Genomic DNA, 72,089 nt, shown 5'->3' with positions numbered 1-72,089 from the left:
GGGAATTCGGATTCCGCTGGAGAGAACAAGCAGCAAGAGTTGATCCTCCAATGAGAGAGGGAGAAATGGTAGATTACTTTCTACAAACTCTAGAGCCGACTTACTTCGGTCACTTGGTGACGTCAGTTGGCAAATCCTTCAATGAAGTGGTGAAAATGGGAGGAATGATAGAAGAGGAACTTAAGTCCAATAAGATCCTGAGTTACTCGGCAATTAAGGCAACAACTCAAGCCATTCAGAGCAGCACGGGAGGTGCGCTCGGAAAGAAAAGGAGAGAGGAGGTCACGACAATAGAGGCAAGCAATTGATCCAGATCTAGAGGTCCTTCCCCTCATTACCAACCCAGACCCCATCATCTAAACTACCCACACAATCCATACAACCCTCCACAACCCTATTATCTACCATAAGAGCCCCACTTCTCCGTCCATCATGCCCAAACTTACACTCAGCCTCCGGCTTGTCCGCAATGGTGTGCACCGGCTCCCCAACATACATATCTACCTCCACAAAACACATATCCACCTCCACAAAACACATATCCACCACCGAGGGCCTACAGGAATCCTTCAGAGCCAAGCTTCCGCAGAAATCAGGCTTTCAGGAACGAAAGGATGCAGAAGCCAAGAACATTCACTCCGTTGGGAGAAACCTATACTACTCTGTTTCACAAGTTGAAGCAGATAGGCCTACTAAGTCCTGTTGAAACCAAATTGCCAAATCCCCTTCCCAGAAATCTGGACCATTCAGTAAGCTGCGAATATTGTTCGGGTGCTCCCGGGCATGATACTGAGAAATGTTGGAAGTTGAAGACTGCCATACAAGATCTTATTGACACAAATAGGATCGAGGTTCAGGCACCAGAGGCACCCAACATCAATGAAAATCCGTTACCGGTGCACCATGAAGCCCACATGATCGAACTAGTGCACGAAGGAGGGAAACCAAAAACACCCTCACAAATGGTAATGATGATTCGAGTCAGTTCTAATGAAGAGTCGACCAGTGGAAAGGCAGTGGTACAGTCGGGAAAGGTATATGACAAGCCATTTGTGGTAGTAGGGAAAGGATCGTCTCTTGCTGCAAAGAAGCCAGAGTCAGTCAGAGCAGTGTTGCAGGGAGTAGCAAGCAAACCAATGTTGGTAGTAAAAGGGATCCACGTGGAACCAGTTGTTATCAAGCCAGTCATACAGTTGCCGATAACAAGTGAGAAAGCTGTGCCGTGGAGCTACAGTCAAGTGACAGTGACGCATAAGGGGAAGGAGGTTGTGGAAGACGTATGCGAGGCACAGGGGTTAACTCGATCGGGAAGGTGTTTTGCTCCCGCAGAATTAAGAAGGGTCAATCCTGAAACAATAAAGAAACCAGTGACAGAGGAAGAAGTAGAGGAATTTTTGAAGAAGATGAAGGCGCAGGATTACTCAATTATAGAGCAATTGAGAAGGACCCCAGCCCAGATTTCATTGCTATCTTTGTTAGTCCATTCGAACGATCATTGTCAGGCCTTAATGAAGATTCTGAACGAAGCCTATGTCCCGGACAAGCTCTCAGTGAACCATTTGGAAAAAGTAGCGCACAAGATCTTCGAAGTAAATCGAGTAACATTCTCTGACGATGAGTTACCGGTAGAGGGTACTGAACACAACAGAGCACTCTATCTGACGGTAAAATGCGAAGAATCGGTGGTCACTAAAGCACTAATTGATAATGGGTCAAGTGCCAATATCTGTCCTTTGGCCACTCTGAACAAGCTAAAGGTTGTTGATGATAGGATCCACAAGAATAGTGTCTGCGTCCGAGGTTTTGATGGGGGCGGCACTGACACAGTGGGTGATATCATACTGGAATTAACCATTGGTCCAGTCGAGTTCACCATGGAATTTCAAGTAATAGATGTGGCAGTGTCGTACAATCTTTTGTTGGGACGACCCTGGATCCATGCAGCTAAAGCAGTGCCTTCTACACTACATCAAATGGTCAAGTTTGAATGGGATAGACAAAAGATTGTGGTACACGGGGATGACGACACACATGTCGTCAGTGATGCTATTGTGCCCTTCATAGAGACCGACGATGATAAGGGCCCATGGGTTTATCAGGTTTTTGACGCAGTCTCAGTAGACAAAATTCCTGAGGGCGGGGGCCTTCCACTTCCCAGAATCACAGCTGCAACCTTTATGATAGCCTCAGAAATGTTGAATAATGGGTTTGTACCAGGGAAAGGTCTGGGGGTTGATCTGCAGGGAATGATCCAGCCAGTTTCTTTGCCCAAGAACCTAGAATTGGGATTCAAGCCTACCGCAGCGGATGTGAAACGGGCCTGCAAATTGAAGAAAAGAGTCTGGGTCCTTCCTAAGCCAGTCCCATGCCTGTCCAGATCATTTGTCAAAGCAGGGTTCAGAAAGTTGTCGGTCCCGAAAGTTCTTGGACCTCTGATGGGGCCAGATGGAGATTTGAATGAAAGCTTTGAAAGAGTGTTTGCCGATATCAACATGATAGAAGCTGGAGAGGGTTCCAGTAAGGCAGACATACAGTTTGTGGGTCCTAAGGTCAAGGTCAACAATTGGATAACTACTCCTCTTCCTACTTGGAGGGAGTCCCGGTAGTTGGCTCTGATTTTCCTTTTCTGTTTTCTGGATTATTCCAGGGTTGTAATCTAGATTTCTTTTTATTGTGTTCGATAAAGTGTGAAACCTTGTTATCCCATAATTCAATAAAATGAAAAGTTTCTTCTTTATTTTTTATTATTTTTAATTTTGTTTCTTTCGTTTCTTTTTCTGAACAGTTCTTTTCATACTGGTTCTAATGACATGGCATGCATAACGGATCTTCAACCTAGTCTAAAAGATCAATCTGATTTCGAGCTAACCATACAAGAGGTTGATTATGATAATGAATCGGAATATGATGAGGATGAAGCATTCGAGGAGATAAACAGGGAGTTAAGCCAGTTTGAAGAAAAATGCAAACCCAACTTAAATGACACAGAAGCCATCAATTTAGGGGATGCCGGCGATATCAGAGAAACTAAAATAAGCATCCACATTGCACCAAATATCAGGGAGGAATTGATCAAAACACTTATTGAGTTCAAAGATGTTTTTGCATGGTCGTATGATGACATGCCGAGGTTAAGCACAGATTTAGTGGTTAATAAATTGCCCACTGACCCGGCATGCCCTCTCGTCAAGAAAAAATTGAGAAAGTTCAAAACGGATATGAGTGTGAAGATTAAAGAAGAAGTAACCAAGAAGCTGCAAGCAAAGGTTATTCGTGTCACTCGATATCCTAATTGGTTGGCTAATGTGGTGCCGGTACCAAAGAAAGATGGAAAGATCAGGGTATGTGTCGATTACCGCAATTTGAACAGGGCAAGCCCTAAAGATAACTTTCCTTTACCCAATATCCATATCTTGATCGACAATTGCGCCAGACGTGAGATCGGATCTTTTGTGGATTGCTATGCTGGGTATCATCAGATTCTGATGGATGAGGAAGATGCGGAAAAGACAGCCTTCATTATGCCGTGGGGAACTTATTGCTACCAGGTAATGCCATTTGGTTTGAAGAATGCTGGGGCGACGTACATGAGAGCAATGATCACTGTGTTTCATGACATGATCCACAAAGAAATTGAAGTGTACGTAGACGATGTGATCATAAAGTCCAAGCATCAGGAAGACCACGTAGTAGACCTAAGGAAGTTCTTTCAAAGAATTCGAAGGTATGATATTAAGCTCAACCCGGCCAAATGTGCATTTGGTGTTCCATCTGGGAAGCTTTTGGGATTCATTGTTAGTCGGCGAGGTATTGAACTGGATCCGTCAAAGATCAAATCTATCTAAGAGTTGCCACCGCCGAAGAACAAGACAGAAGTAACGAGTCTATTGGGAAGGTTGAATTACATCAGCAGATTTATTGCTCAACTCACAGCAACCTGTGAACCCATTTTTCGGCTGTTGAAGAAGGATGTTGTAGTAGGATGGATGGCGGAATGCCAGGAGGCATTCGACCAAATCAAAGAATATTTATCAAATCCACCTGTATTGGTTCCCCCTGAGCCGGGAAGACCATTAATTCTTTATCTAATGGTCTTGGAGAATTCGTTTGGTTGCGTGTTGGGGCAACACGACATTACAGGAAGAAAAGAGCAAGCCATCTATTATCTCAGCAAGAAGTTTACAGTATATGACGTTAAGTACACTCAACTCGAGAAGACATGTTGTGCCCTAACTTGGGTGGCCCAAAAATTGAAGCATTATTTATCCTCATATACTACTTATCTCATTTCCCGTTTGGATCCGTTAAAGTATATTTTCCAGAAGCCTATGCCCACAGGAAGGTTAGCAAAATGGCAAATATTGCTCACGGAGTTTGACATCGTCTATGTAATGAGGACAGCCATGAAGGCCCAAGCGTTGGCAGATCACTTGGCTGAGAATCCTGTTGATGAAGAATACGAGCCGTTGAGGACGTATTTTCCTGACGAGGAAGTAATGAATATAGATGAGTTGGACTTACCTGAGGAACCAGGTTGGAAGCTTTTCTTTGATGGAGCCGCAAATGCGAAGGGAGTTGGAATAGGAGCAGTGCTTATTTTTGAAACAGGACATCATTATCCTGTTACAGCTCAACTGCGTTTCTATTGTACCAACAACATGGCTGAGTATGAGGCATGCATTTTGGGTTTGCGATTAGCTGTAGACTTGGATGTCCAGGACGTCTTGGTCTTGGGAGACTCGGACCTCCTGGTGCATCAAATTCAGTGTGAATGGGAAACACGAGATTTAAAGCTCATACCATATCAACAATGTTTGCACGATCTGAGCAAGCGATTTCGATCAGTGGAGTTCAGACACATCCCAAAAGTTCACAATGAGGTTGTCGATGCATTGGCCACTTTAGCATAAATGTTGCACCATCCAGACAAAATTCATGTTGACCCGTTGCATATCCAGGTTTGTGATCAGCATGCCTATTGCAACATGATAGAGGAAGAAGTGGATGGCGAGCCATGGTTTTATGACGTCAAAGAGTACCTCAGGATGGGGATATACCCGGAGCAGGCCACCGGAGATCAAAAAAGAACCATTCGGCGATTGTCAAGTGGTTTCTTCCTCAGTGGAGGAGTGTTGTACAAAAGAACCCCAGATTTGGGATTGCTGAGATGTATAGACGCCAGTCAAGCCACAACAGTTATGACAGAGGTACATGCTGGAGTTTGTGGGTTACATATGAGCGGATATGTATTGGCAAAGAAGATTCTTCGAGCAGGGTATTATTGGCTCACTATGGAGCATGATTGTATCAATTTTGTGCGGAAATGCCATCAGTGTCAGATACACGGCGATCTGATTCATTCTCCACCAACGGAATTGCACATAATGTCAGCACCATGGCCATTTGTGGCATGGGGCATGGATGTCATTGGGCCTATTGAGCCGGCAGCTTCGAACGGTCACAGGTTCATTCTGGTAACCATTGATTATTTCACCAAGTGGGTTGAAGCCAAAACTTTCAAGTCAATAACCAAGAAGGCAGTGGTAGATTTTGTCCATTCCCATATCATCTGTAGATTTGGGATCCAGAAAGTGATAATCACGAACAATGGTGCTAATCTTAACAGCAATTTGATGAGAGAAGTATGTGAACAGTTTAAGATTACACACCGTAATTCCACACCATATCGTCCCAAGGCGAATGGAGCTGTTGAAGCAGCCAACAAGAACATCAAGAAGATACTGAGGAAGATGGTAGAAGGATCCAGGCAATGGCATGAAAAATTACCATTTGCATTGTTGGGTTATCGCACTACCGTCCGGACTTCAGTAGGTGCAACCCCTTATTTGTTGGTATATGGAACTGAAGCAGTAATACCGGCGGAAATTGAAATTCCATCCCTTCGGATTGTCGCTGAGGCTGAGATTGATGATGACGAATGGGTCAAAACCCGTTTGGAGCAGTTGAACTTGATTGATGAAAAGAGATTGGCAGCTGTGTGTCATGGCCAGTTATATCAAAGGAGAATGGCAAGAGCCTACAACAAGAGGGTGCGCCCCAGAAAATTTGAAGTGGGGCAACAAGTGTTGAAACGAATCCTGCCACACCAAGCAGAAGCAAAGGGCAAGTTCGCCCCGAATTGGCAAGGACCATTCATTGTAACCAGAGTATTGTCCAATGGCACTTTATGTTTAACAGATATCGAAGGGAAATGCGTCGACATGGCTATCAATTCCGACGCAGTTAAGAGATATTATGTATGATCTCTTTTGATTGTAATTGTCATTTGTTTGTGGTTGGCATTTATCGGAGAATGAAATGACGGAGGTAATTCTTTCTTCTATCAAAACACTTTAACATTTGCTTACCCTTTTGAGCCTTATTTATTCTTTCATATCCCTCTTTTGGAGTCAGTAATTAAAAATAAAGATAAAAAGAGAGAAAAACAATAATAAATATAAAAGAAAATCACAAGAAAAACAAAGGAATTGGGAACTACGTTTGACCGGATTCCTCAAAGAAAGATACGTAGGCGCCTCACGGCTCGGTCATAGTGTAACCAAAAAATAAAAATTCCCAAGCAAGAAGAACTGGGGCAGAAGTTGTGAAAAGAAAAGTTGGATTCCAAGAGTTGTACTGTTTCACCCCTCCAAATTATTTTAAATTTTTGATACCCCTTTTCTTTTTAGCCATACACAGAAAATCATATTAATATCCAAAAAAGACCTCCCGATCAGTATCCGAGAAATGCCAAGTTCATGCACGTGGAAGTCGGGAACAACACTCTGATCCCCAGCAGAGAAGAGGATCATAAACTGGAAATGAATTGATAGCCGAAAGAATCCCCAACAAAGAGCGTCATATCGACAACGCTCTAATCCCCAGCTGAAAAAATAAAATAAAATGAGAGAGTCTTATCGGTGAAAACCTTCACAGGCACCATAAGGCGACGGGAGTTGAGAGAAATGAGAGAGTCTTATTAGTGAAAACCCCTCGAAGGGCACTATGAGGTGACAAGGCAAGATTGGCGGAAGGGGTCCACATTTGGCAAAAGTTGAGTATTTATTTATCCCCAGCAAGATGAGGCCATCTGAAAGATTGATTGATACGAGTAGACTGGATTGATCAATCCGGAATGCACGACATGATCGTTGGGATTGATTATATCAGTCAGATAAGTTCTTTTCTTTTCTTTTTCCCAACATTTGTTCAGAAAGACTTCTTCTTTTTCAATCTTTAAAATTATCACTCCTTCATTTTTTGGTTTAAAAGACTTTACTTCCCTGACAGTTTATTTTTGAAAAGAATTTTCAGAGCTTACTACCAGTTGCCAAAATGGTTCAAGGCAAAATGCGAAAAGGACAAGCCAAAGATAAGGCGACAAAGCGAAAAGAAGTTTGTCGCAAGACCAAATGATGAATGGGTCTAGATCCTAAGAGGCCCAAATTTCCAAGGGAAGTTATGGATCAAACTCCAAGAGGATCCCCAGTAGATTTGCGAGATACAGGAACAACTCCGACAGATTCTCGACCAGGTTCCACAATAGTCGGACAACACAGAGCGGGGAAGGAAGAGAAAAGAAAAAACCATCCCCAACAGGAATATCATCCCCAACAAGTTTTGTAGCAAAGCAGGGAAAAGAAAAAAGGAAAAACCATCTCCAGCAAAAGTGGCACGATCACTCACCACGTTTTAAACTAACAAATTTTTCTTTGATTTAAAGCAGGGAAAGGAAATATTATTGACCACAGGAAGACAGGGTCACAAAGGGGATTATTAAACTGGGGCAGAAAATTTTCTCTCATTATGAAAAATTTCTTAAAATCAGATAGCCATTTGGGAAAGAGAGTAGATAACACAAGTTTTGAAGAAAATAAAATCCCCAGCAGTATACAAGAAGGGAGATATAAGTTTTAAAAGAAAAGCAATCTTGGAAGAAGCAAGATAACTCAAAGTTGTAAAAGAAATGGCCTTTGAATCAATATCATCCCCACCATAGTTAAAAGGAGGAAGATAATTCCCCGACAGTGTTATTCCCGGCAGGTTTCAGGGAAGTGAAAGCACCAGCTTTAAAGGAAATAGTCTTTGAAGAAGGAAAATGACACATTGATGAAATAAAATATCGGTGTTATCCCCAGCAATTTTCAGAGGAATAAAACACCAATTTTGAAGGAAGCAGTTGTTGAAGTCAGGAGCCCGCCTGTAGAACGGAGGTTGTTATATTTTAAGTTGGAGTCAGGAGCCCGCCTGGAGAATGGAGGTGTTATTTTTCGGAGTTGTTGTTGAAGTCAGGAGCCCGCCAGGAGAATGGCGACTGAATTATTTTGAGAAAGTTGTTGAAGTCAGGGGCCCGCCTGGAGAATGGAGACTGGATTATTTTGAGAAAGTTGTTGAAGTCAGGAGCCCGCCTGGAGAATGGAGGCTGAATTATTTTGAAAAGTTGTCGAAGTCAGGAGCCCGCCTGTAGAACGGAGGTTGTTATATTTTAAGTTGGAGTCAGGAGCCCGCTTGGAGAATGGAGGTGTTATTTTTCAGAGTTGTTGTTGAAGTCAGAAGCCCGCCTGGAGAATGGAGGCTGGATTATTTTGGGAAGTTGTTGAAGTCAGGAGCCCGCCTGGAGAATGGAGGTGTTAAAATTTAAGAAGTTGTTGAAGTCAGGAGCCCGCCTGGATAATGGAGGTGTTAAAATTTAAGAAGTTGTTGAAGTCAGGAGCCCGCTTGGAGAATGAAGGTGTTAAAATTTAAGAAGTTGAAGAAGTCAGGAGCCCGCCTAGAGAATAGAGGTGTTAAAATTTAAGAAGTTGTTGAAGTCAGGAGCCCGCCTGGAGAATGGAAGTGTTAAAATTTAAGAAGTTGTTGAAGTCAGGAGCCCGCCTGGAGAATGGAGGTGTTAAAATTTAAGAAGTTGAAGAAGTCAGGAGCCCGCCAGGAGAATGAAGGTGTTAAAATTTAAAAAAGTCGTAGAAGTCAGGAGCCTGCTTGGAGAATGGATGTGTTAAAATTTAAGATGTTGAAGAAGTCAGGAGCCCGCCTGGAGAATGGAGGTGTTAAAATTTAAGAAGTTGAAGAAGTCAGGAGCTCGCCTGGAGAATGAAGGTGTTAAAACTTAAAAAAGTTGATGAAGTCAGGAGCCCGCCTGGAGAATGGAGGTGTTAAAATTTGAGAAGTTGAAGAAGTCAGGAGCCCGCCTGGAGAATGGAGGTGTTAAAATTTAAGAAGTTGAAGAAGTCAGGAGCCCGCCTGGAGAATGGAGGTGTTAAAATTTAAGAAGTTGTTGAAGTCAGGAGCCCGCCTGCAAAACAGAGGTGTTAAAATTTAAGAAGTTGAAGAAGTCAGGAGCCCGCCTGGAGAATGGAGGTGTTAAAATTTAAGAAGTTGAAGAAGTTAGGAGCCCGCCTGGAGAATGGAGGTGTTAAAATTTAAGAAGTTATTGAAGTCAGGAGCCCGCCTGGAGAATGGAGGTGTTAAAATTTAAGAAGTTGTTGAAGGCAGGAGCCCACCTGCAAAACAGAGGAGTACATTTCAATATCAAACAGAAGTCAGTAATGAGGAGGAGTCCAACATAAATCCCCAGCATAACAAGCTTTAATTTAAGAAGTAGTGTCCCCAGCAGACAGAGCGGAATAATAAAACTTGTGTTCAGAAAAGCAAGAGGCCAGTGTCATCCCCAGCAGTTTTTTAAAGAAAAGCACTAGAGGAAACACAAGCCGACAAGAAAGCAAGGCAACTAGAGCAAGTGGAAGATAGATAAAGATTTTGTAATTCCTGGTTTAGTCTAACTTCTTATTTTCTTTTGGCATGGTGCAATAAGGAGATCAAAAAGCAGTAGCAACAGCATGCAGCAACAGTAACGGCAAAATTGCAGTTCCATGGTAGTCTCAGCTACCAAAACTTCCCGAACTACATTAACCTGATTCCCTTTTAGCCAGGGATATGTAGGAAACCTTTGAAGCAAAGGTTCGGTTAAATCTTTCCAAAAATGCTTCGCACGGAATAGTCAAACGGGCAAAAATCGCTCGTATCCTCTCACTTTATCTTTGTACGAAAACTCTTCATGTTTTCGGACAAAGAGGGGCAGCTGTGAGCACGTGATTTTTGCCTCACAAGAACTACTCCAAAAGAAATCACAAATAATTTTTCTTTGTATATGATTTTGAATTTTTCGTGGCATTTTATCTGTGCATGTTTATTTTATTCTAATTAAAGAAAAATACAGAAAAATAGTAATATAGGTACATGTGCATTTAGGAATTAATGTTGCATTTGCGTGCATTTGCGTAATTAATTAATCATTGGTTTACATAAAAGGATAAAATACAATATATATATATATTTACAATTAATTAACCACAATTTGGATTAAAAGAAAATCACAAAAAAATATGCATATGTGTTTCTTGCCATTGTGTTGATTTTATTTAAATGTTTAATTTGTGTGTTAATTATTATAGGTGTTAAATAATATGTGTGTAGTTTTATTTTTTGATTTTACAATTTGTTTAGGATTTTATTTAATTTTTAAGAAAAGGGAAAGAGTTCAAAAATATGAAGGAATTCGGATTGGGCCAGTTTTTTAAAAGGAAAATCAGGCCCAAAATCACACCCCATGCCCAAGTCCAATCCAACCCGTCTCCAGCCTCTATCAAGCGACGTCGTTTCAAGCATCTCAATCGAGACCATTGATCTCAGATGATCAAACGGTCCCAAAGATGTGACCAAACCCGACCCCTGACCCATTACCTGGTTAAGCCCGACCCCCCTGTTTAAACCAAACGACACTGTGTGGTTTAACCCCTTTCATCCTGGCCATTGATCTTAATAGATCTAACGGTTAAGATCAAAACAACCCCTCACTATATAAGCCTAAATCTTTACCCCACCCCCTAAAGCCATACCCCCCTTTCCCACTTTCGTCTCTGATATTCAGAGACCAGATGAACCCCGCCTGCAACCACCGCCAACCACCCACCGGAAATCGCCTCACGGCAGTTCCGGTGGTCCAAACGACCCCAGCTTAACACCCCCGACTCCTCTTGACCTCTCCGTTCCAAATCTGTAACTTATATCCCTCGAATCAGACCCTAACGTCTTGAATCTTCGATCAAAGTTTGGCTTGAAAACCCAACCTTTTCCGATGGCTTCCAAATCAACACCATAGCTTCTCCTGACCACCCTCACCATGGATCTGACAATCGTTTGTTTCGAATCTTCCTAAAACTCCTCGAATCTTATTTTGAAGGTTCGAGCCGAACATGAATTTGCCAGATTTGTGTCAGATTCATACTAGGTGACCCCCAAGCTTCCTCACCCCTAAATCACCCCTGATTCCCTTCAAATCTGCCCAGAAATGATCAAACCCTAAATCCGAGAAAAAATGGAACCCTAAAATTCCAAATCATGGAATTTGTCCGATTAAATGAAGGTTTGGGGTCTAATGGACCTTAATCGAAGTATTCTCAAATTAGAATACTTCGATTCAGGTCCGTTCGACCTTAATAAGGTTCAATCCGATTCAAGATTAGGACATATTTTGGGTTGAAGATTCAGAGGTATTTTCCCTGTTTTTCTTTTGTACTCTATGTATGATTGCCTGTTGTAGTAGTCTTATAATTTTCCTATTTTTTTTTCTTTTACTTAATTCTGTCTCATATCCACTAGACCCGTTTATTCGATCAAATTCTAGCATTGTTTTTGTTTGTTATAATTGTTATGAGTTACAATGTGTGCAATCGATTCAATTAAGTTCGTCGATTAGTTATTTTATTATAAATCCATGTTCCTGTTATTGTTGATTGAAACAGCCTGTTTGTTTATTTTTTATTGACTGTTATCGTTTGTTTTAGGTAGTTAGTTAAATTAGTTCTCGTCAATTAATGCACTCTTGTTTGTTAAAACAGAAAGTTTGTCAAACGTTGTTGTGTATATTTGATCAGTGGCCATTTGGTTTCAGGGCATTGTTATCCTAATGACAATGAACTTGCATTCCTGATGTTTGCATTCATGTGCATATTGATTAAATATTTCAGTTTCAGTTTTAAGGATTGTGTTAAGTTCTATGTTGTGTTAAGTCTAGATTGATTTAATTACAAGTTCATTTGTTCCAATTGATTTCTAACCTTAGTCCTTCAGTAATCAGAAATAAGTTTGGGTACATTTGAAAGTCAGGTTTAATTTTTAAATCTTTGTTAAAGTTGAAAACAGATTTCAGATTTTAAAAGTTGTAATGCATTAGTGTTTGTGTTAGGAGGGCAGTAATATTAAGGGTTTTCAGGGGCAATTTGGGATTAAAACAGTTAAGTTTATATTTTAGTATTAGTGCCTTGTTAATGGGGGTATTAACTAATACATTAATGGGGAACAAAGGTAATGGGGGCTGTTTAAGTGAAAAAAGGCAGTCTTAGTGGCAGATAGTGGAAAAATTCTGATTTTTCAAAGAAGAGAGGGGTCGGGCAGCACCTAGGGAAAAAGAGGATACTTGTATAAAGAGAGGGGAAGGTCTGGACAGAAAGGGGGCAGACTGAAAGAGAGAAAAATCTGGAAAAATACTGGAAAAGAGAGGAAAAAATTCAGAAAGTAAAAATCAGAACTTTTACACTAAGAGTTAGAGTGTTAAGGCTGAACTTTTACATTAAGAGTTTCAGGCTGCTTTTCTTGAGTGTTTAACAAATCAGAAGACTGTGTCCTTGCATCTGTCTGGGTTTCATTTTGGTACTGCTGGTTTTCAGTTTTAGTATTTCCTGGATTTACTAGTTGTTGTTGTACTGTTGTGTTGCTGTGTATGCTACTGTTGCTTTCTGCACTGATCCTCCTCTTCTTCTCTTTGCTTTTCAAATATCAGGTACACAAATTGATACACTGGTTCTTGTAGGTTAAAACTTGAAGCATGAATACAAAGAAGTGAAGAGTTGAAGTATCAAATTCATCATAGTTGTTTATTTATTTGCATACGTATTAGAATACCTTTTTCATTAGAATCATGTAAGTGTTTATTTATGTTTAACTGGACATGCCTTTTTGCAATAGTTTAGTAAGAAAACTGCCCATGTATGTTTAGTTAAAAGGATTGATGATATAGTAACTCTTGTTCTGTTACTTCAGTATTATTTGTTAAATAGCATATATCAAAAGCATGTTAGGCCATTTAGATTATTATCAAACATTCAATAGTTATCTCATTGAACAAATGGCCTATTTCGGAAACTGATAGGAACATTGTTTAATTAGATACAAGTAGTTAATTTAATGCATGTAAATGGTTAGAAAAAAAATTAATTAGATTTCCAAGTTCTTACATTCCAGTAGAACCCCACTTTAAATTTGAAGAAACTTGTTAATAAGATGATACCATTTTTTACAAGCTATGAATGTGTAGAAACCATTAACTAGCCCTATTGGATTAAGGATGGCCCGGGTCCAGTTTTACCTCACATACGTTGGACTTGGGCCCAATAAATGGCAAACGAATCGCCCTTATTGCATCATTTTCAGAATTAACAAATCATATACGGATCTTAACTAATAACCCGCAAGCATGTAAATAAATTAGGTACTTTTTCTTATTTTATTTTAGAAACAGAGGAAATAGAAAAAACATAGTTACTATAGGACTATCCTTTTAAAATAAAATGGAGGTGTGCCTCGCCATAGTAAATCACAAATTGCGGGGCCCTCAGTAAATATTTACTATAAAAATTGCTTAGACTTCGGAATAGACCATTTAGCAAACTGTCACGGCCCTACCCAAAATAAGTGATACGCTAGTCGCTTTAGGCGCGCCTTTAATAATTTAATTTTCTTAAAACTCGGGTGCACATTTATGTGACCCAAATCAAAATCTCAAAAGAGTCGAAATATGTCGATAACCACGGGTACATTGATGTGACGTGGTTCAAGATATATTTTCACGATGTTGCAATTCTCTATAAAATAACAATAACAATAAAGCGGTTAAAAGTTGAAATTGTACTATAATTTTTTAACATGTATTAAAATCAGATATTTTAGCCATTACAACAGTTTAAGCGACCGTGCTAGAACCACGGGATTCGGGGGTGCCTAACACCTTCCCTCGGGTCAACAGAATGCCTTACTTAGAAGTTCGCAGACTTCATTTGGAAAGTCGAGTATTTTCCTCGATTCGGGATTAAATTGGTGACTTGGGACACCTTAAATCTTCCAAGTGGCGACTCTGAATAAATAAATAAATCCCGTTTCGATTGTCCTTTAAGTGGAAAAAACTCCTTTCCGCGCCCTTTTAAGGCGACGCTGGCGAAAAAGGAGGTGTGACAACTTTCGAGCAGGGGAAGGAAAATAGAGCAAATCTACACATATACAAGCAGCGAAACAGTTGAGTTTCAACACCAATTTAAACCAAGATCTGATGAGAATGAATCATCAAGCGGCATACCAGATTCACAAATTCTTGCAGTCAACAAAGAATCCTACTACCCGTGTCATTTAACATGAAGAAACCAAGACAAACTAACATGGGACTAACTCAGTAAAACATAACCAATGCAGCTTTGCGCCGAGTTTTAAGACTCAATGAATCAAGACTAAAGTAGAAACGAGAAACTATTTTCCAATTCCCAGAACTTCAAGGTTGAGCTCAACTCACACAATTGGACCTCAGCCTCTAGTTTTAAGTCCAAACAATGTCAAACACACAGACGCGAACCAAGTTCTCAGCCACAGCACATCGAAGAAAATTGACATAGCTCAACAAACTTTACACAAAAAAAAATTCTCAGCTAGTCACAAATCAATAAGAAACTAAACTCGAATTCACTGATTCGATCCCACAAAAACTTAAATGACAACAACAAAGAGATGCAAACTCAGAAATTCCATAGCTCAAGAACAGCTAAAACCAGAGTTATATGTGAGAAAGAAGGCCGAACCTGAAGTTACGAACTTCTTTTAACAATTACAGCCTTAATAATACACCTCTTGCCTTCGAATACTAGCGAAGTTCAGCAGCAAATCAACAGAACAACCATAGAAATCCAAGCTTGAACTTCAACTTTTATCTCCTTGAAACTCAAATTCGGATTTAGAAAAATAGAAAAATTTGTACCTATACTTCTCTTAAACCTTGAAAGGACTTCTCAAAGAAGAATATCAACCCTGAAAACCATCAGTTCAATAAGCTTTTTAACCCTTTTTTCGGAAAATTCTTTTTTTTCCCCTTTCACAAAATCGGATCAGACTTCTTTTGAAGACCAAAACTTGATGAATGTGGTGCTCGAATTGAGTGAAATCAATCCAATGCCTCACACTCATCCAGCATCTCGTCTCCAGAGCCTTTCAATCGTGCGATAAAACTCGAATTCGAGCGAGTGAGAGGAGTGGGGAATCTTTGGTGTCAGAAACCGTTAGAAATGGTGATGAGGAGAGGGGGGGAACGCATGAGGCGAGATTTGGTTCGAGTGATTTTGGAGAAGAAGAACAGTAGGCAACGGTTTGGGACTTAGGGCTCGTACGCTTGTTTCATTTGGGTTTAACCCATTATTTGGGGAGCGGGTCGGGTTAAAGGGGATTGGGCGCGGGTCTGGGCGGGTATGGGTTGCGTTTTGGACGGGTTTCAGGGGTGTGGGGTTTGGGCTTGGAGATGAATTAATTTAATCCTGGCCCAAATTCCCTTTTCCTTTATTTTACCTCTTTTTTCTTTTTTTTTTTAATTTTTCTAATTTCTTCTAAATTAATATTAAAATAAAAATAGATCTAAATTGATTTCTAATCAAATCATCCTACCAAATTAAATTAACTACTCTAAATGATAATTACCACAACTAATTAAATACCAAAATAATAGAAAAACCACCAAAATTCGAAATTAAAATTAAAAGTGCAAAATAAACTATTTTGTGCTTTGTTCCATTTTTATAAAACACTAAAATACTAATTAATTCAAGAATGCAAAATTAGATCCTAAATGCAAATGCAGCATATTTTGTATTTTTCATTAATTAAACAAAATAAAGTGCACAGACAAATACAAATAATTATCAGAAAATGCCATAAAATCCACAAAAATTGCAAATAATGAAAAGAAGTTTTTGTTTTGAATTTATGGGAGTAATTCATATAGGGCAAAAATCACGTGCTCACACACCCTTCTAAGTCAACTTGGTCAAGGGCGATGCAATGGAAGAAAATCCCTGAACAAACCGGCGATAATAGCCTGCTAACCCAAGAAAGCTACGAATCTCTGTGGCTGAGGATGGTCTAGGCCAACTCTGAACCGCCTCTATCTTCTTTGGGTCAACCTGAATACCCTCGCTGGACACCACATGTCCCAAGAAAGCCACTGTACTAAGCTAAAACTCACACTTGGAGAACTTTGCATAAAGCTTCTCCTCCCTCAATCTCTGCAACACAACTCTCAAATGCTCCACGTGCTCCTCCTGAATACGCGAGTACACCAGGATATCATCAATGAATACTATAACGAACGAAGATAAGGCCGGAACACGCTGTTTATCAAATGCATGAATGTTGTTGGGGCATTGGTTAGCCCGAAAGACATAACAAGAAACTCATAATGACCATATCTGGTCCTGAAAGCAGTCTTAAGGGTATCTGAATCCCTGATCTTCAACTGGTGATAGCCCGAACGGAGATCAATCTTGGAGAACACTCTCGCTCCCTGAAGCTGATCAAATAAATCATCAATGTGAGGCAAATGATGCTTGTTCTTAATTGTTACTTTGTTCAATTGCCTATAATCGATGCACATTCTCATTGTGCCATCCTTCTTCTTCATAAACAGAACGGGCGCACCCCAAGGTGACACACTAGGCCGAATGAACCCCTTATCTAGGAGTTTTTGAAGTTGTTCTTTCAATTCCTTCAACTCTGCTGGTGCCATATGATACGGCGGAATAGAAATGGGCTGAGTGCCCGGCACCAGGTCAATACCAAAATCAATATCCCTGTCCGGTGGCATGCCCGACAGGTCTGCAGGAAAAACATCGGGAAATTCCCTCACAACTGGAACAGAATCAATACTAGGAGTCTCGGCTCTAACATCCCTCACAAACGCTAGATATGAAAGGCAACCCTTCCCAACCATACGTTGGGCCTTCAATAAGGATATCACTCTACTAGGAACATAATCAGTCATACCACGCCACTCGATCCGCGGTACACCCGGCATAGCCAAAGTGACTATCTTAGCATGACAGTCTAGAATAGCACGACACGGGGATAGCAAATCCACGCCCAAAATGATATCAAAATCCACCATGCTCAATAGAAATAGATCTACTCGGGTCTCCAGACCCCCAATAGTCACCACACATGACCGGTACACACGGTCTACAACAACAGTATCGCCCACCGGGGTAGATACATGAACAGGTAAAGCAAGAAACTCACGGGGCGTACCCAAATAATGAGAAAAGTATGATTACACATAAGAAAAGGTAGAACCGGGATCAAATAATGCAAAGGCATCTATGTGCTAGACTGAAACAATACCTGTAATGACAGCATCCGAAGCAATGGCGTCGGGTCTGCCTGGGAGTGTATAGAAATGGGCTTAACTGCCCCCTGATCGACCTCTCCCTCTAGGGCGACCCCTGGCTGCCTGACCTCCACCCCTAGCTGGCTGGGCTGGTGAAGTAACTGGAGCAGAAGTTGAGGGCTGACCCCTTTGCTGATACTGACCATCGCGAAGTCGAGGACATTGCCTCCTCATATGCCCAAACTCTCCGCACTTATAACAACTACCCGGTGCTAGAGATGGGGACTGAAGGGAACCCCTGGCACCAGAATGGCCAGAAGGACCTGCCACGGAAGAACTCTGGACTGATGGGGCACGAGATGAACTCTGATCTAGAAGGGCGCTGAGTGATGACTGGCCCTGCTGCAACCCATGATAACCACGAACTGAGGATGCCCCACAATACTCTGGATGGGCCGACTGAGTGGGCCTAAAAGAATGACCTCTACCCTGCTGGAACTGGCCCCTTGAAGGAGCACCACTAAAACTTCCAGAGCCTCTTGGCCTCTTGGCCTCCCTCTCCTCTCTATCCTGACGGCGAACCATCTCAATCTCCCGAGCGATATCAACCACCTCCTCGAATTTAGCACCCAATACCCTCTCTCTAGTCATCAAGATACGGAGATGGTAGTTAAGGCCATCCACGAATCTACTGATCCTCTCCCGATCGGTTGGAACCATCCAAACGGCATGACGAGCCAACTCGGAATACCTCGCCTCATACTGTGACACAGTCATATCTCCCTACTTTAGCCAGTCAAACTGCCTACACAGCTCCTCCCTGCGAGATTGCGGTACATACTTCTCCAAGAAGAGAGTGAAGAACTCATGTTAAGTCAGGGGCGCTGCACCAACCAGACTATGCCTCTCATACGCCTTCCACCAAGTGAAGGCAGCCCCAGTAAACTGAAAGGTGGTAAATGCCACACCACTAGTCTCAAGAATCCCTGTTGTACGGAGCATCCGCTGACACTTATCAAGAAAACCCTGGGCATCCTCGCCCTCGGCACCACTGAATGACGGAGGCCGGAGTCTACCAAACCTCTCAAGACGATGCTGCTCATCGTCCGGCATGACTGGCACAACAAACTCCTGATCTGGTGCAACCGGCTAAGCTGGAGGTGCTACCGGTGTTTATAGTACCTTCACTACCTGCTCAAGTGTGCGAGCAGCGGGGGTCTGATTGCCTCCCCCGGCCTGTGAAGTAGCTGCTGCTGTGGTGGCTGAAATTGCCTGAGCCAGGCCTGTGCAAACTGTCAAGATCTGTGCCAAGGCCTCCTGTAGACCAGGAATCACGATGGGCACTACTGGTTCCTGAACCGGTGCTGCTGCTGGAGCCTGATCCGGAGTTGGGGCAGTTGGTGGGTCAATAGGTGTTGCCCTCGCTACTCTGCCTCTACCACGGCCACGACCGCACCCACGACCTCTAGTGACCTCAGTGGGTGGCACTGGTGGTCGTCCACCTCGTCCGGTAGCATGAGTCCTCGCCATCTGCGAGAGAATAGAATAACGAAAGTTTAGCACTCGGATCAACAAGTTCGCACGACAAGAGCTTCAAGGATATGAAGTTTTCCTAAAGGTTCTGCAGCCTCTCGAGGATAAATACAGACGTCTCCGTACCGATCTGCGAGACTCTACTAAACTGGCTCATGACTCACGAGACCAAGTAACCTAGGCTCTAATACCAACTTGTCACGACCCCAACCCCGGCCGTGATGGCGCCCAACACAATGTTAGGCAAGCCCGACCAACTAACATCTCACAATCTCTTTCTTTATAATTCAATACCAATTTTCGGGATTTAATACCAATTTAATATAAATAAAAGTATGAATTTAACAAATGAAATGTGCGGAAACCATAATCACAAAAAATCTCTGTAAAACAGCCCACTGATCCGGTGTCACAAGTCTGAGCCTCTAATACAAGGTTTCAACAATCTAATATAAAAATATGTCTAAAATGTGGAATAATAAGTGGAGATAGAAGGAGAAATCGGGTCTGCGAATGCCATGCAGCTACCTCGATAACTCTGATGAAAACAAAACAGCAGGAAAGCTCGCTCTATGCCTTAGGAATACCTGTACCTGCACACATGGTGCAAGGAGTAATGTGAGTACTCCGACCCAGTGAGTAATAACAATAAATAATGGCTGACGGTATGAAATCACGTAAAGGCACTAAGCAATTCTATATCAAAACAGTAAAATCATTTAAGTAGCAGTAAATGAGGAAATCATGTGAAATTCTTTAAACCAGGTAAAACAGATATAATTAGTATAAATCAACTCCTCAAGCATTTCAGTTCTTTATTCGTTCTTATCCTCAGTTCTCAATTCATATACTTCTCACGATAACCGAATCAATAAATATATATAATGCTGCAGCGTGCAGCCCGATTCGTATATCGCTATAGCGTATAGCTCGATCCATAATAATAATAGTCGACTGCGCTCACTGGGGGTGTGCAGACTCCGGAGGGGCTCCTTCAGCCCAAGCGCTATGTAATTGTTGCGGCGTGCAATCCGATCCATAATATGTATAATATATATATATCTGTTGCGGCGCGCAGCCCGATCCATATCATATAAAATATCCTCACTATTGGGTCCTCGACCCCTCTCAGTCATTTAAAATATCCTCAGTCGGGATCTCAACCCTCATATCTCTTCCTATTTATGATTAACATTTCAAAAATCTGGTTCATATCATTCTTAAACAATTGGAAACATGACTGAGGATATAAATTCTTTAACAAAAAAAAGTGAGGAAAACCAGTCAAAAATCCCCTAAGGGTTCTACAGGTCGGCACAAGGCCCCAAGCATGGAAACAAACCCAATTCACAACAATAAAGTATATGCCTCAATCAAAAATATAGTAAAATATCATTCGGGATGGACCAAGTCCCAATCCCCATAGCATTGAACCCCACGCTCGTCACACAACGTGTATCTCAACTTAGTATAGCACTACGTTGTGCAAATCCGGAGTTTCAAACCCTCAGGACATCATTTAAAATCATTACTCACCTCAAACTAGCCAAAACTCTAGCTCACTATGCCCTTACCCTCTCAAATTGGCCTCCTCGCACGTCAAATCTATCCAAAATCAGAACGAATACGTCACAATATACTAAGGGAACAAAGCCCAAGCGAAAAAATTCAAAAATATCAAAAATCCCGAAATTAGCAAAACCCGAGCCCCGGGCCCACGTCTCGGAATCGGGTAAAATTTATATTTTCAGAATCCTCATACCCTCATGAGTCTAACCATACTGAAATTATCCAATTCCAATACTATTTGGTCCTTCAAATCATCATTTTATATTTTTGAAAGATTTGACAATTTTCTTCCCAAATTCTATCCCAAATCACGAATTAAATGATGAATTCAGTGATAAATTCATGTATTCTAGCCAAATCTGAGTTAAAATCACTTACCCCGATGAATTTCTTGAAAAACCTTCAAAAAATCGCCAAAATCCGAGCTCCCTAAGTCAAAATATTAAATAAAACCCAAAACCTCGTATTTATAGGTACCCCCTCAGATTTCAGCTACTGCAGGCCGCACCAAAACGACCGTGGTCAGCGCAAGCCAGTGCGGTCCGCGCAAACACAACTGCGGCCATACATGCCTTCCTCTACAGTGACAAGCTTTAGTATTTTGGCCATAACTTTTGCTACAGATGTCCAAATTGCGATATATTTACCTTTTTGGAAACTAGACACGAAGGGATACAACTTTAGTTTTTGAATCACCTCAAATTTCCTTGTATATCAACAGATATGAGCTTCCGAAATTGGACCCACGGGAAGGTTCTTCACTGCGGCCGCGCCCACTTTTGTGTTGTCCGCGCGACGCCTACCGCGGCCGCGCCCGCTTTTGTGTGGTCCACATAGCACTCACCGTGGGCGCACTCATCTTTGTGTGGACCGTGTGGGTGAGTTCTGGGACCTGCAAACCTCCTGGACCTGCTGCTACTATGATTTTCGGCCTAAAACATCCTGGAACCTACCCGGGACCCCTGAAACTTCAAACTAATTGTACCAACACATCCCATGACATCGTTCAAACTTGTTCAACATTTCGTAACGCTTCCAACAACATCGAATCACCAATTTAACATAGGATTCAAGCCTAAGAACTCCAAGAACTTTAAATTATGCTTTCGATCAAAAGGTCTATCAAATCTTGTCCGAATAACCTGAAATTTTACACACACATCCCAAATGACACAACGAAGTTATTGCAACTCTCAGAATTCCATTCCGACCCCTATATCAAAATCTCGCATATCAACCGGAATTTGCCAAAATATCAATTTCGCCAGTTCAAGCCTAAATCTTCTCTACAACTCCAAAACCCATTCCGATCGCGCTCCTAAGTCACAAATCACCTCTCGAAGCTAACCAAACCATCGGAACTCACTTTCGAGCCTTCTAACATATAAGTCAACATCCGATTGACTTTTCCAACTTAAGCCTTCTTAAGAGAGACTAAGTGTCTCATTTCTTACCAAATCCTCTCCGAACTCGAACTAATCAACTCGATCACATAAAACACAGATAACGAAGCATAAAGAAGCTGAAATGGGAGAAACGGAGCGGTACTCATGAGACGACTGGTCGGGTCGCCACAAAAGGTGTTAGGCATTCCCGGATTATGTGGTTTTAGCACGGTCGCTTTAATCATACCTGGCTTAAATAAATTGATAATTATTCATTTTAGAACCTATGTACATTTTTACCTTTTACCGCTTTTTTTTAAACGAATCACGCGTACGTGTATTCTTTTCGTTTGGCGCGTCAAGAATCATGTCACGCGTACGTGTTCACAATTAATCACGCTTTATTAATATTAAGAAATTTTGGCCGAAGTTGCGCGAACGCATACCTCAATTTGAAGTTTAGAAAAATCATAATTATGTTACGCGAACGTATACATAATCACGATAATTTGATTAATTCGTGCCTAAAGCAACTACCAATATTCGAGAATTGATTATTTACCTAGAGTTCAAGAGCGCATGTGAAAGATTCAAGTATTAAGGAGTTTCTCTGTAGAAGTACATATAAGACCATGTAAAAATTAATTACAAAATACAAATATACATTATTCAAATTTAGAACTACACAATCAACTCGTCCAGAACGAAAACAATCTAGATTGACAATAACCCCTGTTTACTTACACATTTTTATTTTTATATTTTTACTCAATTTAATTAGAGATAGCATTCATATGACGTCAAAAATATTCAGTTATTTTAAATGAAAAAAGCATTTCTAATTAGCATGCACGCTAAGGACAAAATCATTGAAACTTATTCATAAAAATCCAAGGATACAAAACACTGCCAAAGAAAAGGATTTTTCACATTCACCTAGCGAAGAAAGGATAATCATATTCCAATGCCACTTTATACCCAAACCCAAGCTATATATGAACTTTATTGAGCCATGATTATCTAATATTCAAGTTCTTTTAAATTTATCAAATTCCAACCCCATCAGTACTTGTTTTATTACTCAAACTACCACTAAATCCATTTTATCTACTAATTTAATTCTCCTGTTATCAGATTATTCTTGAAACCTAAATCTCTTAAAGAAAGCATCGCAAATGAAGTCTCAATTTAGCTATTTAAAATTTATCCAACAGGAAGAACTAAATAGCACAAACAATAATCAAGAAACAAAACCATCCAATTAAAAGACAAGGGAAAAGAGAGGAGGCATGAATTGGACCTTTTATTGACGAATTCAAAGCTGCAACTCAGAAAACAAACCGGAAAATGACCAACCGAAACAGTAGACAAGGACTCGACGACCTCGAACAAAAATGTTGTTGTTATGGGGCTGTTCTGCTGCATTTTTTGAGCTATTTTTCAGCTGGAGTCCAGCTGGGTTCGAAGGATGTTCTTTGGTGGTGTTTTGTAGACTGTTTTCAATATTTTTGGGGCTGATTTCAAGGAATTTTGGGGCTATGGGGTGGAATTTTCAGCTCGTTTTCAGTTGTCTTCGTTCTTATAAGAAGACTTTGTTTCAACTGGTATCCATGTTATTTACATGGGTAAAAAATGGAATTGATTTGCTGATTTTTAGTGTAAAAATGAAAAAAAAAAACCAGAGAAATCTTCCCTTTGCTATGGTTCTATATTCAAAAAGAAGGAGACAAGTGTTAACCTTTCTTTTTTGGTCCCCACTCTATTTTTTCTTAGATCCCTAGGCTTTTCTTAATGTTTCCCTTTCTACCGTCACTCTCTATTTCCAAACCCCCATCCCCTTTCTGATTTCGTCCCTTTCCGATCTCCCTTTCTTTTTTTCTTTTCCTTTCTTTGTTTGTTTTTTGCCTCTGCTTTTTTGTGTAAGGAATGTCCCTTCATTGTGTGTATTTATGGGAATGGGTCTAGGGTTAAAGATGGGGTAATAGACTAAGGTTATTTGGGCTAAGGATAATTGAGCTTGAATTTAGGGAATTGAGTTGGACCATGTCCCTTTTTTTGGTTTAAATTTAGGCTAAGAAGACCAAATAATACAATGTACCTATAAAGTATTAAAATCACTCAATTAAAATAAACTAATATAAAACTAAATATTAAAAGTGAAACCAATTTTTTTGTATTTTCAAATGTTATAATACTATAAATATAAATATACTAATTGACCTTAACCTAAAGATAAAAAATATTTTATTTTTGTAATTTTTATTTTTTTGTGATAAAAATAAAGTAAAAGAGAGCGATACTAAACCTAAAATAAATATTTATGCTAAAATGTGTAAAATCTTGGGGAGGGTCAAAAATTACATGTCTACAGCTGCCCCTCTTTGATTAGAAATGCAAAGAGTTTTCAGACAAAGAACGACGAGACAGGTTTTTTGACCCGACCCTTATTTAAAGAGACCAAAAACCAAGAGAAAGGAGAATGTGACCGAGCCCTGGTATCTGAGCTACCTACATATCCTTGGCTATAAAGGAATCAAACCACGTGTAGTTTAGAAGTGAATGAGGTGATGGAGTGTACCGAGGTGGAGAGCCGAGTGAGGTGTCGTCGAGGTTTCGGTCCGCGGTCCCGTTATTACATCAAAAATTAAAATTAAAAAGATTAACTAAGCCTATCAGCTACGAGATACAAGATTCCTATCTATGAGTCTTCTCAAGCTTGATCTTGAGTCTTGGTTGGTTCTTCATGCGGACTCTGATCTGAATCTTGATGCTTGTTAGCTGCAGGTATTGGTTCGATCTTCTTCAGCTTTTTCATATCAAGACGGGACATGCAAAGCTTGTGACTTCAATTATGTCTTGAGCAGTCCACATCTTTTCTCCGCTTCTGCACTTTGGGCACACTCTTTTTTTCTTTTATTCTTGATTGAGACTTCTTTTGGTTATCTCGGATTGTCAACTCGTATTTTTGAGGCGAACTTCCGCTACTTCTAACTTGACTTGACTTCTGAAAGGACGTGCCTCGTTCTCCAGGTGTGCGCCTGCTAGTGACTTGAAACTTCACATGACTCTGAAATGAATTCTGAAATGAGCTCCCTTGTTCTCCAGGTAGGCGCCTGCTACTACAACAAAACAGAAAAAACAAAAGAAACTTTTCTGCCCCAGTTTGCACTAGGAAGATTTGTGAGTTGTTAGCAAAACTATAAATCACCTACGCTACTGATGAAGGATGCAATGATGAGAGTAAAATTAATGACTCAACTACGATGTGCGTCTCCTAAAAGTGATTGAGCTTGCGGAAAACAATAAACTAAGCTTGACTAAAGTTAAGACTGACTCTATTCTCCAGGCGGGGGCCCTGATTTCAAGAAAACTAAACATTGATAACTTAAGAAAACTAAAAATTGACCCTTTTTTTTCAAATTCAGACTTACCCTTTTTAAAAAAAAATTATTATCCTAGGAAAAAATTCATCGGACTAGGTTTTCTATCTTAGGAGAAAGATTCATCAGACTAAGATTTTGATCCTAGGAGAAAATTCATCAGACTAGGTCTCTTTTCTACTTTTTTTTTGGTATCTTCGAAGAAAGATTCGTCAGACTAAGATTTTGATCCTAGGAGAAAATTCATCAGACTAGGTTTTCTTATCTTAGGAGAAAAATTTATCAGACTAAGATTTATATCCTAGGAGAAAGTTCATCAGACTAGGTCTTTTTTTTGTATCTTAGGAGAAAGATTCATCAGACTAAGATTTCAATCATAGAAGAAAGTTCATCAGACTAGGTCTTCTATATTAGGAAAAAGATTCATCAGACTAAGATTTTGATCCTAGGAGAAAATTCATCAAACTAGGTTTTCTTATCTTAGGAGAAAAATTCATCAGACTAAGATTTCTATCCTAGGAGAAAGTTCATCAGACTAGGTTTTCTATCTTAGGAGAAAAATTCATCAAACTAAGATTTGATTGGGAGAAAATCCCTCAAACTAGGGCTTTTTATCCTAGGAGGAAAAATGTGAGTGCAATGGCAACATTTATGCACATTAGCACGACCAATAAAAGCAAAAATTTTAGAAACTTTCCTTTATCAGCTCTTCTCTTCTCTTTTTTTTGAAACCACTTTCCTTGCACTACTTTATTCTTGTTCAAACAAAGAAAAATTTTGTCAGTTTTAAAAGTGGTGGTCGGTTTGTGGCCTTGAGTCTTGAGCAGCTTGGCTTTTGCTCGATCATCTTGAGTCGGTCTCAAGAGGCTTTTGTTCTGTACCAACTCTGATTGTTTCACACCCAGTACCATTAGTATTTGCGGCTCAATCAGCCTTATCCCAACTGGAGATCTTTGCTTAGGTGTCCTTTTTCTGATATCTTGAATGACTTCCTGCTTTTGAGCAATTGGTCTGTCAGAGAGAATCACAAGTTATCTTTGCTTGCGCTAAGTAGGCTGACAAGAGTCTATTGGAGGAGATTTTGCATGAATTCTCAAGTCATGTTGACAATAACAACTGAGTGTGCTAGCCAAATTTACTTTGTGCAACTGAAAAGCTGGTAGCAGATTTTGAAATCATTTCTTGCTTATTTTTACAAGGACTGACTTAGAGTGAAGGACACAATGATGCAAAGAAACAAGTATTAACAAGAAACGCCCCTGTCGGGAAAGATAGAAGGAAGAGTTTTTTTTCTTTCTTTTTTTCTTTTATTTTGCGGTAACTAGTCTTAGTGACCATGACATGCATTTTGGACTTAACGGCCGATCTATCAAACTAATTCAATCTTCCATTTTACCATTCTTACGGCCTTTGAAGTCGGGCTTGTTCGTGTCAATTTTTTGCATCAGCTTCATGACTCACTATCAACTAGCGGTGCCCCGAGGGATTTTCGCCAACAAGTCTCTATCATTTATTTATCTCTGCTTGCAGTCGTCTTACAATGCCCGTGAAGGTTTTCACTAGTAAGACTCTCTCATTTTTTTTATTTTTCTTTTTTTTTACTTTCTTGTGCGGGCATCTTGACAATGTTCTATGTCACGTGACAACTGTTGCTCATTGCATGCTTCTCTTGGCATTCTTGAAGGCATATCGGGAGGTCTTTATTTGGAAGGGTTTTGGATAGGGTTGGAAAGAAGGGTCGGCATGAAGGCTCAAAGTAAACCCAAAATGAGGGGTTATATACTTACAACTTTTGGAATCAACTCTTTCAAAAGTCAAAAATAAAATTTGCCCCAGTTTATGATACAGGGAAATTTTTTGATTTTTTTTCTTTTTTTTTTGTTTTCTTCTGAATTCTTAATTGGTTGGACCGAACCGTGTAAGGCTGCCTACATATCCTTTTTAAAAGGAATCAGGTCTAACGTAATTCAAACATCTGACCTAACTTTTTTTCATCTTTCTTTCTGTTTTTTCTTTTCTCTTTTTTTCTATCTTTTTTTTCTTTTTGTTTTCAAAACAAGTGGCCCCAACTTCTATTTTTTTAGGGCATGGACCTTTGACAATTCTTTTCTTATTCTTTTTTTCACTTAGATCTTTTTAAAAGCTTCCCTAGTTTGTACTCTTGGGGCATGAACTTTTATTGTTATTATATTTTTTTTTTGACTTTTGACTCTAAACCTAATTCCAAAAGAGAGTGGTCAAAGAAAATAACACAGGCTCAAAAGGGGTAACAAAGGGTATAAAGTATTTGGGTACCAGAAAAAGGGCCTCCCAGCCTCGAGAACGCCAAACATATTATCCTTTTGCGACCACAACATTGATGAACATGCCTATCTTCTTGGTGTGTCGTGGTCGAAAGACATTTTCCATCCATTAATGTCAAACTCTCGACCAAACTTCAATTGATTAAACATCCTTAAGTTCGATCTTCACAATGATTTGAAGGTGAATTTTACTCGACCTTAATTCTCAAGTATTTCAACTCTTTATTCATCCTCAAAAATATCTTGTTCTCAGTTATCCAATTCAAGCGTAAATCAATTTTCTAAGATCTGGCCAAAAATTCTGCATGCATGTCATATCACTAAAACTAGAGGGAAAAGAACTAAGCATGGAATGACACAAAAGGACAGACTGTATTTCATTGAGTAAACAACAAGACAACCACCCTATACAACCCTAAAATAACATGGCTAATGAAAATAGCAACAAAAGCAGACAGGTAAGACTCACACAAACAGAATAGAGGGATAGAAGGGTTTGACTCAATAAAACAAATAAAATCTGGATCACAACCCTGAAATAACCCAGATAACAGAAAAAACACCAAAACAAGCTACCAAGATTCCTTCTTAGTGAGGAGAGAATGACTTTCAATTGCTAAACTTCACATTTAGCCACAAATTTGCTCATCAGAATCACCATGGCCTTTTTCAATTTCAGTCGGCAAATTCCTGAGAGGATTCTCATACTCCATGTCACCAGGCATCATCCCCACAAAGTGTGCATCATCATGTGCAGGTAAAGGATTTTGCACGATATTCTGGGTGTCACTGTCTTGGATCACAATCAAGTTTTCCTAGATCATCCTTTCTATTTCTCTTTTCAAATCTCGACAGCTTTCAACATTGTGCCCCTGGGCATTGGAATGATATTCACACCTTTTAGATGGGTCAAAGCTTCTTGCACATGGGTCCACATGATTTGGAGGAATGGGTGTAATCATGTTATAATGCTTTAACTTCTCAAACAAGCTTGCATATGACTCTCTTATTGGTGTAAAATTATATGTCGACCTTTGTTCTCCTCTATACCCTTGACCTGGAGGTGGGTTATAGGGCACTTGAAAATTTTGCGGAGGCTGATGGAGATTTTGCAGTGCTCGTGCTCGTCTTCTGGGGTGTTTTGGTGGCTGGACAATGTACTGAGGTAGAGCAACAGAGTATTGTGGGTTCTAAGGTGGATAGTAGTGCTCAGGAGCATCATCGGAAACCAGACAAGGCTGCTCATACCTTCGAGATGTTCTCCTAGAACCTCTTTGAGACCCTGATGTCATCATGGTTTCTTCATCCTTCTCATTCGTGTCACCAAAATTATCTGATTTAATCTGGACAGCCTGAGTTGCGGCTTTGAGAACTGCTTGACTTATAATTCTTCCCATCTTAAGGCCATTTTTAACCATTTCCCCCATTTTGATTGCTTCCGAGAAGGATTTGCCCATTGCGTACATCATGATTTGAAAGTAATCGGGCTCTTGAGCATGAAGAAAGACAGTGATTAGCTCATGGTCATCCATGAGTGGCTTAACTCTAGTTGTTTGTTCTCTCTATGTAATGGCATATTCCCTGAAACTTTCAGTTGGTTTTTTCTTCAAGTTTGAAAGGGAATTGCGGTCTAGGGCAATGTCAATGTTGTATTGGAACTGTTTGACAAAGGCATGTGCCATTTCATCCCAGACATACCGGCGAGATATGTCTTGATCCATAAACCATTCGGAGGCTACTCCCGTAAGGCTTTCCCCAAAATAAACTATCAGTAATTCTTCTTTTCCTCCCGCACCTCTTAGTTGATTGCAATACCTTTTCAGGTGGGCTATGGGGTCTCCATGTCCATCATATTTTTCAAATTTGGGAGTCTTGAAACCAGGTGGCAAGTGGACATCGGGGAACATACATAGATCCTTAAAGGCAATACTCTTCTGACTTGTCAACCCTTGCATGTTTTTCAACTGTTGTTCTAAGCTTTTCACTCTTTGGGTCATTTCTTCTTGTGCCATCTTTCGGGCAGGCTTCTTAATCTTTGCAGGAAGATCGAATAGGTACGAGTGGTACTCAGGAGAATGGCACTGTTCTTGATGGGTAGCAAATTGCGATTCATGACTTGTCTTTTGTACCACTGTTGGTTGTGGGATAGTAAAGACGGGCATAACAGCAGCGGTTGTCTGATTGGTTATTAATGGCACACTTTTGGAGCACGCAACAGAAGTTCTAGCTGTAGTTGTACAGTTGGGATAAGGACTGAACCCATATGGATAGAATTGCTCAGGCAATGACATCGGAATGGCAGTAGTAGAGATGGGTGTGAACTCTGGGAAACTATGGGAATAAAAGGGCGGTCCTTGGCCATTAGCCCATGCTTGACATATTTCAATAATTTGTTGTTTCAGTATTCTATTTTCCTCAACCATAGTAGACTCTTGTTGAACCCTCTAACCCTGAGTCTCATGACCACTCGTAACAGCTTCAATATCAGTTGTCATTTTTCCTTTGGATCTTGTGTTGGCAGATTACCACAAACCAACCACCTCAAACTTTCTTCACAATCCAAAACAAAAGACACATTAGAATGGACTCAGTCGACCCTTATTATTATCATTCTTTTTTCTTTTTTCTTTTTTTAACTTTTTTAATGGTGATCGAACCTGATATGGGTTGCATACGTATCATGTGGGAACATGAATTAGTCCATTCTGATATTGTGTAGTTCAGAAAGATCGAGAATAAAATAAATAAACTAACTCTTTTTTTTTAGATTTTGAAATTTGTTTTTTCCGAAAGAAATACTTACAAAGAAGAAAGAAAATATCTTTGGATTTTGATTTGTTTTTTTTAAAGAATTTTTTTTGAAAAGAAAGACGTCTAAAGAAGAGAAAAAATATTTTCTTGAATTTTAACTTCTTTTTCTTTTTTCTTTTTTTTTCCTGGAAATTTCGAAGAAAAACTTCTAAAGAAGAAATGAAATATTTTTGGATTTTTGGACTTTTATTTTGAATTTATGAAAAAAATTCTTCTAAAGAAAAAAAAATATTTTTGAATCTTAAATTTTCTTTTCAATTTTCGAAAGAAGAATGAAAATATTTTTGAATTTTGAGAGAGATTAAAAGAAATTTTTTTTGTATTTTTTTTAAAAAAATGGGGTCTAAAAGAAAGACTTTCTAAAGAAGGAACTAAAGGAAAATATTTTTGGATTTTTTGAAAATTGTGGGTCGGAACCGATGAGGTTTGTCTACGTATCTCACATCCGGTAAGAATCAGACCCGCGTAGTTCACTCATTTTGACATAATTAAAATAAAATATGGCATTGACTCACTTTTATTTTTGAAAAAATTTTGGCAGAGTTTTGAGACATTTTCAAATACCAGGTGAATTCTCTATCCTACCTCACTCTTGATTTTTCTCTTGATTTTCTTTTCCCAGTCGGTCAACATGCAAGCCGAAATAAATAAATGTTCACATAGCACGTAAAATGCATCAGGATAGTCTGTTATTTTGGGTACACCTATCCTAGATGGACCCAACCCATGTGTTGAGTCCCCAAAGTCAAATACACGTGATGCAAACAAACGTTCTTACTAGGGATCCGGTATGAAGTTACATTATTCTAAGTTTAAACCTGGGGTTGTGTTCTTGAACTGGCTTACCCGAGCGGACAGCTCGAGCCGAGGTGGGGGCCACGTACTGGGAGCACAAAAGTCTATCCGGCCTTGTTGCTGACCCAACCTCGTTCTATTTAGTATGACTTCTAACAGAAAAGTGGGTCACGCGTACGTATGCACCATATTTTTAGAAGACTTAGAAGGGTGGCGTAAGAAGACATTTAAATACAGTTCAAATAACATCAAAGCGGTAAATAAGTGACAATTAGCACATTAGGTCCACAAATACAGTAATATCAACAAACAATAAACCCAAGCATAGATCATATTAACAAGCTCGAATTCTGAACCCTGAACCAGAGATTCGGGGTTCTTATCCCCAGCAGAGTCGTCAGAGCTATCACACTTCCATTTTACTCGAAAGGGATATAAAAGAGTTTTTTCAATTAAAGTGACAATAATCGAAACGAGATTATTTATTTAAGATTCAGAGTCGTCACTTGGAATAATTTATGGTGTCCCAAGTCACCAGTTTAAAATCCCGAATCGAGGAAGTTGACTCTTATTTATGGTCTGCGAACACAGAAATCCGAGTAAGGAATTCTGTTAACCCGAGAGAAGGTGTTATGCATTCCCGGGTTTCGTGGTTCTAGCATGGTCGCTTAGCTGTTAATAATTGTCCTTATTATCTAATCAACTACATAATTTTTTTAAACTATGTACATTTTTACCTTTTACCGCTTTTTAATTTGAAACGAATCACGCATACGTGTATTCATTTCATTTGGCGCGTCAAGAATCATGTCATGCGTACGTGTCAATAATTAATCACGCTTTATTAATATTAAGAAAGTTTGTCTGAATTGCGCGAACGCATGCCTCAATTTTAAGTTTAGAAAAATCATAATTATGTTACGCGAACGTATACATAATAACCATAATTTGATTAATTCGTGCATAAAGCAACTAACAATATTCGAGAATTGATTATTTTCCTTGAGTTCAAGAGCGCATGTGAAAGATTTAAGTATTAAGGAGTTTCTTTGTAGAAGTACATATAAGACTGTCTAAAAATTAATTGCAAAATATGAATATACATTATTCAAATTTAGAACTACACAATCAACTCGTCTAGAACGAAAACAATCTAGATTGACAATAAGCCTTGTTTACTTACACATTTTTATTTTTATATTTTTACTCAAATTAATTAGAGATAACGTTCATATGACATCAAAAATATTCAGTTATCTTAAATGAAAAAAGCATTTCTAATTAGCATGCACGCTAAGGACAAAATCATTGAAACTTATCCATAAAAATCCAAGGATACAAAGCACTGCCAAAGAAAAGGATTTTTCACACTCACCTAGCGAAGAAAGGACAACCACATTCCAATGCCACTTTATACCCAAACCCAAGCTATATATGAACTTTATTGAGCCATGATTATCTAATATTCAAGTTCTTTTAAATTTATCAAATTCCAACCCCATCAGTACTTGTTTTATTACTCAAACCACCACTAAATCCATTTTACCTACTAATTTAATTCTCCTGTTATCAGATTATTCTTGAAACCTAAATCTCTTAGGGGTCGTTTGGTAGGGTGCATAAAAATAATGCGGAATAGTGTGCATTAGTAATGCATGGATTAGTAATGCATGGATTAGTATGGGTTAGTAATACAAGTATTAGTTATGCAGATATTATTTCTTATCTATTGTTTGGTGTGGTGTATTAGAATTATAATGCATTGCATAATATTTAAGAAAAATAGTTGTTTACAAAAATATCCTCCATATTCTTTAACTTTAAAGGGACTTAAAGACAATTATGTCTTTAACCATACTGATACATGCATTAATAGCCTCGGTATTACTAATACCATGGTTTTCTATGCATTACTTATACATAGAATAACGAAGTATGATGTATAACTAATAACTAATGCAAATATTAGTTATACATAGGTTGAAAAAATATACCAAACAAGGTATTAGTAATGCATAGAGCTAATGCTTGCATTCTTTTTTCTAATACCTCCTACAAAACGACCCCTTAAAAAAAGCATCGCAAATGAAGTCTCAATTTAGCTATTTAAAATTTATCCAATAGAAAGAACCAAATAGCACAAACAATAATTAAGAAACAAAACCATCCAATTAAAAGACAAGGGAAAAGAGAGGAGGCATGAATTGGAACTTTTATTGACGAATTCAAAGCTGCAACTCAGAAAACAAACCGAAAAATGACCAACCAAAACAGTAGACAAGGACTCGATGGCCTCGAACAAAAATGTTGTTGTTATGGAGCTGTTCTACTGTGTTTTTTGAGCTATTTTTCAGCTGAAGTCCAGCTGGGTTCGAGGCATGTTCTTTAATGGTGTTTTGTGGACCGTTTTTATATTTTTGGGGCTGATTTCGAGGAAATTTTGGGGCTATCTCGGGGTGGAATTTTCAGCTGGTTTTCAGTTGTCTTCGTTCTTACAAGAAGACTTTGTTTCAACGGGTATCCATGTTATTCACATGGGTAAAAAATGGAATTGATTTGCTGATTTTTAGTGTAAAAATGAAAAAAAAAAACCAGAGAAATCTTTCCTTTGCTATGGTTCTGTATCCAAAAAGAAGGAGACAAGTGCTAACCTTTCTTTTTTGGTGCCCCCTCTGTTTTTTCTCAGATCCTTAGGCTTTTCTTAATGTTCCTCTTTCTATCGTTACTCTCTATTTCCAAATCCCCATCCCCTTTCTGATTTTGTCCCTTTCCGATCTCCCTTTCTTTTTTCTTTTCCTTTCTTTGTTTGTTTTTTGCCTCTGCTTTTTTGTGTTAGAATGTTCCTTCATTGTGTGTATTTATGGGAAGGGGTCTAGGGCTAGGATTAAATCTTGCATTTAAGTGGCCTAATGGGTTGGGAAGAATGGTCTAAGGGTAATTGGGTTGGACCATGTCTTTTGGGTTTGAACTTAGGCTAAAAAGACCAAATAATACAATGTATCTATAAAAATATAAAAATCACTCTAAATTAAAATAAACTAATATAAAACAAAATACTACGAGTGAAACTAATTTTATTTTTGTATTTTCAAATGTTATAATACTATAAATATAAATATACTAATTGACTTTAACCTAAAGATAAAAAAAATTGTAATTTTTTATTTTTGTGATAAAAATAAATTGAAAAGAGAGTGATACTAAACCTAAACTAAATATTTACGCTAAAATGTGTAAAATCTTGGGGATGGTCAAAAATTACATGTCTACAATAAAGAACACGATTTATATAATTGTTTATCACTTTATATCAAATATTGGTTGTAAAATCTTGTCTCAGGAACTTGAGTTAGAGAGAGTCTATGATACTTATTGAGTACCGTGGTGATGTACTCGGCCGTTAGGGGCCCCTCTTCAGGCCCTCACTTACTTTACATGTTTCAGGATAATGTGTGATACGTGGTATACAAACAAGACTAGAATGACTCTCTTTTCGAGGTATATGGTGAGGCACCACTCCTATTCCATGGTATCTATAAGGTTGTTTACTTATTTTATATTAGTCGGGCATTAGCCCAAATGTTCAGTTTTGTTATTTGGTATAGAGGCTCCATATATATTTGTAATGAGTTGTAGTAACTAGATGATACACGACATATATGAAAAGATATTTGTTGTATTTGATCTCATTATTGTTATGAAAGACATATATGTAAAGATATTTGTTGTATTTGATCTCATTATTGTTATGAAAGTCTTCATGGGTGATTTTGAATTGGAAAAATATTTTATCATTTAACTTGAAAATATATACTCTCTCCGTTCTAATTTATGTGAACCTATTTGACTGGGCACGGAGTTTAAGAAAAAATTAAGACTTTTGGAATTTGTGGTGCTAAACAAGTCAAAAAGAGGCCTAGAGTATTTGTGTGATTATAAAAGTTTCTCATTAAGGGTAGAATTGTAAGTTTAAGCTAAATTGTTTCCAAATTTAGAAAGGGGTCATTTTTTTTGGAATTGATCGAAAAGGAAATAGGTTCACATAAACTGGAACGGAGGGAGTATGATTTTCAAAGAGCTTCCACAGCTAAATTGGTTTTCATGCATATGGTTTGGGTGCATCATATGGTTTGGTTCACTGGGGTCGGGTAGTGTGTCGGGTGCCGGTCGCATGGTTTTGGGTTGTGACACTCATCTCGTATTGGGTCATAGTCAATCCTTCTCGGTGTAGATGCTCAAGCTCCCTATGGAACTCCTCTCTGCGAGTTTGTGGGACAAACTTCTTTAAGAAGAGAACTGAAAATTGATGCCATGTGAGTGGTGCTACGCCAACTGGCCTGACTGTCTCATAGGACTGCCACCACCTTTAGGTTGGCCCGTCAGCTGAAAAGTAGTAAAGTCAACTCTATTGGAGTCCACAAGACCCATTGTGCAAAGAATTTGATGACACTAATTAAGAAATCCCCGAGCATCCTCTAACTCTCTTCCACTCAACTAGGGAGGACAAAGCCTATGGAATAGCTATAACCTCTTCTGCTCCTCATCAGTCAAAGATGGTCCAATCTCGACATGTGACGCATCAGTTGGCTATACTGGCAAACCCCCGGTGTCTGATAACTCTAAGCTAGTTGCTCTGGCTTACGGGCGGCGGGAGTCTAGATTATCCCCTAGCCTGTGAGGTAGCTGGTGCAACTAGTATCATGCATGCTCGAGCTAAACTCTTATACACACTCAAGATCTGGGCCAAAGTCTCCTGAAGACCAGGTATAGCAATAGGTACTGTCGGAGTCTGAGTTGGTCCCATCGGCTCAACAATATTCGGAACTTGCTCATCCACTAGAGCAACTGGTGGCTCCACAAATGCTGCTCTAGCTATAGCACAAGCCCCAACTCAGCCTCTACCTCAACCTTGTTCTCCCGCGGCCCTGACTGGAGGCACCGGTGCCTGCTCGGCTTATCTAGCTGAACGTGTCCTTACCATCTGTGAGAGAATAAAAAAGTAAATGCTCAAATTTCGAAAATGGCAAATCCATACAACAAGAAGGAAAGAAAGCAAAATTTTCCTAATAGTTCGGTTGCCTCTCGAAGATAAGTACAAACATCTCTGTACCGATCCGCAAGACTTTACTAAACTCGCTCATGACCCATAGAACCTATAAACTTAGGGATCTGATACCAACTTGTCATGACCCAAAACCACCATCCGACCGTGAAGGCACCTAAATCACTTGCTAGGCAAGACAAGCATAACAAGATAACAAAATTAACGAAACTAGTACAAATCTAAAGCCCAATGTCTTAAATAAATTGCGTCAATACATAACAATCCCCCTAGAACTAGTAATATAGAGTCATGAGCTCTACAAAGCAATACAAGTATGGCAATACAAATTAAAATATCATTTGAATAATAACAACAACTGAATTGGAAAGAGATGCCAAGAATTGCGGTAGGAATGTAGCTCTACCTCGTCTCTTAGCAAGTCACAACAAAGTACGGACAACTCTCAATTGGGTCCAACACCTGGATCTGCACAATTAGTGCAGATTATAGTATGAGTACAACTGACCCTAGGTACTTAGGAAGTATCATAACTAACCTCGGTAAGGTAATAGCAACAAGAAATATCAACGAAACTTGCTAATAACCTGCTCAGTTCATAAATTCCACAAGTACACAACAATAATACCATCTAATCATAAAACATAGATAAAGTCACCTCGATGCTGCCAAGCCATGTATCAATTATCAATCCAACATATAAATAAGATATGCATCTATTATTAAGTCTCGATGCACAGGTAGACATATATAGAAGATATGTACTGTGCTCTCACTAATCAAACCAAACAGCACATAGAGAAGATATGCACAACGAGGAATGTATACATTCCAGATCTAGCATGTAGAGAAGATATGCGAATAAAACATGTATACATCCAAGGAAATTGCAAGTAGAGAAGAAATGTAATAACTACACAGTGATCAGTTTTCTCATACCACGTGTACACCATCAAGAGAAAAGGGTGAATCTAGGAGGGGTGGATTCTTATCCACACGCTGCACGAACAAATCACATGCCATATATAACCACCGCACGGATCCCTTACGTGCTATGATATCTCAGCATATGGACCACCCACGTGCTATCAACCAGTCCATATCATACAGATAACATATTAAGGATACATGTACATGAATAATGGATATCAATTACATATTTCTGGACTGATATAAGTGACATGCTAAGATGTAGACATGTGCGAAGTGTACTACCACAGTTCAAATTAGGCGATTACACCACAAAATATCAATTAATCATGTTTAAACATGAGATTAACCAACAAATAACCTCTAACACGATTCAATTAGCTCACAAAAGGAGGTACAAACATAAGAAACATTATAGCATAAAACATAGTAATCAATTCAAGGCATATCATAGCCACTACCTCGAGCATGGATAATACCCGGTGCACGTGCATGAGCTCAACCCTCACATATGCACTACCCATAGCGCGTAGCCAACACTAATAACTCAGACAACTAGTGCCTCAACCAATTTTAGGTAAGATACTTACCTCAAGCAAACCAATCAATACTCTAGAAATCCATTAGCACACGAATCGACCTTCGAACGGCTCGAATCTAGCAAAGAATAATTCAATAATATTAAATAAATCCATAATAAATAAATCCAAACAATAAAGCTTCAATCTTTATAAACTTACACAATGTCAACCCAAAAAGTCAACCCAGGCCCGCACCCCAAAATAGGATAAAAGTCACAAATCCCAAACACCAGTTTTAATACGTGTCCAAATATGTGTGTTTCGGGAGAAATTCAAAAATAGCCAGATTTACAAATGGTCGTTCAAAAAAGCCTAGTTTCAAAAGTAATCGAAATTTAGCCACTTTTCATGTAAGATAAATCTGAGCGAAAACACTATTCAAAACTCGAAAAATACGTCAGTATATTATACTGGAGTTCCAGCATAAGTATGCTTGAACTCCAGCATATTATAACGGAGTTCCAGGATAAATATGCTGGAACTCCAGCATAATATGATGGAGTTCCAAGATAAGTATGCTGGAACTCCAGCATAATATACTGGAGTTCCAGCAAGTATAATTGTCCAGTATAATATACTGGAGTTTCAGCAAGTATAATTGTCCACCACTGAATCTTTACTCATAAATACTATTAGAAACAAAATAAAAGAAAAAAGAAAATAATGAGGAGGAGAAGAAAAAGAAACCACCTACCAAAAAATCGTAAAGAACTTTGTTTAAGTTTTCCGGTGAGGCTTTTTTGACCGAGATTTTATTGAACCGTTAGTGGTTTTTCTTGGTGGAGTGAAGTATTTACTCAAATCTGGTAGCTATGGTAGACGAGTGATGACGATGATATAACTGTGAAAGCATAGAGCTGGAAGAAAAGAAAGAGAGAGAGAATGAAAGTGGCGTCGAAGGATAGAGTGTGAAACTAGATGGCTTCTCAAGATTTGACTTGAATTTTAATTTTAAATTGCTCAAAACGTACAAATCGACTAATTTGTAAGAACGAAACTATTTTTTATTGGAATTTGTAAGACAATTGTTCTGGTATAATTTTAAATAGAATATTCTTTATTTCTTTCATTTATCAGGTTTAAATATAAAGAGAAATGTTAATATGCCCCCTTCTATCAAGTTTATTTTCTCCAATTCCCCTTTACTTTTTTTTTTATATATTTTTAATAATAACTTTTATTATCTATAATTCTTTTCACTTAATTAATAGAAATATGTTCAAAAGATTGGTATATTCCTATATTTTTTTATTAGTCCATTTCGAAAAGATTAATACATCCTATATTTTTTTTAATGAAAAGCTCGTAGTCACACATGTATTGTGATTTGTTTAAGACCACTAGCTTTAAAAGATTTAAAATTACTCAACTTTCAAAAGTATTTTTATAATTAAATTAAATAAACAAATTGAAACTGAGTTAAGCATATAGATTACACTAGTCAACTTATTTGCGCGATCAAATACATGAAATTATGAAATGCTTAATCTTCTTCGTAAATATATTTGAGATAAGAGAATAAAATTTTCATGCATATACATAAAGCAATTAATTGCAAAAATTGATTAAATCACAAACATAAATATTTTCCCTCGTGCTCCAACACTTTTTATATTACTAATTCCACATTAACAACATTCATTATATGAATAGAAACAAAATATAGTTGTATTAAAATTACAACGATTTATACTTTTATACAAAAGTACAACAAAAATGTGTTTGTGTATCAACTTTAAAAATATACATAAAAATGAAAGGATCCCACAGTCAGCAAACATTACAACAATATGCACTTTAAATACAAAAGTACATAGTAACAAAATTGTATTTGTGCATTAATTTTAGAAATATTATACATATATAAATGAAGAAAGGATCCGACTATTCGCAAATATTTAGATAGTAAACTGTAATAACTGTTGATAAATCTTAATTTCTCTCTCTGTGTAGTATGGCATACTCAAAGCAGGTACTGAAAAAATTTATCCTCAACGGGAGTCTTGCTTATGTCAAAGAAATTTGAAGATGAGTGCTGAAATTTTGGTCAATATTTTGCAATTCAAATTCATAAAGCTCATCTTAATCTTGTTATCATGGCATTTCAATAAAACTTCTTGCATGATCTTTAAAATTTCAGAAAGTTTTTTTTTTTTTAAAAAGAGTAATATTCATAAGATTTACCTGAATTGAGAACTTTGAATATATGAATGCATTCATCAAGATCCGCTTTAGCGCCACATACCTTTCTTGGACATAGCATCAAAACAAGCTTCCACTAAAAGAAACTCTATTAATTCTTGAATAGACATTAGTTTTCTCACCAAATTTTGATTTGTGTTTCTTGATCTAGCTAGTGAATTTATATAGGCATATATGAGAGAATACAAAATGATGCCATAAATTAACACATTAAATAATATTTGAGAGTTATGGACATAATCAATAAAATTTAGTAACGGAATATAGGGGAGGGGAAGTTTGAAAGAGCATAAATACATATTAAGATGTCCAATAAGGACATAATCATGGGAGGAAAAAGTTGACTTTGTATTTAAAGAATTAAATTTGGACTATTAATTAAAAATAAGATAAATAAAAAATGAGGAAGCAAAGCCAAAAAAAATGAGAGAAAAAAAAGATAAATGAGTTTCTTGGCCAAAGTCATCTTCTTTATTCCCTCAATACATTTATAAATAATGTTGCCTAATAAATTTACTCGTGATAATAGTCATAAATTTTTATTTATATATAAGGCATACATGCAAAAACAAATTACAAAGATATGTATAAGAAGAAAATATATATGAAACAAGACACAAAAATAGAATGAGATAATTATATATAGTTTTATAATGTCAGAATACATTTAGAATGTGTAACGCAAGACCTCTTACCTAACTTTCTTATTTAAATGTTCTATATAAAAATTTGCCCGCACTTTGTGGTTGGATGAAGAATTAAAGTACTATAACTAAATGATTAGTCTCATAATTTTTATATAAAATGAAAAAAAACTATATGAAACAAATAAGACACAAAAACAACTCAACATGATTACAGGTGAGAGAACGGTTAAGAATAAAGAGAGGCTAATTAAATGAATTAAAAGGTGCAATTTTTTTTATTGCAATTAAAACATGATATTACTTGATTTAATAATGATAGTGAGAAACCCAATAAACTAAAAAATTTGGACGTTAATTGTGTCTTTTGTAACTGAAATAAATACTATAATGAGATGTAATAAATAGGATAAAGAATGATCAATTTCCAATTATTAAACAATTTTAACAAAAATTTAAAAGAATGAAAGGGAAAAGTAAAAAAAGGAGAAAACAAAAGATAAATATGATACTTGGCGAGTTGCCAAGTCACTTACAAAGTCACGTGCGCCAAACATGACTAAATTCCGTCCACTATAAACCCTAAGGGTTTGTACCAAAACTTCAACAAAACAAAATTAATACAAAGTTGAAAGATGGAAGGCAGACGATTTCGAAGGTTTAGCAGATGGCAAAGAAGCAATGAGACTCTATTGCCTATGAGCATTAATCGCCTATCCAACACTATCTCTTGTTGGTATGAATCAGATCTTTCTTGTTTTTTCCCCTATTGTTAGCGGTATTTGAAAAGTTTGTTTGAATTGGCCATCGAATATTGAAATTTGCAGGTATTGTGACTACAAGTCGTCAATATTGAATGAACCCCTGTTTCATTTCGGACGAAGATACTCAAGGTCTTCTTTTTTAACCTTTTTTTATAGATAGATAGTTCATGCTTTCCAAGTTTTTTGATTCCTAATGTGTATGAATTAGCAGATGGTGCATATTTTGCCTCTGTATGTAGAGGAAGGTGGTTTTCAGTACCAATTGCTTTTCTGATTTTATTTTCCAGTGATTGAAAATTCAATATTGAAGTTTGCCTAACCTAGTAACATTTGAAAAAATGTCTTGCTTGAATTTTTCTGCTGCTTGTGTTAAGTTAAATAAATTGAAGGAGTAAGTACTATTGCAAAAGAAGTTAAAATTGATGTTTTATTGTTGCTTGGAGGCGCATTATGCTTAGAGTTTATATAGCTTATTCTCAACAATGTTTGTAATTTGGTTGGTAGTTTAGTTAGATGGTGTGTGTGGCAGGTTTTGAGAATTGCCCATTACTTAGTCATCAAACTTTAGCAGACAACTGACGTTAGCTTTTACCCCGACATTTAAAACTTATACCTAGAGCTGATTAGTGAGGAAAAGACCCAAATATTCCCTTATGTATAGGGCTTGACATATTTTTGTCCTTTGTATATGCTACTGAACACAAATAGTCCCTTATGTTTGAAAAAGGTGGACACATTTGATTCAGGTCTAGAGTAAACCCTGAAGCTAACGGAAAGATCCTCAATTTTAATGGTTCTGCAGATAAAAAAATAAGTCAAAACAAACAAATCAAGATCTCTTCTCCAGTAACTCGTGTGGGACATACAAAATAAGAACAGGGATGTGTTTTCACAAAACTTGAATGAACAACAGAATAACACTAATTTCTCCACGCTAAATCCATTCATCAATTTCAAAATACATTTACATTCACTTAAAGAATCTTATATTTTCATCCATTTATTCAACAAGCACTAGATAATCAATATTCACAACAGAGGAAGAAATTAAGAATCATCCATCGATGCTCTTCTTTTATATTCCATCCGAACTAGCAGAACACTCCATCAAACCTTGAGCTTCCTATTACAGTCCAAAAGAGTACCAAAAAGAAGAAAAAGTCTCTTCTTTCTTAGTTGAGAAAGACCCATTTCATTTTAGAAGATTTCCTATTACATCAATGTGTACTTTGCTTCAAGAAAGCTCGTTGCTCTAGTTAACCACCAGCAAAATAAGCTCGTCCTGTACCACAGAAGTCCAATCTAGCAATAATGCTATCAATTTTATTTGCTATATATGGAAAATTCAAGTTATTCCAAAGAGCTATTTTCTCTGATTTAGGCCTCATTTGTTTTCTTAAGATTAAGATGTCTGAATCTGAATACACATGAATATCAAGATGTGTATTAAGGTTAAGACATCTGAATCTGATTCAGATGTGTATTAAGATCTAAATACTAAATGATTAAGATTGTTTGATTTTTAACATCTGAATATATAAAATTTATCTTTATTTGAAAATTAATAAACATAAAATTCAAATGAAATACTAATTAATTTAATATTCTATCAATAAAATATATAATTTTTAAAAATATGATAGTTGGTGGTGGTGATGGCTAACAGTGGTGTTTGTCAATCTCGACTAGAGGCGGGTTGGTGGTGATTTTGGTTGATGGTGGTGGTTCAGTGTAGTAACTAATGGTGATTGGTTGTGGTGTCGATTAATAATCAAGTTGAGGTTAGGGTATGAGACGATAAATGTTTTTAGTTTCCTATGCTCCACAAATTGGATCAGATGCAGAAGCTAAAACTAAGTGTCTGCGACCGACTTATCTTTATTCGGGGAGATCTTCATGTAGATAAAGATAGTGACGGTTTTCGCTAAATGACACAGTAAATATGGTTATGGAAGTTGGAATGATGAAGGAAAGGTTGTCCTATATTTCTCTCTAGCTTATGATTTAGCCTGTAGCTAACACATATTTAAAAAAAGAGTTTTCACCCAATAACATTTAGTTGTAGCTTATGATATATATATAGTCGTTGTCCAGTGTTTACGTCGCACATAATAAGAGTATCATGTGCACATGATATGTGGGAGATCATCATAGAACACTTGGCCTCCTCAAGATCTAAATATGGAACCCACAACTGTATTTAGTCGTTTCATACCAACATGTAGGTGCATATTTTTCTCTCTATTAAATCATTTTCTTTCTCCTTTCTTCTAGGCTGTGGGATGATCACGCCGGGAGGGGAAGAGAGACTTCAGGAGACAAGACAAGGTAGTAAAGAAAGAGGAAAATAGTTCGTAAAAATATCAATAATGAAAGTCGTACTATTATATTATTTCTAATAACTTGCTATCTCACTTTATTTGTTTATTTTTTGATTGGAATCTTAATTTGAGCTGGATGAGTTGTTCGTTTTTTTCTTTATTTTTTTATAGTCGTAACTCCTATTTTTTCTTTGTTTTCTCTTTAATATCTAAGGAACCTCTTGATAATGAAAAGAAGTAGGAGGTCACATTGTCAGAGATTGAGACTGTTTAACTGGGTCCTGTTGCTTTTTCCGTTTAGCTTTTTTTCAACTTTTAAATTATACAAAGAGTTTTGTCAGGAATATATTTCAGTCTGTCAGCCCGGATGTAGTGCGAAATAAGAAAGGTAATCTTTGTTTGTGCTGAATATTTACCTTTCTTGGTTATCTAGAAAAACTTCTAAGGAGAGAACAACAACAAGAAGACAAATAAGGAGGATTGTGCTAAGAGAAGGTGCATTAATAGTAAATCTACGAAGTAGAAAATTAGAAATATGTAGGAAGAGTTTAATTACTTCTTTAAAGAAGATATCATGTCACATTGAAGTCACCAGATATTGTTTTTTGTTGCTCCTCTTCAAATTTAGGGACAGAGTCAAGTCAGATCTGCAAACTAAGTACTCCATTTCGTGTATGAAACATTAATGGATGCTATAAAGGAAAATGATGCACATTTAAATGCTCTGAAAGGCACAATGTTTGTGCATTATCTTGGCATACCAGGGCGTTCTATTAGTCTGTGTTTAATTAAGCAGTTGGCTAAGAAGTTTGACACCTATTCTCAATCATTTGATATTGGAGGTTCTAGAATGTCATTTTGTACGAAGGAGGTGCAGGATTGTCTTGGCTTCCAATGTGTGAGCAAAAATGTTAACATTTATGACTTGAGTGATAAAAATATCGAACAACCAACTTTAGTACTCAAAAAATATTTTCCTGATCTTGATTTAAGAAAACTCTCAAGGACGACTGCCCTCGATAAAATTAGAACTTTTCGCATGGATGCTGACGGTTGGAATGATGACTTTTTGTGACTATGTATATTCTACATGTTCTCTGTTTTTTTCTTTCCACAAACCAAAATGGAGTTGTCATTTTGGCCCCTGGTGTACTTTGGTAATCCAATGGATGAATTTGAGAAACATAACTGGGGAAAGACTATCTATGATTTCTTAATTCTCTATGTTGGGAGATTTAAAGAAGGGAAGGTGGTGACCTATTTGCAAGGATGTTTGCAACTGTTGGAGGTCAGAACCAAATTAATCTTAAATAAATGTTCGGCCCATAATTTGGCTAAGATATGCAGCTCATTTTATCTGTTTATTTTGAGTTTTTTGACAGGCATTAGATGACCGAAAGCTGAAATTGAGTGCCGGTCTAAATGTTGTAACCTCTTAAGCTGCCATTGTCACCTATGATAAAGGTGACACCAGGAGCTCAGACAAAATACGCCATGCTTTAGTTTTGTCAAATTCAGTATTACACAAACTCACAATGATTTTCCTTTAGTTGTATCAGAAATGTATTAGTTCACATAATTATCATCATTCACTGGATTATTATTGTTATCTAAATAGCTAAGAAGTGTGACGCCTGCACTCTCTCGGATAATGTTGTGGGAGAATCATCGAAACAGCAGAATGTTGGAAACACATCCGAACATCAGGAAAGCACATCCAATGACGAGATGACAGACGATTGGCCAAAACGTTTGACGCTTCTTCTCCTCGACGAGGTATTATTTGCTTATATGATAGATTGGATTTCAAACTAAAGATTGATAAGCAAATAATACCTCGTCGAGGAGAAGAATCGTCAAACGTTTTGGCCAATCGTCTGTCATCTCTCGTCGTTGGATGTGCTTTCCTGTTCGGATGTGTTTCCGACATTCTGCTGTTTTGGCGATTCTACCACAACATTATGCGAGAGAGTGCAGGCGTCACCCGTTTTTTTAGCTATTTAGATAACAATAATAATCTAGTGAATGATGATGTTAATTCTGTGAACTAATAAATTTCAGATACAACTAGAGGAAAATCATTGTGAGTTTGTGTAGCACTGAATTTGAAAAAACCAAAGCCTGTCGTATTTTGTGTGAGCTCCTGGTGTCACCTTTATCATAGGTGACAATGGCAGCTTAAGAGGCTACAATATTTAGACCGGTACTCAATTTCAGCTTTCGGTCATCTAATGCCTGTCAAAAAACTCAAAATAAACAGATAAAATGAGCTGCATATCTTAGCCAAATTATGGGCCGAACATTTATTTAAGATTAATTTGGTTCTGACCTCCAACAGTTGCAAACATCCTTGCAAATAGGTCACCACCTTCCCTTCTTTAAATCTCCCAACATAGAGAATTAAGAAATCATAGATAGCCTTTCCCCAATTATGTTTCTCAAATTCATCCATTGAACTACCAAAGTACACCAGGGGCCAAAATGACAACTCCATTTTGGTTTATGGAAAGAAAAAAATAGAGAACATGTAGCATATACATAGTCTCAAAAAATCATCATTCCATCCGTCAACATCCATGGGAAAAGTTCTAATTTTATTGAGGGCAGTCGTCTTTGAGAGTTTTCTTAAATCAAGATCAGGAAAATATTCTTTGAGTACTAAAGTTGACTGTTCGATATTTTTATCACTCAAGTCATGAGTGTCAACATTTTTGCCCATACACTGGAAGCCAAGGCAATCCTGCACCTCCATACAAAATACAAAAAACATTCTAGAACCTCCAATATCAAATAATTGAAAACGGGTGTCAAACCTCTTAGGCAGCTGCTCAATTAAACTCACACTATATGTCGAGATCTTTTAGAGCATTTAACTGTGCATCATTTTCCTTTATAGCATCCATTAAATGTTTCATACATGAGATGGAACACTTAGTTTGCAGATCTGCCTTGACTCTGCCCCTAATTTTGAAGAGGAGCAACAAAAAACAATATTTGGTGACTTCAACGTGACATGATATCTTCGTTAAAGAAGTAATTAAACTCTTCCTACATATTTCTAATTTTCTACTTCGTAGATTTACTGTTAATGTAACTTCTCTTGGCACAATCTTCCTTATTTGTCTTCTAACTTCTCTTGGCACAATCTTCCTTATTTGTCTTCTTGTTGTTTTCTTCTTAGAAGTTTTTGTAGGAAGAGTCTTCTTGTTGTTTTCTTCTTAGAAGTTTTTGTAAATATCCCGCACAAACAAAGATTACCTTTCTTATTTCGCACTACATCCGGGCTGACAGACTGAAATATATTCATGACAGAACTCTTTGTATAATTTAAAAGTTGAAGAAAAGCTAAACGGAAAAAGCAAGAAGACTCAGTTGAACATTCTCAATCTCTGACAATGTGACCTCCTACTTCTTTTCGTTATCAAGAGGTTCCCTAGATATTAAAGAGAAAAAATAGGAACTACGGCTATAAAAAATAAAGTAAAAAAAGAACAACTAGTTCAACACAAATTAAGGTTTCAATTAAAAAACAAGCAAATAAAGTGAGATAGCAAGTTATTAGAGATAATATAGCAGTACGACTTTCATTATTGACATTTTTATGAACTATTTCCCTTTTTCTTTTCCACCCTGTCTCGTCTACAGAAACCTTTCTTCCCCTTCCGGCGTCATCATCCCGCAGCCTAGAGAAAGAAAATGATTCAACAGATATAAAGCTGAGAAAAATATGCACCTACATGTTGGCTTGAAACGACTAAATACAGTTCTGGAAGTACTCTTCCATATTTACATCTTGAGGAGGCCAAGTGTTCTATGATGATCTCCCACATATCATGTGCACATGATCCTCTTATTATGTGCGACGTAAACACTGGACAACGACTATATATATATCATAAGCTACAACTAAATGTTATTGGGTGAAAACTCTTTTTTTAAATATGTGTTAGCTACAGGCTAAATCATAAGCTAGAGAAATATAGGACAACCTTTCCTTCATCATTCCAACTTCCATAACCATATCCCTTGTGTCATTTAGCGAAAACCGTCACTATCTTTATCTATATGAAGATCTCCCCCAATAAAGATAAGTTGGTCGCAGACACTTAGTTTTAGTTTCTGCATCTAATCCAATTTGTGGAGCGTAGGAAACTAAAAACATTGATCGTCTCATACCCTAACCTCAACTTGCTTTTAAAAATCGCCGATTATGATTGAGGATGATGATGGTGGGTGGTGGTGGTAGTTGTGACTGAGGAAGGTGTTGGTGGGTGGTGGTAGTTTATAATGATGGGCAGTGCCAACTATGTTTGTTGATGGTGATGAGGTGGCTAGTTGTGGTAGTTGAGGTGGATGAGTGTATGGTTGTGGTTGAGAATGATGGTGGTGGGAATAATGGATGGTTGTAGTTGATAATGGTGGCGGCTATGATTGAGGATGATGGTGGTCGTGGTTGAGTATTGTGGTGGACTGGTGGTGATTGATAATGATAGGTGGTGGCGGCAGTAATAATGAATGTGGATGATATCATCTTAATGAAATTAAGTCTTTGTTATAGATCTTAATCATACAGACCTATCCAGACCCATTAAGTGGTTGTAAAGTAAAAAAAAATAAACACACTTAATAATTAAATCTGAATAATTAAGATTCAGACTTTAAAAATAAACACACTTAATGTCTGCGATCTGAATGATTAAGATTCAGACCTCTATTAAGTGCAAACAAAATGAGGCCTCAATCACCTCTCTCTTCTTCAACTTCATCTGAAATCCATCTTTCGATGGCCGGATGGGGAAGGCAACCTCAATCTTTGACATCCAATGAAAGACTACCATTAACTTTGTCTTCATCATCTCGGACGTCGCTATTGATAACTTCTACCTCAGTCGACTGCGGAAATCTTGGGGTCAAACTCCCGATGTTGCCGTAAATGGCATCAAAAGCTCACTGACAATGTATTTTGAACTTCAATGGAGGTCTCTACAAAGACGCAGAATGTGGTTGTTCGGTCTAGTGCAGAAGCAGAATATCGAGCAATGGCTTGGCAACATGTTAGCTAGTTTGGATCAAACAATTGCTCAAGGAGTTAAAATTTGATGAAATTGGCCAGATGAACTTGTGTGTGATAATCAAGCTATCCTTCATATTGCATCAAATCCGGTGTTCCTTGAGAGAACTAAACACATTGAGATTGACTGTCACTCCGTCAGAGAAAAGATACTCTTAGGGGATATTGCTATAAAGTTTGTGAAGTTGAATGATCAACTTACTGATACTTTCACCAAGTCCTTTGCTGGTCCTCGTAGTAGTTACATATGTAACAAGCTCGATACATATGATTTGTATGCACCGGCTTCTGGGTGAGTGCTAGATAGCTAGATGTTATGTAAATAAGCGTAGTCCTACATGGAATAGGAGTACCGCAGATTTTGTATATTGTTATAAATAGGGGTTCTTTTATTATAGTTAAGGTATATAAACAATATAATTTTCCCGTGAGAAATTGTGTATTCTTTCTCACAGTATACATCGAATTATGTACTCAATAAATCTCGCGTCGCTTGTGTGTTGCAGAATATACTCATATGTTATAAGAAGTTTTAGCTTTGGCGAAGCCAGTTTTATGAGATCAAGCTGGCTTGTGAACCCTCTAAGGTTAGCTTAAGATTTCTAAGCTTAACCTTTTTCTGGACGGTAAGATATCTAACATACTTGATTTGTGAGCTAGGAGTTGAGAAAACTGTGAGAGACCGAGAGGTGATATTTGTTAACTGACAAACAAATGTAGATTGACTAGAAGCATTCTTTAAAAACTAAGAGTTAAGATGCCGAATCTCAGCTCTTTAAAAGAAGCTAAGAAAACAAGATAGAGCTAGAGCTAAAGAAACAAGGGAGAGCTGGGATCTTTTCATCAAATTATCAAGTAATCAATAACTCTCGCCTCCCTTCTCACAATATGCACACAAGAACTACATAATATGAGAAGGTTAGACTGAGCCTAGTTCTATGAGATCAAGCTTGTTTTGCAAGCCCAATGAGGTTGGATTATAATTTCTAACCTAACTGTTTTCTTTGGATAAGTAAGATTCTAACTTATTTGATTTCTTTAATTTTTTGTATATTAATAGTGGCTGGGTTGGTTTGCACGGCTAGTCCACCGGTTTCCTGCTATTTCTCACCAACATGAATACTGGGTAACTTAACCTACCAAGAATTAAATAAATGGGAAGAGTTCACCTTCTGCGGCCTCCATTGGGATTCAAACCTTTGTTTGCAAGGTTGTTATTCCACTCTTCAACTGTTAGGCCATCCCTTGCGATTGTGGAAGTTTTAATGTGTTGACACTAAACCTCATTGTATTTGACTATATGCTATAGTTTGTGCTTAAATATGTATATATGTTAAGTTATATTAATATTATATATTTATGTGTAAATATCTAATATTTATTTATTTATTTATTTGTTCTTTGCAACTTTTCTTTGCAACTTTTACCTTTTTTATATTATGTAGGGAGCTGTTTGGGCTTAGTTTTAACTTTTATGCCTTGCTAAGTGACTACTTTTCTTGCAGGTGCTTGAAAGCTTGGTTCTCAATGGGTGTTGGATTTAGTCTTGCCGTGTTGGCTGCAGTTACTATGGTCAGTCACCTGCTAGATTCAGTATTGTTTTATTTCTTCTATATCTCCTAATTAATTAATGTTTGAAAATAGCAAAGGAAAAAGGATTTTCCCATTTTGTTTAACTTCTGCCCATTGAATTAGCATTTCTTCATCCTTGCCAGATTCTTTTGTATGAAATCGGCCAGATACTGTGTCTCTATTATAGCAACTCTCAGATGAGCTATGTTATGAGTGGATATCTGTTGGGGTTTTCTTCTATGGTATGTATTCTCACATTATAACTCACTTGGTTTTCAGTCTTTCTTTGGATTACTGTGCTTCAAACCAATACTTCATTACCATCATGGCTAGGAACAGGAATTTTTTTTTATGAAAAGTAAATGATTTTTCCTGTCATTTCTAGGCATTCGTAGAACTGAATAACATAACTCAAGGTTGCAAATAAATGAACTCCAATTACATACCAATCAAAAAATTGTTTTTTTTTCCGACCCATGTACCAGTTCTTCTCTTGTTCTCAATACAATTAAACTTACAACCCTCTGAAAAGCAAAAATGAATAGAGAATATTGATGAAGTTACCTTTGTCCTTTTGCTCTCTTTCTTGAGCATAGTTTATTTTCTTAGGCAAGATGTTAGGCATGTTTAAGCTGCTTCTAACGTGTACCTATGTTGGTTGTCTATTTGGCTTAATAAGGTAAGGGGTGAAATGGTCTTGACTTATGCTATCTTTTTGGGCTTAAGGTAAGGGATGAGCATGGCTGTGACCTACATAGACATGATCTGGGCTAGAAACTGCTATTTGCATTCAAATCAAGAGTTCTCTAAACAGTTGCATCTGCTTCATTTGTTTTTGGGCGCAGATATCAGGCTTGACCATCTCACTGGCTGACATTGGATATCTGTGCATATCTTCCATCATATCAGTTTCAGTGCATGAACTTGGCCACGCTCTAGCTGCTGCAAGGTTAAGACTGATACTCTTTTGAAATGTTTGGAGTACAATGTGAATCTAGCTATACTTAATATATGTATTCATGGAAATCTTCTTGAAAGATTATGTTCCTTCTTGTACTTGTACTCTTTCATTACTTTTCCTAACTTCTTCTGGGAGAAAATAATACACGTGGGACAATGCATATACGAAGAATGATGAATAATTTTCTCTTTAGATGAGTATCTGTGGTTTCAGTCCAGTAGATTAATAATGGCAGTGCATCTAAGCTTTGGCTTCATTGAAGGCTTACTTAGAGATGATTGAGAATTTTTGAACTGTTATTGAGCAATATAATCAGGGTATGTTAAGGAAGAGAGTTCGTTACATGAACAGACTGACAGATGTTTCTTCCTCTGATGCTCCTATTAATCACACCTCTGGAACAAGAAAACCCAAAGCCAAAGCCCAAACAATGGTTACTCAAAGGACAAGAATATGAATCTCAGTTCACCCATCATGTGCTTTGGTGCTTTTGTTTGAGTATCCTGAATTCTCTTCCTTTTACCCAAAAGGTTCTGAATGGCGGAAAGTTCTCTACATGTGTGTTCGGGCTGGTGGGAAACGAGGGGTATGAATCTTTTTCTAGTAGAGTTTCACCAATGAATTGATCGAGCTGGAGGAAACGAGGTATCAAAGTGTAGTGGCACAGAGTTTCTAGGATAAGATGCAGTTAACATTTCTTGTACTTTTTTCTATGCATGATTAATAGCTTCTATGAAATCTTTGTATATAAGCCTCATGGCTGCACAACAAATAATAGATATGTTGTTAAGCATGTTAATTGCATCAGTTAACGTTCATGATCTTTGATTTAACAATTGGCTAACTATTGCGTCATATACCTGATCAGTTGACATGTTTTAAGACCTAGCAGTACATGAATCTCACAACTGCTTTTGTAGGCACTACATTCTGGAAAAGCAGTGAGGGGATACAGATGGAGTACATAGCTGTATTTCTGGCTTCATTATTTCCAGGCGCTCTTGTGGCATTCAATCACGAGTTATTGCTGGCATTATCCAAAGTTTCTGCTCTTCGTATATACTGTGCTGGCGTTTGGCATAATGCAGCTGTGGGTGCTTATAGCAGCTCTCGGTTTTTTAAGGAATGCTAGTCCATCTACATTTATTTGTCATATTATGTACTCTTTGTACTGATTGGGCGACTTTTCTTTCAGCTCTGTGCTGTTTGTGCTTGGGCGTTGTTTGTTGAACCCTTGATCTTGTCTCCATTTTACATTCATGATGAAGGCAGGATTAATTTCCTGTACTGTAAGGTGCTAATTTGATGGAACCTAATTAGGCATTGTTGTGGCTAATGTGTTCCAATCACAATATCTTGAGCAGGTGCTGGATGTGTCTCCAACATCGCCATTGTCTGGCTATTTATCTCCTGGTGATGTCATAATATCATTGGATGGCATCCGCATCAATAATCTTCAGGAGTGGTCGCAAATGATTGCTATACTAACTGAGCACTATGAAAACTCTCAGAATCACAGCCTTCCTGGGAACTCTATGAAAACAAGTGTTGGTAAAGGCTACTGTGTTCCCTATTCTTTGATTGAAGAGAGCAAACATATTTCGTTGAAAGGCAATGAAACTTCTTGCCCAGATGAATTAAGTCCATTTATTACCATTCAATGCTTGGATCAGGCCATGCCTGATGATGATAATCTTGAGGTTAACCATCAAAGGGATGGAGGTGAACTCCACTGCTTGTATGCAACGGATATATTAAACCTTGAGAAATGTGGTGATGGTTGGGGTAGAATTCGTAACAACAGGAGCAGCTGCTTGTGTTCCAAGGTGAATTTTTAGCGTGTCCTATTTTGACAAGAAGTTACATCTTTATATCATTTTTCCAGCTGTTTATGTTTGTCATGTACTGCCAAGAAAAATTGCTCATGTAGTTTGTAATGCGCTATATGATTAGAACAAACACAACCACACTCAAAATGCATTTGAACATGTGGTGAAGAATTGATGTTTTATTGCAGGACAAAGCATGCTTTGTTCCACTTTTGTCGACCGGTGTAGCATGGGTGGAGATAGCATATTCAAATCCTCCTCTGCAATGCTCGCAACTTGGAACAATGCGTGTTGTTGACGATGATAACTCAAGGGAGAACCCCTGTGTTAAGACTTTTGTTTTTGTGGGTGATGTAAATTCAATGAAGCCTTCAGTTCTTTTGACTTCATATCAACCTCGTTGGTCCGCTAAATTTGGTGCACATCTTCCATACGTACTGGAAAAGTTTTTGATGTTCACCTTTAATGTCTCTTTGGCCCTTGCACTTCTCAACAGCCTGCCGGTATGTACTCATATAGAAAGGATAACTTTCTCTGATTTCCTTGTCTTTTAGCCCTCGTGTGGTCATATCTTGTTGTGTATTTTCTGTGTTAAGCTTCAATGGAACCTCAATGTGATGTTAGGAAATACCAGTTTTGTGGGAGGTTGCAACAGCTTGATGGTTACAGAATTGTGCTGATTTGGGCCCAAAAGGATAGAAATCATTGTGGATGAAATGGGTCTTATAATGGATAATTTCTTAGAAAGATTAAGCATGAAAAGAGCTTGGAAAACATGAAAGTCGAGGCATGTTTAATGCTGGAAAAACAGTGATGATTTTATGGAAAGATGAAAAGAAAAAAGAAAACATTGCAAATTAGGTTTCGTAAGGCATCATACCACAAGTTTAGGATTATTTGGATGAAGGAAGATTACTGAAGTATCATGTAATAGGTTTACTTTATGGAATTGAGAGTATGACATACTTGGTGTAGATGTTACCTACTCGTGCTCAAAAGGGTTACCCTTAACATATAGGAAGCAAATGCTATTCCTGTTCCAAACGACTTCTTAGGCCTCATTTGTTTGCACTTAATGGAGGTCTGAATCTTAATAATTCAGATCTCAAACATTAAGTGCGTTTGCTTTTAAGTCTGAATCTTAGTTATTCAGATCTTAATAATTAAGTTTGTTTGTTTTTTTTACTTCACAACCACGTAATGAGTTTGAATATGTCTGTATGATTAAGAACTATAACAGAGACTTAATTTCATTAAGATGTTATCACATATTCATTATTACCCGCCGCTACTGCCTACCACTATCAACTACCATCATGCCACCACCACAACCATACTCAACCACCACCACTACCACGCCACCACCACCACCACTACCACGCCACCACCACCACCAACAACCCAGTATAATCCCACAAGTGGGGTCTGGGGAGGGTAATATGTACTCAAACCTTACCCCTACCCCGAAGGGTAGAGAGGCTGTTTCCAGGAGACCCTCGGCTCAAAAAAGCAACAGGAGACGATATATTAGTACCATAAAAATGCATAATAAAATAACAGCAATATAAGAGATATGAAATACAGAATACGAAATACGAAATAGATGGCTGGTATAGTAAAAACTAGCAGGTAAAGCCCTGCATCAATAGACGAGCAATGACATTCTTAGTCTAACTCCTAACTGGCTAGTCTCACTCTATTGTGCTGTAGAAATATTCACAATTTTCCCCTAACCTACAACCTTAATGCTCGACCTCCATAATTCCCTGTCAAGGGCCATGTCCTCCGTAATTCTAAGTCGCGCCATGTCCTGTCTGATCACCTCTCCCCAATACTTCTTAGGTCGCCCTCTACCTCTCCCCGTGCCCACTACAGCCAGTCGCTCACACCTCCTCGCTGGAGCCAACATTATCGACTATCACCACTCACCATCTTACCACTCCGACTACCATCATTCTCCCCCACAATCAACACTCATCCACCTCAACTACCACAACTAACCACCCCATCACCATCAACAACGACAGCCGGCACCGCCCATCATTATAACCTATCACCGCCCACCTACCACCTTCCTCAATCACAATTACTACCACCAGCCGCCATTATTAACTATATCACCCACCACCATCATCCTCAATCATAATCGCAACCACTACCAATCACCACTAACTACTAGCATGAACCACCATAATCAACCAAAACTACTACCAACCACCGCCTCTAATCGGCATTCACCCGTTAGCTATCACCACCAACAACTATCATTTTTTTAAAAACTATATATTTATTGATAGAATATTACGTTAGTTAGTATTTCATTTGAATTTTATGTTTATTAATTTTCAAATAAAAATAATTTTTGTACATTCAGATGTTAAAATCAAACAGTCTTTAATTATTTAGTATTCAGATCTTAATACATATCTTAATATGTTCAGATGTGTATTCAGATTTAGATGTCTTAATCTTAATACACATCTTGATATTCAGATGTGTATTCAGATTCAGACGTCTTAATTTTAAAAATAAATAAATGAGGCCTTACTGAACTTTATAGACTCCACAAATTGAAAATTTTCCCAGAAAACTACTGTTTGCTACTGTGATTAGCAACAATACCATGACAAAAGTCATTAGGTTTTGGGAGGTGACTTTAAGTGTTTGCAGATTTGAAAGTGAAGCTAAATTGCATAAGAAGATCTAGAGCCATGAAATCATTCTGAGACATTATCCAGGATCTTGATGTTATTGATTTACCTCTTCAAGGGGCTCATTACACCTGGTCAGAGCTGATAAACGCATACAAGCATCCAAAATTGATAGGTTTATCATCTGCTGTGGAATGGCTCACTTAGAGTTGTGAGACAAACTGCCCTTCTAAAGGTGATCTCAGATTATATGCCAATCTTATTGGAGAGTGGGGACTTGGAAGCAAATCCTTGTTTCAAATTTGAAAACACGTGGCTACTGTCAAAAGGGTTCCTTGGCAAACTGAAGCACTTATGGCATAGTTACACTTTTACTGGTAGTGAAGATTTCGTCCTTCTACAAAAGTTGAAAAACTTGAAAAAGGACATCACTACTTGGAATAAGGAAGAATTTGAGAAGATGGAAACTAGGAAAACCGGGGAACTAGATGAACTTACGGCATTTGACCAGTCTGAAGGCAATTGACTTTGTCTGAGTCCAATCGAATGATGAACCTGAGAGTTGAATTACAACAGCTAGCCAAAGCAGAAGAGATATCGTAGAGGCAGAAGTCTAAGTATCTTTGGCTTAAGGAAGGAGACAGGAACACTAAATACTTCTAAAAGAGTGCCAATTCACACAGAAAGGGAAATTGCACTGACAAATTCACTGTGGGTAGTGAAATCATTGAGGATAAAGAATTGATAAAGGAGACATTGGATTTATATGATAAGCTGTACACTGAACAGGAAAATTGGAGACCTTCTGCTAATTTTGAAGGCATTGCCTCCACAGCAGAAGAGGAAAGGTGTGATCTGGAGGCACCTCTTTTTGAAGAGGAGGTAATAGCAGCTAAATCCAGTGTATCAAACAAGGCAGTTGTAGATGGGGATACAGTGGCCTTTTACCTACAGTCTTGAAAATTCATAAAAATATAAAATCTGACATTCTTGTAGAGTTGAATCCTTATCATCAACAATGTTTGAGGGTTAGATCATGTAATGCATCCTTCATTGCGCTGATATCTAAGAAGAAAAGTTTGAATTAAGAAACTACATGCAATTGGCCTTTGGCAGTGTATACAAGTTAGCTAAGGTCCTAACAAAAAGATTGAGGAAAGTAATGGGAAACTTGGTCTCAAATCAGCATCCTGTCATTAGAAAGGGGGGGCATATATTACATATGCCTCGTTAATAGCAAATGAGTTTCTTGATTGGCAATTGAAGCAGAGGGGTGAAGGTATCCTATGTAAGCTGGTCATAGAGGAAGTTTTTACCAATTGAAATGGTCCTATCTCATCTCCATCCTTGAATAGATGGTAGTTTTGGTAAAGGTGGATCAAGTTCAACATTTCCATTGTGAGTATTCTATTTTGATCAACATAAGTCCAGTTGTTCTTTTCCCCACAAAGAGGCTTGAGACAGGGTGACCCTCTATCATTATTCGTATAATAATAACAATGGAAGGATTGAGCATAATGTTGGACAAAGCTAAGCAGTTGCAATGGCTAAATGGCTTTGAAGTTGGGAGAAGTTGCAACTAAATGGCTTCTATGGGCAGACGATAAACATGTGCTTTTTTTGAACCTAACACTCCTTGTTTTTTAAGCTCTATCAGATTTGCACAGTAACATGTTCAAAAGTGTAATCTATTCTGTTAATGAGGTGCAAATCTGGAAGAACTGGCAAATATACTGGGAAGCAGCATTGGGACATATTACAGATGTCTCATTAATAGCTTATGAGGTTCTTGATTGGCAGTTGAAGCAAATGGGGGATTTGGTGAAAGGGGGATCAAATGGATCAAGTTCAACATTTCCATCGGGAAGTATTCTATTTTGATCAACATAAGTCCAGTTGGTTTCTTTTTCCCAGAAAGAGGCTTGAGTCAGGGTGGCCCTCTATCATCGTTCTTATCATACTAGCAATGGAAGGATTGAGCAGAATGTTGGACAAAGCTAAACAGTTGCAATGGCTAAATGGCTTTGAAGTTGGGAAAAGTTTCCAATTAATATATCTTATCTACTTTATGCAGATGGTACCTTGATTTTTGTGAGGCAGGCAGAAATCAGGTTTACTCATTAACATGCTCAAAAGTGTAAACCATTCTGTTAATGAGTGCAAATCTGGAAGAACTGGAAAGTGCATTGGCATTAGGACTTACCCGCCTACCTACCCAGGAGTTCCACTAGGGGCAAAATACAAATTAGAACTTGTATGGAGTGGGACCATTGAGAAGTTTGAGAAGAACCTAGCCTCCTGGAAGTTGCAGTATTTATCAATGCGAGGCAGACTAACCTAGATAATAATGTCCTTGGCAATAACCCTACTTACTATATGTTGCTATACCCTATGAGTGGTAAGATTCTGCGACAACTTTAGAAAAGGAATTTCCTATGGGAATTTCCCTAGCATCTTGTAGACCTATTTTCTGCTCTTATTAATGTTGTATATAGCGGTGGCAATATAAGATGACATCAAATCTGCAACTCTTTAGAAGATTGAGGCCAATGCTTTTGCTTAAGTAGGCCGTTCCTGCATGAAACATACCAGGCCATGCATTAGATCCTCTGTTGGACAGACATTTCGGTTGTCTATAGACATGGATTGGGTACCGTATATACGTTCTTGATAATCAGAAAATGATTTGCTAGAAATTGAATACATGTGTTGCTATGTAAAATAGGTTTGATGGGATCTCAGGGAAGCTGCACCAAACATAAATGTCTTGTATGACAGGGGCAAGAGCATAAAAATCTGAAAGTCCGGTGGAAAACCTGGTTAGGTCTTAAATGGTGATCCAGATGTTGTAATAAATTTGAGAAACTTCATAAAATGCTGTGTCAGATTGTCACCTTTCCACACCACATAAGAGAGGATGAAGGATAAAAATACAACAATTTCGTAACTTCAATGTTTCATGTCATTATATTGAGATCTTATTGAGCTTTGTGCTTGGACTTTTGGTAAAGAAATAAAAAAGACATCCTAAGGCTTGTCTTGGCTCTTTGAAGTTGTTGCTTCTCAATTTTCATGCTCAACTGTCTCGTCTTTTTCCTCCTTCATGGCTATTCATGAGTTTTCGTCAGCCCTTGTAGTTAAATGTTATTGCTGTTCGATTGGTGATTTTTTATTTTTGAATACTTGTGGCTGGCAACATCAGCACCTTTGCAAACTAACTTGATTAGTTTCCAACTTCCTGAATAAGCCGGCTTGTGTACTCATTTACTATATTTAGTAATCGATTGTAGATAATGACCATTCTCTTTTGAATATTTCTTCTTTGAGAATATTGTGGCATAATATATAATTTCTTAATCCTAGAACAGTGGTAAATAAGTGACTGCAACTTAAGTACAATTCGTGTTTTCATAACTCCCTTTGCTTCTCCAGGTGTATTTCCTTGATGGTGAGGCGATCTCAGAGGTGATTATACACTACTTAAGGTTCCTAAGTTCTAGGAGGAGGAGAACCATTCTTCAGTATTTCCTATTGGGTGGGACCGTTGCATCTATTCTTATTATCTTCGTTCAGGTTTTCCTTGTTTTATTATGAGATAGTATTTTGCCAAATATTGCTTGTAAAGGGGTGGAGCTTGGAGACAGATTTGCTCTCCCTGAGCGTTTGGAATTATTATGTCATTTACTCATGTATGTTTTGACATATTAGCGTGGTAAATGTTCTTTTGTGTCTTTGCTGCCTCCTGTGCCCCACAAAAAGAAAAGACGAGAGAAGAAAAAAACCTGCACTTTTCGTCATTGAAAAATTGTTTACTATGCACTTTCTTTTTCCCTTTTTTTTGTTGATGTATTGGCTGCTTTGAACTTTTACTCTAGCACAAAATTTGGTAGAGTAGCAATCTTATGGTATAAGCTATTTTTGATTCGTCATCAAAGTTTCATGTTTGCGCAAATAATGTCTTTCTTTGAGTGATAATTCAAATGCGGTTAAATTCTATTCAGACCAAGTGCATACGGTGGTTTTTAGGGAGGTGCGATATGATTGCCTTATCCAGTTGCTTAAATTAATAGAAATGAAGTTGAGACAGTATGACCTGCGAATATCTGTTAATCGGAAACTGTTCTCCATTATTTGGGCCTTAGAGAGGGGCAGGTTGATGCAGACTTGATAGTTAATTATGCATATGTTCTTGACGTAGTGCATGAAATAGGGACGCTTCAAAGGCGATCTTCAACACTTTCTTCTACTATTTACCAGATCAGAAACACCTGAAAGAAGAAGAGGATACTCACCTTGTATTGTTATCTCTCTCTCTCTAAGGTTATGTAGAGGAAGTGCCTGTGGTGTAAACGAAAGAAAGTAGAGAGAGGAGGTTTAGGAAGACACTGGAGCAGTGTGGGAAAAATTAGAGAAGAGAAGAAGATTGGACGAATTAAGCCAAGGAGGAGAATTTTGTATCTGTTTTAGAGCGTAGCTAGCGGTAACTATGTTTTTCGGGCTCAACGACCAAATATATTTGTTGACTAAGTGAATGCAAATGGGTGTAATAGACAAGTTCACTTTCCAAAATATGATGGTATGGTACACACATTGTATTGTCCATGGGGGATAGACTCCAGAATGACATTTGAGTAGAAGCTCTTATTCTTCCCGATGATATTTATCGAAGACAAGTTGTAAAAGATTATTCTATAACAAAAATAAGGATAAATAAACTAGAACTTCAATTTTCGATTAGAACCATCATTTTGATGTCCCTGAATAACTTTGCTCGCTGTTTTGCGTTTCTTATAAAGAAAGAAATGGAAAAGTTGTTCATGGTGGAAGTGTAATCCTCTTAGTTGGGTCACATGTTCAAGATTGACGACATTGACACATTAGTTGCATGTGCGTTGAAACATATGCCTATCTCCCATACTTAGTGACCGTCTCAATGGCATTTCCGATTTGTTTAGCGTCACTCGTTGTCGTTGATCCAGGTCTAATTATTCTATGATTTTCGAGTGTTTTCAAAAGATCGAACCTGTCTTTCAATTATATGGTTAGATTAAAATATTGTTCTTGATTGTAGCTTGAAGCACAACAGGATCCATGCTTGTTATATTGATCTTTCCGAACCTCTGGCCTTGCTTACAGGCTACTTCGGAGGTAAGTAAATCTGGCCAGTGTTCATACAACTTATCTTTTTCACCTTCATCCTGCAAAGGTTAGGAAAAATATTTATTATTCAACAGAGTGGAAGAGGAAAGAATTGACAGAGAAGAAACATGTAGAAATGCTCGAGTACATAACACTGTAATTTACCGTAAATTGTGTACTGGAAAAATGACACTGTATAGCCGTTGTCAAAATAATAGCCAAAAAATGTATATTTTTTTGTATATATATACATTCTATATGTTATATACAAAAATTATATTAACTTTATACACTTTTTCGGCTACTGAATGTAAATAGTTGGCTAGAAATGATAATACCCCAATTATATTGTACAAGTGAAAATAGCAGGGGCTAGCCAGTTTTCGGATTGGTAATTGAAAAATAGCTAACGTTTGCAAAGTCATTGCAAAATAGCCACTATTTTGCTGCAACACAGAAAGTTCCAGCATAATATAATGGAGATTAATGCACCTGTGTATGAGCTTCCAGCATATTATGCTAGAACTCCAATATATTATGCTGGAAGTTCACATGTAAAAAATTTGAACTCCAGTATATTATGCTGGAATATTTTTCGGATTTGTACCAGTGTTTTTATTCAGATTTATCTTTACACAAAATGTGACTAAATTTCGATTACTTTTGAAACTGTGGCTATTTTTCAATTAGCACTTGTAAATCTGGCTATTTTAGAATTTCGCGTACACAATGATCCTTTGTTTGGTCCAGTGTACGGTCCAGGCAATTTGCAGTTAACAAGCCAGTGGCCGTTGTTGTTAGCTGGCCGAAGCCCAAGGACTGTAAAGTTCCTTCGAACATCACCATTGCGAAAAGATGGTGGCCATTGCAAAACGAACAGCAGGTAGTCGAAAGCATAAACTGGGGAAAGAGCAAAAAGCATAAGGAAAATTACTACTGCTGCGATTTCAACATTGTTGTCATGGCCACGTTAGTTATGGGTTTGAAATGTCTCTCCGTTCTCCTTTTGATAATTACAAATTAACCTAACTATTTTTTTTTCATATAATCTTATTATGAAAGGGAAATGTTAAAATCTAACCTTAAAATATTTGATTTGTTTTAAATTTCTTGCCATTTACCTTTGAGTCCATGAAAATATCATTAATTTCGTCCCATATTTATACCTTCCTCTAATGGTTTTCCAACTTAGCTCTAACATTTGCGCGGTAGAGCTATACAGACCACCGAAAGATCTATATTTACCCATAACTCATAAGCTATCAAAATTGGTTATATATACCTCTTCAATAATTTGAAGTATACCACTGAACAATTGAAAATGTTCAAATATACTCTTGAAGAATTGTAAAGGCCCAAATATATCCTCACGTGGCTTTCACCGTAACAACCAAATGGCGAATTTTTCCACTTTAGAAATCATTTGTGGGAGAAACATACGAGACAAAAGATAATGATAATTGTAAAGGTCCAAATCTAAGGATTATGCATAAAATATGTCACGAATCAGGAACTTTTTCCTTCCAAAAGAACACAGAATTGTATTATGAATAATGGACACTGAGAACTGACTTTTCGTTATTCCAAAATTAATTCTCTTAGTTTCTCCTATTCTTCGGAAATACAAATTTTATCCTAGAAGTATAGAATGTAATATGAAATGAATACAAAATTAAGTAAAGGAAGTTCCCTAAGTTCTTTAGGGAAGATTAGCATCATTCGAAAAAGATATAACAATTTAGTAGATCTTAACATATGATATGGAAGAACAAAGATATTGACACATTTCAGTAACATTTGATGAGAAAGTGATCGTACAACCCATTATTTAAGGTTAATAAATATGGAGCACTTCATATACTATTAAATATTATATCCCGCAAGATAATCCCAAATATTTCTAGACATTTTTTAAAAAAAATTCTATATAAAATCTTAAAAGTATGTATAAAAATTATATATTTATATGTCGATTTGGTTCGAGTTATTTTTACTCAGTACCAAACCTAGTTATAGTTTTTAATCGGTTTGGTTTGACTTTTCAGTTAGGTGCGATTTTTCGATTCGGTTTGTACACCCCTAATTAGAACATTGGCATTACCAATAAACTAAGATGAGATATAAGAGTAGCTCAAACAATTATTTTAAACAAATGAAATAAATTTCAAGAACTAACAACATATATAAAACGAGAGAACTATGCTGGGACGGTTGTGGGTGAAAGAAAGCATGAGATGTTTCGCTTGTTGGATGAAACATTCCATGTGTTCTGCCCTACTAGGAATCACGTGGTGGGGGAAGTTGGGTTACATATCAACTTCTTTCATTGTCTTGGTTCGAAATTAGAGATGAATGAGAATTTCATAAGAAGAATACTAATTAATAATAGATAAGATAGAATAATTAACAATAAAAGATAAGATAAAGATTTGGATGTCAATTATTAGTTTGAGGCATGCTATGGAATTGTCTCCAGAGTAAATTTGTGTCACTGCCAATAACAAAGTGATGTTTTACTTTCAAGAGATAATCAACAACTCAATAATCTTTCAATGTGCAGTCAAGTAGAAACTTCAAAGGCTCTTAAATTTCTCAACTGCTTTTATAGAAATTAGAGGTAAATATGAATGCGCTAATTTTTCAAACTTAATTCGGAAAATACGGCTTAATGACGTAATTAAATTAGTATAGAAGTGTGTGCGATCTCACACGAGGGTAGAAAAATATTTATAACATGGTAGTAGTGTATGATACAAGTTTGGGTGTAAAGCTCCGTAAATATTAATATGTTATTTCCGGCTAATTACGTCTTTACTATATATTTGTAGCATTAATCAAGATAAACAATGATAAGGGAGTTTATTTTGATGATTGACAACGGAACTCAAGCATGAATTAGGTCCATCCATAATGTACACAGACACGGGCAGATTCGAGCATAAAGGATGCACGTGAGGAAGATAAGCTTAACTTGTTATATCTGATATCTCTTGATCGAAAAGGTTGCATAATTGATAAGGAGAATGACTCCTTACTCAAAGAGAACACTATCCAAGATAAGGAAGGAGTTAGAAGTAGAGGTTAACTAGAACTCTTCCACCAAGGAAGAATATAGCATTGAAACTAGTTATTTCCTATCTACTAACTCTATAAATTACAGGATGTTCTCAGGTTACATGCACGTACAAAAGCTGAAGTTAAACGTGAGTTTAGAGCAAAATAGCAAGTCATTTTGCAAGCAATTCTTGTGTGATTCAAGTGTGCGAACCTGAAGCTACATGAACTAGATAGAAGAACCAGTTCCAAGTGTCTGTCTTTTATTCTAATTCAATTGTAGTAGGTGATTTCAATTTGTACCTTTCAGCTTTATCTAGAAGCAATTGTATTAGGTACTCTGAATATCCAAGTTAGAGCTAACTTGAAGTTGTCGCAACAGTTAGAGGCTGGTTGTCACAAGGGGATTAGAGGTAATTTAGAGGTAATCCTTAGGTTTACAAAGAGTTTTTGTAAATGCTGTTTTGGCTCAGTCATTTAGTGAAGTGTTGGGGAAAATCCTACTGAGTAGTAGGTTGTGGTTTTTTCACCTTTTGAGCCGGGTGTTTTTCACGTAAAAATGCTTATGTTCTTTACTTTCCGCATTTATTATTTTCCCAATAGTACTTTAAGGAATACATAGAAGAACCAGGTCCTTCTATAATCTGTGTACGCAAAAATTGGACACCACATAAATCACCCCCTCTTGTGTGGCATTGAAGTATATAACAACAATTGGTATCAGAGCGGGTTATCCTTTAAGAGGCTTATACCTTAGGAGAAGATCAACATGAGTGCATCACCTGGAAACTGAGAAGGGCAATCCACTACTAGGCCATTACTCTTTAATGGTCAGTACTACTCTTGGTGGAAAAACAGGATGTGAGATCACATTATAGAAGAGGACTACTAGCTATGGGACATTGTCACTGATGGTCCATTAGCTACCTTGAAGAAAAATGCTGAAGGAGTAGATGTGCCAAAGACAAGAGCTGGCTGCACTGTTGAAGACTTGAGGAAATTGGAGAAGAATGCCAAAGCAAAGAAATGGCTTGTTTGTGGACTTGGTCCAGATGTGTACAGTAGAATCCAAGGTTGTACCACTACTAAGCAAATATAGGACACACTGCAAGTGGCTTATGAAGGAACACCTCAGGTGAAGAGACCTAGAGAAACTCTACTGTACTCTCAATACGAGAGTTTTGTTATAAAGGAAGGAGAAACCATTCAAGAGATGTACACAAGGTTCACTACACTCACAAATGAGCTGAAATCTCTTGGAAAGATTATTCCTGGCGAAGAAGGGGTCGAAAAGATATTGACTAGAGTCTTGCCTATCACTTGGGAGAGAAAAATCACTGTCATCTAGGAATTGATGGCTTTTGGAACAACTCCTGGCACGTTCGAGGATGAATGTATGTTTACGTGGGGGAGGATGTAACGACTCGACCGGTCATTTTGAGCATTTTCACTTCGCTCGTTTGTTTGAGGGCTGAGTAGCTCCGTGTGAAGTATTATGACTTATGTGAATCGTCGGTTTTGGTTTTCAGGTTATTTGGAATTGATTTGGAAGAATAATTCTCACCTAGAAGCTTTAAATTTGAAAGGTTTGACCAAGTTTTGACTTTTTAGAATTTGACCTCGGATTGGATTTCTGATGGTTCCGTTAGCTCCGTTGGATGATTTTGGACTTTAAAGCATGTCTGGATTGTGATTTGGAGATTCGTAGTAGAATTTGGCTTGAAATAGCGAAAGTTAGAATTTTGGAAAGTTTGACCGGGAGTGAACTTTTTGATATCGGGGTCAGATTCTGATTTCGGAAGCTGGATCAGGTCCATAATGTCAAATGTGACTTGTGTGAAAAATTTAAGGTCAATCGGACGTGATTTGATAGGTTTCGACATCGGTTGTGGAAGTTTCAAATTTCAAGTTCATTGATTTCGAATTGAGGTGTGATTCGTCGTTTCGATATTGTTATGTGTGTTTTGAGGCCTCTAGTAGGTCCGTGTTATGATATGAGACTTTTTGATATGTTCAAACAGGATCCCAAAGGGCTCGGGTGAATTTTTGATAGGTTTGGGTTGTGTTGCGCTCGTTTTTTATTAATATTTCGACGTTGTTTTTCAAGTATAAATGGTACTACATTAAGCAAATGAACTCTTATTTCTTTTTTTATTGAAGTATTAGATCTGTATCGTAATTATGGAGCCATATCAAAAAGAATCGTCGAATTTGGACATCGTATGAGGATTTTATGGTCATTTTACTAAGAATTGGGTTGCCATATTTTTCAGATAATTACGAAATTGCCACTGAATTCGTATTTAAAAATCTGCACTATTTTCAAATATTGAAACCAACATATCTCCTTCAATATAAGGTCAAATGGAGTGATTCAAGAGCCTAACTTGCCTAAAATTTCAAGGAATCTATTGGAGGCATCAAAAGTGAGTTTCAGGATCGTTTGGCATGACAATCGAGGCAGAATAGCTGGCAGAAAATATATAAAATTTGGTCTATTCATTTGGTCATATTTTGAGTTGGGGAGCTCAGATTTAGGCGATTTGGAGGTGATTTTTATCACAACCCAAACTGAAGGGCCACGACGGGCACCCGGTGCCTTACTCAATCGAGTACCAATGTAAAATATCTTTTTTATCATACTATCATGAGTAAATGAGCCAGAAAACCCGTCATGAGATAACAAGAATACAATATAAGGGAATACTCAATATATGATGACCCAACATAATATACAAACTTATACATGTGACATACGGGTCTATAAGGTCGACATGACCATTTGTAAACTCAAAATATTGGCCGATAAGGCCATACAAGTATTCAAATGTTATAATACTATAAATATAAATATACTAATTGACTTTAACCTAAAGATAAAAAAATATTTTTTTTTGTAATTTTTATTTTTTTTGTGATAAAAATAAAGTAAAAGAGAGCGATACTAAACCTAAACTAAATATTTACGCTAAAATGTGTAAAATTTTGGGGATGATCAAAAATTACATGTCTACAATAAAGAGCACGATTTATATAATTGTTTATCACTTTATATCAAATATTGGTTGCATAGTTTTTTGTAAAATCTAGTCTCAGGAACTTGAGTTAAAGAGTGTGATGACCTTTTAGGTCATCACTTGTTTTAAAAAGAAATTTCGTGTTCTGAGGCTTTGAAAACCTCATTTAGAATTACCTCGATTTGCGTGCGCAGTCCGGGCGCGTAGCCGGAAAGATTAAATATGAGAATCTGTGAAAAAAGATAAGTTTTGATTATAAAATGAGCTAATTTGACTTCGATCAACGTTTTGGGTAAACAAACGCGGACCCATGATTTGACGGTCCCGGAGGTTCCGTAGGAAATATGGAACTTGGGCGTATGCCCGGAATCGAATTCCGAGGCCCCGAGCCCGAGAAATGAATTTTCAAAGAAAATTATTTTCTGAAATTGTTTAAAGAAATTTGAAATGAAATTTGATTAGAACATGATGGTATCGGGCCCGTATTTTGGTTCCGTTGCCCGGTACAGGTCTTATATGATTTAATATATTTCTGTGGAATTTGGTGAAAAACGGATGTCATATGACGTGATTTGGACTTAAATTGCAAAGTTGATGTTTAAAGAAGTTTTGAGAAGATTTCATTGATCTCGAGATTTAATTTGATGTTCATGATGTTATTTTGAAGATTTGATTACACGAATAATTCCGTAGGATGTTCTTGAGGTTTTGTGTGCACTTGGTTTGGAGTCCCGAGGGCTCGGGTGAGTTTCAGAATGTTTTACACTTAGGAAAAGTTGCAGATTCAAAGAAGTTGCAAGTCTCTGAAGCCAGGTCTCGCGGACCGCGGTGGGGACTTCGCGACCGCGGTGGGATTTGTGCGGTCCGCGGTGAGCAAGGCCAAGCCTTCACGGCCGCGCTCAATTTCTCGCGGTCCATGGTGGAGCTCCGCGGTCGCAGTCTTTTTTATGCGGTCCGCGGAGAGGGTCTGAGAGGAGTATATTTAAACGGACTTTTCAGTTATTTTTCACTTTTCAAAACCCTAAAACATAAGAGGCGATTTTCCAAACGCTCCTTCTTCTCCCAAAACATTAGTAAGTGATTTTTAACTTATTTCTTCACTCCTTAACTTCTTTTAACAAGATTTCATCCTATAATCTAGGGTTTTCATGGTGGAATTGGGAATTTTGGATAAAACCTAAGAATATTGAAATTTGGGGATTGAGACCTCAAATTGAGGTCGGATTCCAAAATCAATTATATATCCGGGCTCGGGGGTAAATGGATAATCGGGTTTTGGTCCGAATTTCGGGTTTGGATCAAGCGGGTCCGAGGTCGATTTTTGACATTTTGGGGAATCTTTATAAAACCTATTTTCATGCATTAGAATTGATTCATTTAGCATTTATTGATATCGTTAAGTAAATTGTGGCTAGATACAAGCGAGTTGATGGTGGAAACAAGAGGTAAAGCCCATAACATCATTCGAACTTGTTCCAATCATCAAAACACCTCAAACAACATCAAATTACCCGAAATTCATTGAATTCAAGCCTAAGTTTTCTAAAAACTTCCGAAATATGTTTTCGATCAAAAACCCAACCAAACCACGTCCGAATGACCTGAAATTTTGCACACACATCCCAAATGACATAACGAAGTTACTGCAACTCTCAGAATTCCATTCCAACTTCTGGATCAAAATCTCACCTACCAACCGGAAATCGCCAAAATCTCAATTTCGCCAATTCAAGCCTAGTTCTATTCCGGACCTCCAAAACCAATTCCGATCACGCTCCTAAGTTATAAATCACCCAACGAAGCTAACCAAATCATAAAAATTCCATTCCGAGCTCATATACAAATAAGTCAACTCTTGGTCAAACCTTTTAAATTCAAAGCTTTCATTTGAGACTGTTCTTTCAAATTCATTCCGAATTTCCTTAAAACCAAAACCAACGATCTACATCGGTCATAATACATTACACGGGGCAAGTCATGCTCGAGAACTGGCGATCAAAGTGCAAAAGCTCAAAACGACCGGTCGGGTCGTTACAAGTGCATATTGTTGTAATGTTTGCTGACTGTGGGATCCTTTCTTTTTTATGTATATTTTTAAAGTTGATACACAAACACATTTTTGTTGTACTTTTGTATAAAAGTATAAATCGTTGTAATTATAATACAACTACATTTTGTTTCTATTCATATAATGAATGTTGTTAATGTGGAATTAGTAATATAAAAAGTGTTGGAGCACGAGGGAAAAATATTTATGTTTGTGATTTAATCAACTTTTGCAATTAATTGCTTTATATATATGCATGAAAATTTTATTCTCTTATCTCAAATATATTTACGAAGAAGATTAAGCATTTCATAATTTCATGTATTTGATCACGCGAAGCATGAATAAGTTGACTAGTGTAATCTATGTGCTCGACTCAGTTTCAATTTGTTTGTTTAATTTTTTTTAAAAAAATACTTTTGAAAGTTGAGTAATTTTAAATATTTTAAAGTTAGTGGTCTTAAACAAATCACAATACATGTGTGGCTATAAGAGCTTCTCATTAAAAAAATATAGGACGTATTAATCTTTTCGAAATGGACTAATAAAAAAATATAGGAATATACCAATCTTTTGAACATATTTCAATTAATTAAGTGAAAAGAATTATAGATAATAAAAGTTATTATTAAAAATACATATAAAAAGTAAAGGGGAATTGAGGAAAATAAACTTGATAGAAGGGGGAATATTAACATTTCTCTTTATATTTAAGCCTGATAAATGAAAGAAATAAAGAATTTTCTATTTAAAATTATACCAGAACAATTGCCTTACACATTCCAATAAAATAATAGTTTCGTTCTTAAAAATTAGCCGATTTGTGCGTTTTGAGCAATTTAAAATTAAATTCAAGTCAAATCTTGAGAGCCAATCTAGTTTCACACTCTATCTTTCGGCGCCACTTTCATTCTCTCTCTCTTTCTTTTCTTTCAGCTCTATGCTTCACAGTTATCTCATCGTCATCACCTGTCTACCATAGCTACCAGAATTGAGTAAATACTTCACTCCACCAAGAAAAACCACTATCGGTTCAATAAAATCTCGGTCAGAAAAGCCTCACCGGAAAACTTAAACAAAAGAGTTCTTTAAGATTTTTTGGTAGGTGATTTCTTTTTCTTCTCCTCCTAATTATTTTCTTTTTTCTTTTGTTTTGTTTCTAATAGTATTTATGAGTAAAGATTCAGTGGTGATATAGGGTTTTAATGATGATTGGATAATACTTATACTATTTTTTATATATACATATATCTGATATAGCAGTTATATATATATTGAATAATATTGTACAATAGGTGTATTATACTATAGATTGTGTATATACAAAACTGAAACACTATGTTTAAAGGTATTGGTGATTTAATAATACTTATTGATGGGGATTAAGGTTGAATCCAACCGTTTTGGAGTGAATGGAAAGGCAATGTCACGACCCCAACCCCGATCGTGATGACACCCAACATACTACTAGGCAAGCATGACCAACTAACAACCTCAATCCGTTTTCTTATGAAAATCATTATCAGCTAACACAGATAAATTGCTAAATCACCCTAATAAGAGTTTAAGACAACGAGTTAAATATGCGAAAATTCAGATGATAATACTACTACATAGCCCATACAGATCCGGTGTCACAAGTCTCGAGCGTCTAGTACAAGTTTAACAGCCTAATACATAATCAGTCTAGGAAATACGGATAAAACAAAAGGATAGAAGGGAGAGATCCGGGCTGCGGATGCCGTGCAGCTACCTCGATGCTCCCGGATATGAACTGATCGACTGAAAATCCTCACTCAGCCTCTGGAACACCTGGATCTGCATGCAAGGTGCAGTGAGTAATATGAGTACTCCGACCCAGTGAGTAATAAACATAAATAATGACTGAGAATAAGAAGTCACGGAAAAACACAAAGTAAGCTATAATGCGGCAGTTTAAACAAGTAATATGAAAGCAACAAACCAATGGAAATGAAATATGGTAATGCTACAACAAATAAGCAGTTAAGTAACAGACATATAAAGAAAATCAACACATAGAACGGTACCCTATAGTACCCGCTGCAGCGTGCAGCCCGATCCATATATTTCGTCGACGGTGCTTACTAGGGGTGTGCAGACTCCGGGAGGGGCCCCTTATGGCTCAAGCGCAATATCAAGCCATCTCATGGAATCAAATCTAGGCCCTCGGCCTCATATCAATATCAGTATAACACTTCTATGGCGCACAACCCGATCCCATAGTATCCTCACATCCGTCCCTTGGCCGTACTCAGTCCAGAAATCATATAAGCCCATCCAGCATTAGTAAAACAGTAGTTCTCAGCCGAAAACATCAATTAATATATCATTTTAGTTTCAGAACCGAGTAAAAGTGGCTAAGTTGCAAAACAGTGGAAAACAGTACGACTGAGTTCAAGTAGTAAGTCACAACAGTGAGGAAATAGTGTTAAAACTCCCCGGAGGGTTCAGATAGTTGGCACGAAGCCCAAATATGGCAATCAGTCCAAATAATGATGATAACAAATAAGCTTTAATCAAATACGCGGTAAAAACATTCCCTAGGATGGACCAAGTCACAATCCCAAATAGTAAACGACCCCACGCTCATCATCAAACGCGTGTCTCACCTCAATATAACACTACGATATGCAAATCCGGGGTTTTAAAGCCTTAGAACATCATTTACATTCATTACTCACCTCGAACCGGCAAAAACTCTAGCTCGCTACGCCTTTGCCTCTCAAATCGGTCTCCTCACATGTCGAATCTGACCAAAACCAGAACGAATACGTCACAATATGCTAAGGTAACATAACCCAAGCGAAAAAAATCGAAAAATATCAAAAATTCTGAAATTAGCAAAACCCGAGCCCCAAGCCCACTTCTCAAAACTCAGAAATTTTCACATCAACGGGTTCCTTATCCTTCCACGAGTCCATACATGTCAAGAGTTCTCAAATCCGACCTCAAATGGCCCTTCAAATCCCAATTTAAAATC

At 37.5% G+C, this 72,089-nt stretch overlaps 1 protein-coding gene and 1 long non-coding RNA gene across 2 annotated transcripts; one reads left to right on the top strand and one right to left on the bottom strand.

Moving 5' to 3' along the window:
* Positions 1-35,011: 35,011 nt before the first annotated feature.
* LOC107788845 (uncharacterized) lies at positions 35,012-38,748 on the bottom strand. Its single transcript, XR_001648717.2, has 4 exons — positions 38,511-38,748; positions 37,826-37,892; positions 36,712-36,773; positions 35,012-36,224 (listed from the first exon to the last, which is right to left on the bottom strand). It is a non-coding gene; the product is annotated as an uncharacterized LOC107788845 (long non-coding RNA).
* Positions 38,749-41,253: 2,505 nt separating this feature from the next.
* LOC107763671 (membrane-bound transcription factor site-2 protease homolog) lies at positions 41,254-59,636 on the top strand. Its single transcript, XM_075244046.1, has 10 exons — positions 41,254-41,398; positions 41,490-41,555; positions 50,324-50,390; positions 50,534-50,632; positions 51,236-51,339; positions 52,294-52,441; positions 52,547-52,626; positions 52,715-53,177; positions 53,369-53,683; positions 59,264-59,636. The coding sequence occupies exons 1-10, from the start codon at positions 41,298-41,300 to the stop codon at positions 59,423-59,425; spliced, it is 1,605 nt and encodes a 534-aa protein (XP_075100147.1). The 5' UTR covers positions 41,254-41,297; the 3' UTR covers positions 59,426-59,636.
* The last annotated feature ends 12,453 nt before the right edge of the window (positions 59,637-72,089 follow it).

This window comes from Nicotiana tabacum, chromosome 22 (genome assembly GCF_000715075.1).
Source record: "Nicotiana tabacum cultivar K326 chromosome 22, ASM71507v2, whole genome shotgun sequence".
Taxonomy (NCBI): domain Eukaryota; kingdom Viridiplantae; phylum Streptophyta; class Magnoliopsida; order Solanales; family Solanaceae; genus Nicotiana; species Nicotiana tabacum.
Note: the sequence above shows the minus strand (reverse complement) of the source record. Positions and strands in the feature narration are given on the sequence as shown.

Bases quoted from the DNA above. Each gene is read 5' to 3' on its own strand.
- LOC107763671 (XM_075244046.1), top strand. From the start codon at position 41,298: ATGGAAGGCAGACGATTTCGAAGGTTTAGCAGATGGCAAAGAAGCAAT. The intron at 41,556-50,323 runs GTCTTCTTTTTT...CTTTTCTTGCAG, and splicing joins TTCGGACGAAGATACTCAAG to GTGCTTGAAAGCTTGGTTCT. The intron at 50,391-50,533 runs GTCAGTCACCTG...CATCCTTGCCAG, and splicing joins TGTTGGCTGCAGTTACTATG to ATTCTTTTGTATGAAATCGG.